General features: G+C 37.5%; 5 protein-coding genes and 1 long non-coding RNA gene across 8 annotated transcripts; 4 read left to right on the top strand and 2 right to left on the bottom strand.

The window, feature by feature from the left end:
- Positions 1–10,876: 10,876 nt before the first annotated feature.
- LOC111793143 (CLP protease regulatory subunit CLPX2, mitochondrial-like) lies at positions 10,877–12,622 on the top strand. Its single transcript, XM_023674893.1, has one exon. The coding sequence runs from the start codon at positions 11,026–11,028 to the stop codon at positions 11,719–11,721; it is 696 nt and encodes a 231-aa protein (XP_023530661.1). The 5' UTR covers positions 10,877–11,025; the 3' UTR covers positions 11,722–12,622.
- A 2,121-nt stretch (positions 12,623–14,743) lies between these two features.
- On the top strand, positions 14,744–16,489 carry LOC111793135 (CLP protease regulatory subunit CLPX2, mitochondrial-like). The gene has a single exon (XM_023674880.1). The coding sequence runs from the start codon at positions 14,893–14,895 to the stop codon at positions 15,586–15,588; it is 696 nt and encodes a 231-aa protein (XP_023530648.1). The 5' UTR covers positions 14,744–14,892; the 3' UTR covers positions 15,589–16,489.
- Positions 16,490–17,674: 1,185 nt separating this feature from the next.
- Positions 17,675–30,980, top strand: LOC111792954 (CLP protease regulatory subunit CLPX2, mitochondrial). 2 transcript variants are annotated; one of them, XM_023674598.1, is made up of 15 exons: positions 17,675–18,504; positions 20,507–20,568; positions 20,773–20,873; positions 20,971–21,050; positions 23,620–23,670; positions 24,660–24,734; positions 24,815–24,892; positions 26,120–26,176; positions 27,633–27,703; positions 27,812–27,911; positions 28,076–28,180; positions 28,274–28,336; positions 28,528–28,650; positions 30,433–30,579; positions 30,675–30,980. In XM_023674598.1, the coding sequence occupies exons 1-15, from the start codon at positions 17,824–17,826 to the stop codon at positions 30,750–30,752; spliced, it is 1,872 nt and encodes a 623-aa protein (XP_023530366.1). In that variant the 5' UTR covers positions 17,675–17,823; the 3' UTR covers positions 30,753–30,980. The 2 variants fall into 2 exon arrangements, with proteins under 2 accessions (XP_023530366.1, XP_023530359.1); XM_023674591.1 differs by having other exon boundaries at positions 20,507–20,576; positions 20,778–20,873.
- A 943-nt stretch (positions 30,981–31,923) lies between these two features.
- Positions 31,924–32,723, top strand: LOC111793254. Its single transcript, XR_002814905.1, has 2 exons — positions 31,924–32,294; positions 32,390–32,723. It is a non-coding gene; the product is annotated as an uncharacterized LOC111793254 (long non-coding RNA).
- A 1,203-nt stretch (positions 32,724–33,926) lies between these two features.
- On the bottom strand, positions 33,927–35,166 carry LOC111793064 (zinc-finger homeodomain protein 4-like). The gene has a single exon (XM_023674776.1). It carries the CDS (start codon positions 34,983–34,985, stop codon positions 34,101–34,103), a length of 885 nt encoding a protein of 294 aa, XP_023530544.1. The 5' UTR covers positions 34,986–35,166; the 3' UTR covers positions 33,927–34,100.
- A 7,195-nt stretch (positions 35,167–42,361) lies between these two features.
- LOC111793235 (NADH dehydrogenase [ubiquinone] 1 beta subcomplex subunit 3-B-like) lies at positions 42,362–45,718 on the bottom strand. 2 transcript variants are annotated; one of them, XR_002814903.1, is made up of 3 exons: positions 45,399–45,712; positions 43,318–43,358; positions 42,362–42,614 (listed from the first exon to the last, which is right to left on the bottom strand). XR_002814903.1 is itself a non-coding variant. In XM_023675029.1 (2 exons), exon 1 carries the CDS (start codon positions 45,630–45,632, stop codon positions 45,408–45,410), a length of 225 nt encoding a protein of 74 aa, XP_023530797.1. In that variant the 5' UTR covers positions 45,633–45,718; the 3' UTR covers positions 42,362–42,614; positions 45,399–45,407. The 2 variants fall into 2 exon arrangements, 1 of the variants encoding a protein (XP_023530797.1); XM_023675029.1 differs by lacking the exon at positions 43,318–43,358 and having other exon boundaries at positions 45,399–45,718.
- Between the last annotated feature and the right edge of the window lie 12,620 nt (positions 45,719–58,338).

Raw genomic sequence — 58,338 nt, 5'->3', positions numbered from 1 at the left:
TTATATTTCCGCATTATAGATGAGCATGAGACGTTAGTAGCGACTCTGAGTATGTGGAAATTTAGGGTCGTTACAACAAATGAGAGGGTGGAGCGGTGGAGACGAACGACGGAGCTTGAAGCGCTCGTTAGCAACGGTGGGTCGAACGGTTGAGGAAGGGAGAACGCCGACGGTAAGTCCTAGTGGTGTGATTTTTGTTGTTGATTTCCAAAACCCTAATACATTTCACGGGATCGGTGTACCTAGTGTATTGTCAAGGGAAGTTGGTGAGTCCTTGTGAAGAAGAAGACATGGGGTGTTGAGAGGAAAGAAAGATCAAGAAGAAGGTGGGAAGAAGAGGCCAAAAACTGAGGGGGCACGACCTGAGCCGACCCGACCCGACCCACCTGTAAAGAATCGAAACCCAATTTGTTTTCCCATTTCACACCATCTGATTCGTTTTTATTTAGATTTAGGTACTTGACTCACACATTCCATAAATGCCTTATTATAGGAAAATTCCAAGCTTAGTCAAGGGGACACCTGAAGACTCGATAAAGTTTTGGGAAGTCTACGATCAGGTAAGTAACCATCTAGAGCAAGTTTTTTTAGTAATTGATTGTAGGAGTCGGTTTGAATTTGTGGCCAAACAATTTAGTAACGTATTTAGGAATGGATAAAGTTAGTTCATGGAGGTGGTACTTCGATAATGTGTGTGGTTGTACTTTGGTTGTCGTTATGGTTATATAGTTTCGTTGGCATGAATGTGAAATTTCATATAGGCATATGAAATGGTATGTTTTTATGTTGAGCTAGATGGTTATTATGGTTATTATNTCTCTCAATTTCACTATTTCATATTTAAACACGTAAGACCATGGCTGTGTTTTCCGGAGAAGAAGTTGTTTTAAACGTTTTTTTTGAAGTTTACGTTATCAATTATGTTCATGTAAGATTTATATTTCCGCATTATAGATGAGCATGAGACGTTAGTAGCGACTCTGAGTATGTGGAAATTTAGGGTCGTTACAACAAATGAGAGGGTGGAGCGGTGGAGACGAACGACGGAGCTTGAAGCGCTCGTTAGCAACGGTGGGTCGAACGGTTGAGGAAGGGAGAACGCCGACGGTAAGTCCTAGTGGTGTGATTTTTGTTGTTGATTTCCAAAACCCTAATACATTTCACGGGATCGGTGTACCTAGTGTATTGTCAAGGGAAGTTGGTGAGTCCTTGTGAAGAAGAAGACATGGGGTGTTGAGAGGAAAGAAAGATCAAGAAGAAGGTGGGAAGAAGAGGCCAAAAACTGAGGGGGCACGACCTGAGCCGACCCGACCCGACCCACCTGTAAAGAATCGAAACCCAATTTGTTTTCCCATTTCACACCATCTGATTCGTTTTTATTTAGATTTAGGTACTTGACTCACACATTCCATAAATGCCTTATTATAGGAAAATTCCAAGCTTAGTCAAGGGGACACCTGAAGACTCGATAAAGTTTTGGGAAGTCTACGATCAGGTAAGTAACCATCTAGAGCAAGTTTTTTTAGTAATTGATTGTAGGAGTCGGTTTGAATTTGTGGCCAAACAATTTAGTAACGTATTTAGGAATGGATAAAGTTAGTTCATGGAGGTGGTACTTCGATAATGTGTGTGGTTGTACTTTGGTTGTCGTTATGGTTATATAGTTTCGTTGGCATGAATGTGAAATTTCATATAGGCATATGAAATGGTATGTTTTTATGTTGAGCTAGATGGTTATTATGGTTATTATGTGACTTAGCATGGCGACGTGTTGTTGCCGTGGTTCTTTGTTAGGCATTGGGCGTGGGGCTTGGGTAGCCCATTGTTACCCTCTGGGAGTTGGATCATTTATTAGGTGCTAGTTATTATAAGTTATGAAGCACATAATGACAGTGTACCGTTTTCGTAGTCACCCACAAGGGGTTGAGGGTAATCATAGTATATTACTGTGATAACACGTCAGAGGTGCTTAGTGGGACGAGCCATGGCCTTTTACTGATCCAGCCGAGCGGCATAGTGACAGGTAGTTACTGTTCCTAAGACAGGTAGTTTTACTGATCTGAGCCGACAAGGGCGTAAGACAGGTAGTGACTGACCCGGCCTAGCGAGACACAGTGGCAGGTAGTTACTGATCTTAGGAACAGTTAGATATCGCCAGGCACCACTAGGTCTCTGACTATTGACTATTCGAGCTCAAAACTTAGGATCCCGTGAATAGGGCTAAGTTCGACAAGAGCTTACGAGCAAGTTGCTTACTGGGTATTGTTTATATACTCATTCTGTGTTGTTTGCTATTTTTTTCGGAGAAAAGTAGATCTGGGTCGGTGGCGGGGACGTGTGGAGTCGTGCAGCTGCAGAAGGGGGCCCTTAGATTGAGTCCTCTTCTCCCATGTTGTTTTGGTTATGATTTTGACGTTTTTGGAAAAACCTGCGATATTTTGTAACCGTTTCTTTTTATGAGACCCCGCGGATTTTTTTTCGTTATGTGTTTTGTAGTATTTTTTTTTTTAAAATGTATATGAGTCAACTTTTAACTTTTAGTCCCCTGTTCAAACTACAAGAAGTATTGAAAAGTTTTTTTTACTCTTGAGTACGCGTGGCGACCCGTGATTTGGCATTTTCGAAAATCAGTCGTTACAGGGAAGAGCCTCTTTGAAATTGTAAGTGGACGACAACAATCCCTGCCCCATATTATTGACCACCCATATGTAGGGAAGAAATCTCAAGCTGAAAATTTCACAACGGAATGGAAGTAGACAACAGATATAGCTCGAGCATACTTGGAGAAAGCTTCCAAACANACGTTCCCCCCTCCAATTTCGAGTAGGAGATCAAGTCTTAAAAATTGAGGTGAGAACAAATCAGATTCCGCAATCGAAAGAACCAAAGACTTGTCAGAAAGTACGAAAAATCGATCGAAGTTCTCAAGAAGATCGGGTCTATATCTTACAGGTTGGCATTGCCCACATGCATGAAAATCCACCCAGTAATTCATGTGAGCAACCTAAAACCTTACCACCCCAATCTAGATGACGACAATCGAAACTTCATCATCAGATCTAGAATTGACCCAAAGCAGAAGGACACCAAGGAGGTTGAGCAATCCTAGCGGACAGAGTTAAGAAAGTTAGAAAACCTATATGGAGGATTCGAGAATTCCTCATCAAATGGAAGAACCTCCTTATAGAGGAAATGAGTTGGGAACGCTCTGAAGACCTAGTCTCTGTTGCTATCCACATTGTTGAGTTTGAAGATAGCCGATTGGTAGGACGCCAACCAATTAGGAGTGGGAGGATGTCACGATCATGTTTGTCTAGGGCGTAGTGCCCATGGTCATACGCCCATGTCATGCTAAACCCTTTATTTGCTTTCATGTTGTATTGCTTTACTATTGTATTTTCTCTCTATCATACATAGATCGTCTCACAATGTACTATAGGGGGACCAAGTAGTCATTAGGGGTGTACACCCAACCCGAAAACCCGAAAACCCAACCCGACCCAACCCGAAATATAAGAGTTGGGTTGTGTTGTGTTGGATTTCGGGTTTGGGTTGGGTCCATTTTTTTTAACCCGGTCTAATTTCGGTTGGGTTTGGATACCAAAAGAAAATGATTGGGTCAACCCGGCCCAACCCGAAAATATTAAAAAAAAAAAGAAATTAAAGCCCAAAGGCCCAAAGTCAAAACCCAATCTAAAGTTTGTCTAGTCTCTAACCAAAGCCCAAACCCAAACCCGACATTTCACAACCCAATAATTACTTCTGAAAGAAATTTCTCTTTCCCTCTCTGCTATGTGCTGCTCTTGGCAGTAGCACTCTCCCTCAACGAGAATGGTGATATTTTAAATTTTTACACAAATTCCATCCATTCCTATCTGCAATTTTACTCCGCAACCCATTTCTTTTCAATTCATTTTATTCTGCCATCCATTTCTCTCCAATCATCTCCTCTCCTTTGCAATTCATTTCAATCCTCTCCTCTACCATTTCATTTCAATCCACTGCAATTCATNACTGCAATTCACAATCCATTCATCCATTTCTCTCCCTACCTCTCTACAATCCATTCATCCATTCCTCTCCTTACCTCTCTACTCTCACCCTCTCCACAAAATACAAATCTCTCTCGATACTTAGTCTCCACAAGAAATTTGATCTCAATAGCATTCTCTCGCGTTCTTTGCCTTGTTTCTTTCTCACGGGCCGTCTTTCTCTCTTTAGTCTCCTAGAACGCTATAACGGGTAAACTTTTTCTCTTTTTGTTATATCCCCTTGCAAAAACTGATTGTATATTTTAACCTTGATGCATTCTATGATAATCGGTTCATATTGAGTTAAATGTTTGAATCATAATAGTTCTATTTTACTTTTTATAGATGGAAAACAACAGTGCAACGGTGTGTGTAAGTAGCTCTAGTAATTATAATGCATCGAAACCACCATTGGCTACCCAATCTGAATTTAAGAAGAAGAAACCCAGTAAATCAACCGTGTGGGATCACTTTACAAGATTAGAGAACAATAATAAGAGGTGCAAGTGCAACTATTGTTCTAAGGAGTATGCTTGTGATACTAATTCTTGTGGAACTAGCACGTTATGGAAGCACTTAAAAAATCAGTGTAGGAAGTACACATATAAGGTGGAGGACAAAGGACAAACCACTCTAAGTTTTCAACGTTCAATCGATGGAAAGGGTGGTAGTAATATTTTTACTTCATTATTAGTCAAACAAGATGTAGAGCAGCATGTGCCAAGATAATAATTATGGATGAATTATAATTTAAGTTGGTAGAGAATGAGGGTTTCAAATTGTTTTGTAGTATTGCATGTCACCGTTAAGAGTAACCATTGCTAGAAATATATTTCAGCTCTATCTAGAAGAAAAAAAGAAGTTGAAAGATTTTTTAGTCCGTCATTCCAAGAGGGTTTGTCTTACCACTGACACATGGACTTCGTTGCAAAACATTAATTACATGGTAATCACCGCACATTTTATTGATTCAGAATGGAATTTGCATAAAAGAATTCTCAACTTTTGTCAAGTTGTTAACCACAAGGGAGAGACTATTGGCAAGATTATTGAGAGTTGTTTATTGGAATGAAGAATCGATAAGGTTTTCTCTATTACAGTTGATAATGCAAGTTCCAATGATATAGCTATTTCATATATTATGAGAAGGCTTAGAAGTTGGAATTCACTTGTCTTAGATGGAGAAATATTACACATGAGATGTTGTGCTCACATAATTAATTTGATTGTGAATGAAAGGCTTAAAGAAATGCATGACTCAATTTCTAGTGTTCGCAATGCCGTGAGGTATGTTAGATCATCCCCCAAGAGATTGACAAAATTTAAAGATCGTGTTGAACAAGAAAAAATTAAATGTAAAGCACTTGTTTGTTTGGATGTGGCGACTCGATGGAATTCCACTTATTTGATGCTTGATCATGCCTTGAAATTTGAAAAAGCTTTCAAAGTATTAGAGGAGGAAGAATTAGATTATGTTGATTATTTCAAAGAGAGAGATCATGGGATGATTGGAAAAATGTTGCAGTATTTGTAAAGTTTTTGAAGGTTTTCTATGATGTCACTGCGAAGATAAGTGGTTCTTTATATGTGACTTCTAATTCTTATTTTCATGAACTTTGGGGTATTCGAGAACTTTTAATTGAGTGGAGTACGAATGTGAGCTCTGTTTTAAGTAACCTGAGTTCAAATATGAAAGTTAAGTATGACAAATATTGGGGCTTAGTGGAAAGAATTAATAAGTTGATATTCATAGCAGTGGTACTCGATCCTCGTTACAAATTGGATTACATATCATTTTGCTTTTCGAATATTTATGAAGATGCTATGGCTAAAGTGATGGTGGATGACATAAAGAATTATTTAATTCATTTGTATGATTACTACAAGTTTTATGATAATGCTCAAGATCACCATCAATCTGAATCAAGACTCACTTCTAAGTCCATGAGTATGGAGATGGACACAATTGATGGAAAGAATTTGAGTGGTTCAATATTAGTATTATCAAGATACAAACGAAGAAGAGAAGAACAACATTCACTCGAGTTAAAGAATGATGTGGATCGATATTTATCTGACCTTAGTGAAGAACTTGATGATAATTTTGATGTTTTGGCATGGTGGAAAGCAAATGAGTTTAAGTATAGAGTTTTATCGAAAATTGCCCAAGATGTTTTGGTCGTTCCAGTGTCGACTGTATCTTCTGAATCAACATTTAGTACGGGGTGGGAGGATTCTTGATTCTTTTAGTTCTTTGACACCTAAAACAGTGGAAGCTCTCATATGTACACAAAATTGGATCAGTAGAAAATCAGTATCGTTACATATTCCTCAACAACTTGAAAATTTGTAGATTTGTTCCAAGATTGAGATAGGTAACTCCAAATCTATTTATTGTCTATTTGTTAAGATATATTTGGCATTGTTATATTATAATTTATATTTTATTTTTCAGATGATTTAAGACCTTCAAGTTCCACCAACGTCATGCAAGAATAATTATTTTTCAATATAAGTAAAATATTTGAAGTTACACTATGCTTTAATCAAACAATCTTAAAACGTCTTAAACGGTACTAACTTCCAAGATGCTATTTTTCTTTTGTAGGAATTAAGAAGGCAAGAAAGGGTGGGATAATTTAAAATTTTTAAATATTTTGTTGAATGTTGTAACTTTGGAATTAATTCATTGAATATTTTTTACATATTTATGGGTAAATATTTAGACATTTTGTTGAATGATTATATATTGTGAATGTAGATAATTTAATTAGATGTGGTAACTTTAGAATTGATTCATGGCATATTCTTTATATATTTATAGGTTATAATATGGATGCAATAGAGAGTTTGATATTAATTGCATATTCTTTATATATTTATAAGTGATAATAGGGATGCAATAGAGAGTTTGATATTAATTGCATATTCTTTATATATTTATAGGTGATAATATGGATGCAATAGAGAATTTGATATTAATTGCATATTCTTTATATATTTATAGGGAATAATACGGATGCAATAGAGAGTTTGATATTTTTTATAATTGTTTTATCATTTTAGTAATACAAATTAAAATTTTTAAATTTTTTTTGGACCAATCCGAACCCAACCCGAAAATAGAGGGTTGGGTTGGAAATTTTTTTGGGTTGGGTTGGGTTGCTAATCCAACCAACCCGAACTTTTGGGTTGGGTCAAAAAAAATCCTCCAACCCAACCCAACTCGGACCATGTACACCCCCAGTAGTCATCAAACTTCCCCCGACCAAGTATTGTAATCTCTCTTACTCACGTGTTTTCAATGCAATTGACTTTTACAACGCTTAATTTCAACTTGATTTCGTATAACTTTTCGAGACCTACACGTTGGAAGGTATTTCATTCGATCTTTTCAGACCTAGATGAACGACAATGAAGATGATTATAGATGATTGTAGGCGATCTAGAGAAGGAGAAAATAGGAATTTCACCCATAAAAAAAGTTTTGAAAAGTTTGTTTTAAAATTGAGATTCTAGCTTCATCCAAAAAAGCGTTTTATATTTTAATTTCTTGAGAAAATATAACACAGTGCAACAGGTGGCACTGTTGTGAGCTCTTGACGGCAACTTCGCCTGCGTGCTCGTTCTCCTCTTCATAATTCCACAAGAACTTCGAAGCCCTTCAATCATCCGGTCAGATTACTCGAAAAGCCGCTATGATTCCACGATTCAGAGTTAAGAACACCAAATTCCTCATGCTATTCACATCGATCAGAACTATCACAACCACTGATTCGCTGTTCCACCACCGCTTCTTAACTCCACTTCCGTCTAAACCCTCTCTAGAACCCCACGCCGCCGCCCGCTCCGCCGGNACGTTATGGAAGCACTTAAAAAATCAGTGTAGGAAGTACACATATAAGGTGGAGGACAAAGGACAAACCACTCTAAGTTTTCAACGTTCAATCGATGGAAAGGGTGGTAGTAATATTTTTACTTCATTATTAGTCAAACAAGATGTAGAGCAGCATGTGCCAAGATAATAATTATGGATGAATTATAATTTAAGTTGGTAGAGAATGAGGGTTTCAAATTGTTTTGTAGTATTGCATGTCACCGTTAAGAGTAACCATTGCTAGAAATATATTTCAGCTCTATCTAGAAGAAAAAAAGAAGTTGAAAGATTTTTTAGTCCGTCATTCCAAGAGGGTTTGTCTTACCACTGACACATGGACTTCGTTGCAAAACATTAATTACATGGTAATCACCGCACATTTTATTGATTCAGAATGGAATTTGCATAAAAGAATTCTCAACTTTTGTCAAGTTGTTAACCACAAGGGAGAGACTATTGGCAAGATTATTGAGAGTTGTTTATTGGAATGAAGAATCGATAAGGTTTTCTCTATTACAGTTGATAATGCAAGTTCCAATGATATAGCTATTTCATATATTATGAGAAGGCTTAGAAGTTGGAATTCACTTGTCTTAGATGGAGAAATATTACACATGAGATGTTGTGCTCACATAATTAATTTGATTGTGAATGAAAGGCTTAAAGAAATGCATGACTCAATTTCTAGTGTTCGCAATGCCGTGAGGTATGTTAGATCATCCCCCAAGAGATTGACAAAATTTAAAGATCGTGTTGAACAAGAAAAAATTAAATGTAAAGCACTTGTTTGTTTGGATGTGGCGACTCGATGGAATTCCACTTATTTGATGCTTGATCATGCCTTGAAATTTGAAAAAGCTTTCAAAGTATTAGAGGAGGAAGAATTAGATTATGTTGATTATTTCAAAGAGAGAGATCATGGGATGATTGGAAAAATGTTGCAGTATTTGTAAAGTTTTTGAAGGTTTTCTATGATGTCACTGCGAAGATAAGTGGTTCTTTATATGTGACTTCTAATTCTTATTTTCATGAACTTTGGGGTATTCGAGAACTTTTAATTGAGTGGAGTACGAATGTGAGCTCTGTTTTAAGTAACCTGAGTTCAAATATGAAAGTTAAGTATGACAAATATTGGGGCTTAGTGGAAAGAATTAATAAGTTGATATTCATAGCAGTGGTACTCGATCCTCGTTACAAATTGGATTACATATCATTTTGCTTTTCGAATATTTATGAAGATGCTATGGCTAAAGTGATGGTGGATGACATAAAGAATTATTTAATTCATTTGTATGATTACTACAAGTTTTATGATAATGCTCAAGATCACCATCAATCTGAATCAAGACTCACTTCTAAGTCCATGAGTATGGAGATGGACACAATTGATGGAAAGAATTTGAGTGGTTCAATATTAGTATTATCAAGATACAAACGAAGAAGAGAAGAACAACATTCACTCGAGTTAAAGAATGATGTGGATCGATATTTATCTGACCTTAGTGAAGAACTTGATGATAATTTTGATGTTTTGGCATGGTGGAAAGCAAATGAGTTTAAGTATAGAGTTTTATCGAAAATTGCCCAAGATGTTTTGGTCGTTCCAGTGTCGACTGTATCTTCTGAATCAACATTTAGTACGGGGTGGGAGGATTCTTGATTCTTTTAGTTCTTTGACACCTAAAACAGTGGAAGCTCTCATATGTACACAAAATTGGATCAGTAGAAAATCAGTATCGTTACATATTCCTCAACAACTTGAAAATTTGTAGATTTGTTCCAAGATTGAGATAGGTAACTCCAAATCTATTTATTGTCTATTTGTTAAGATATATTTGGCATTGTTATATTATAATTTATATTTTATTTTTCAGATGATTTAAGACCTTCAAGTTCCACCAACGTCATGCAAGAATAATTATTTTTCAATATAAGTAAAATATTTGAAGTTACACTATGCTTTAATCAAACAATCTTAAAACGTCTTAAACGGTACTAACTTCCAAGATGCTATTTTTCTTTTGTAGGAATTAAGAAGGCAAGAAAGGGTGGGATAATTTAAAATTTTTAAATATTTTGTTGAATGTTGTAACTTTGGAATTAATTCATTGAATATTTTTTACATATTTATGGGTAAATATTTAGACATTTTGTTGAATGATTATATATTGTGAATGTAGATAATTTAATTAGATGTGGTAACTTTAGAATTGATTCATGGCATATTCTTTATATATTTATAGGTTATAATATGGATGCAATAGAGAGTTTGATATTAATTGCATATTCTTTATATATTTATAAGTGATAATAGGGATGCAATAGAGAGTTTGATATTAATTGCATATTCTTTATATATTTATAGGTGATAATATGGATGCAATAGAGAATTTGATATTAATTGCATATTCTTTATATATTTATAGGGAATAATACGGATGCAATAGAGAGTTTGATATTTTTTATAATTGTTTTATCATTTTAGTAATACAAATTAAAATTTTTAAATTTTTTTTGGACCAATCCGAACCCAACCCGAAAATAGAGGGTTGGGTTGGAAATTTTTTTGGGTTGGGTTGGGTTGCTAATCCAACCAACCCGAACTTTTGGGTTGGGTCAAAAAAAATCCTCCAACCCAACCCAACTCGGACCATGTACACCCCCAGTAGTCATCAAACTTCCCCCGACCAAGTATTGTAATCTCTCTTACTCACGTGTTTTCAATGCAATTGACTTTTACAACGCTTAATTTCAACTTGATTTCGTATAACTTTTCGAGACCTACACGTTGGAAGGTATTTCATTCGATCTTTTCAGACCTAGATGAACGACAATGAAGATGATTATAGATGATTGTAGGCGATCTAGAGAAGGAGAAAATAGGAATTTCACCCATAAAAAAAGTTTTGAAAAGTTTGTTTTAAAATTGAGATTCTAGCTTCATCCAAAAAAGCGTTTTATATTTTAATTTCTTGAGAAAATATAACACAGTGCAACAGGTGGCACTGTTGTGAGCTCTTGACGGCAACTTCGCCTGCGTGCTCGTTCTCCTCTTCATAATTCCACAAGAACTTCGAAGCCCTTCAATCATCCGGTCAGATTACTCGAAAAGCCGCTATGATTCCACGATTCAGAGTTAAGAACACCAAATTCCTCATGCTATTCACATCGATCAGAACTATCACAACCACTGATTCGCTGTTCCACCACCGCTTCTTAACTCCACTTCCGTCTAAACCCTCTCTAGAACCCCACGCCGCCGCCCGCTCCGCCGGATTCATCCTTTGGTTTTCTCAGAAGCGCCACAGTTGGAAAGGGGCCTCCGACTATGATTACATTAGGGCTGATGTCAATTGTCCAAGGTGCTCCAAGCAAATGCCTGTCATCTTCTCCAATCGTCCCTTGTCCATTACGGGTCGGGAGACAGGCGTCTATCATGCCCTAAATCTCTGCCCCAATTGCAAAACTGCATTCTATTTTAGACCCTTCAAGTTGGTTCCATTACAGGGTACTTTTATTGAGATTGGTAGGGTTAAGGGCGCCAGGGACTTGGATAACATTGTGGAAAATGAACCGTGTCAACCTACGAAAGGAGATATTGGCGCCAATTCTGCTGATGATTCTGCATTGCCTCCACGGTGGAAAGGTAGCTGTGGCGGTGGCCATGGTAGCTTGGGTTTGGTGGAGAGTAACGGTGTTCCGAAGGACGAGGCCAATTCAGGAAGGCAGTTGCTAACTCCCAAGGAAATTTCTGAGGCTCTGGACAAGTTCATCGTTGGACAAGAAAAAGCCAAGAAGGTTGGATTCGGGTGATTTGATAATTATCTGTGCTTCTTATAATCTTTTTCACAAGCATTTTCTGCAGATTCTACAAGGTTTTCGTGGCTTTTCTTTTATGTTTTGGTTAGATACTAAAAATTTAATTGATAGAACCAAACTGCAAATGAGGGACTACTAGCCGTACAAAAGCATGGAGTTATAAAAGGACTCCAATAGGCAATGATGAAGGGAAGGGTGATTGTAAAAAGAATTATTCTAACAGAGGAATGGCTGAGGAGGTTAGAAAACGCCAATTGTATCCCGGAAACAATCATCCCTAGAGCTGGGGTGAAAACGATACTCTTAAAGAGAACATTGAAAATTTCCTTGGAAGTATGGAGAACAACAAAATCAAGGAAAAGGAGTCCCTTGATGAAGGTAGAAGACATGCAACAGAATCAGATTCGAAGGATGATAGGGAATAGGAGACAGAAAAATGACTCACATAACCAAAAATCCTCCCAAAAATGAGCACCCAAGTCGACCCCAATTGAAAATGTCACATTTAGAAAAAGAATTAAAACTAGAAGAGATGAGATGACCTTCCAAGGATTCATGTTTGTGTTTTTAGCCCCACAAAATGAGATCTATTAGGACGGAAGAGCTCCATATTTGCTTGCAATGATATGATAGCATAAAGTCTCAGGCTCTAGGGAAAATGTTGCAACCACTTAGGTAGGATGGCCTCATCATGAATTCTCAAATTAGCTATACCCAAACTGCCTTACTCTTTTCAGCTTCAAATCAATTTCCTATCTGACCAAGTGAGAAGCACGGGGTATCTCCACACCCTCCTAAAGAAATTCCTCATGATCTTCTCCAGCTTACTTTGAATTGTAAAGGGGACCATAAACAATGATTCGAAATGGGTAGGTATCCCACCCAACACTGAGGGACTGAATGAGAGTTCCTACAGCCTTGGGAAAAAAAAAAAAAAAAACTTTTATGAAAGTTAAGTATGACAAATATTGGGGCTTAGTGGAAAGAATTAATAAGTTGATATTCATAGCAGTGGTACTCGATCCTCGTTACAAATTGGATTACATATCATTTTGCTTTTCGAATATTTATGAAGATGCTATGGCTAAAGTGATGGTGGATGACATAAAGAATTATTTAATTCATTTGTATGATTACTACAAGTTTTATGATAATGCTCAAGATCACCATCAATCTGAATCAAGACTCACTTCTAAGTCCATGAGTATGGAGATGGACACAATTGATGGAAAGAATTTGAGTGGTTCAATATTAGTATTATCAAGATACAAACGAAGAAGAGAAGAACAACATTCACTCGAGTTAAAGAATGATGTGGATCGATATTTATCTGACCTTAGTGAAGAACTTGATGATAATTTTGATGTTTTGGCATGGTGGAAAGCAAATGAGTTTAAGTATAGAGTTTTATCGAAAATTGCCCAAGATGTTTTGGTCGTTCCAGTGTCGACTGTATCTTCTGAATCAACATTTAGTACGGGGTGGGAGGATTCTTGATTCTTTTAGTTCTTTGACACCTAAAACAGTGGAAGCTCTCATATGTACACAAAATTGGATCAGTAGAAAATCAGTATCGTTACATATTCCTCAACAACTTGAAAATTTGTAGATTTGTTCCAAGATTGAGATAGGTAACTCCAAATCTATTTATTGTCTATTTGTTAAGATATATTTGGCATTGTTATATTATAATTTATATTTTATTTTTCAGATGATTTAAGACCTTCAAGTTCCACCAACGTCATGCAAGAATAATTATTTTTCAATATAAGTAAAATATTTGAAGTTACACTATGCTTTAATCAAACAATCTTAAAACGTCTTAAACGGTACTAACTTCCAAGANTGAAAAAAAAAAAAAAAAAAAAACTTCTTAGATAATTGCCTTTTGTTTTTCTCAAACACTGGGTTATAGAAAGATTGACGGGATGAGGCTTTTGAACCTAAAAAATTGTGATAAGGGAATTCTGGGCATGCCACTTGCTGCTCGTTCAGGATTTGGAAAATCACCCATTACCATCATCTCTATACTTGCTGGTATAACTTAAGAGTCTTATTCTCTAGTTCTCTTTCCTTCTGATGTTGTGGCTTCCTCTTTCCAAAGGCAAGGATGTGATTTTTCAATTTTGGAAGTTATTAAAAGACCATTTGGATTTTGTGTAGTTTGAGCTCTTTGTTGAGCTATTTGGCTTTGATAGAACAATCACTTATTTAAATAGAACTTTCAGATTTATGANTTAGATGTGGTAACTTTAGAATTGATTCATGGCATATTCTTTATATATTTATAGGTTATAATATGGATGCAATAGAGAGTTTGATATTAATTGCATATTCTTTATATATTTATAAGTGATAATAGGGATGCAATAGAGAGTTTGATATTAATTGCATATTCTTTATATATTTATAGGTGATAATATGGATGCAATAGAGAATTTGATATTAATTGCATATTCTTTATATATTTATAGGGAATAATACGGATGCAATAGAGAGTTTGATATTTTTTATAATTGTTTTATCATTTTAGTAATACAAATTAAAATTTTTAAATTTTTTTTGGACCAATCCGAACCCAACCCGAAAATAGAGGGTTGGGTTGGAAATTTTTTTGGGTTGGGTTGGGTTGCTAATCCAACCAACCCGAACTTTTGGGTTGGGTCAAAAAAAATCCTCCAACCCAACCCAACTCGGACCATGTACACCCCCAGTAGTCATCAAACTTCCCCCGACCAAGTATTGTAATCTCTCTTACTCACGTGTTTTCAATGCAATTGACTTTTACAACGCTTAATTTCAACTTGATTTCGTATAACTTTTCGAGACCTACACGTTGGAAGGTATTTCATTCGATCTTTTCAGACCTAGATGAACGACAATGAAGATGATTATAGATGATTGTAGGCGATCTAGAGAAGGAGAAAATAGGAATTTCACCCATAAAAAAAGTTTTGAAAAGTTTGTTTTAAAATTGAGATTCTAGCTTCATCCAAAAAAGCGTTTTATATTTTAATTTCTTGAGAAAATATAACACAGTGCAACAGGTGGCACTGTTGTGAGCTCTTGACGGCAACTTCGCCTGCGTGCTCGTTCTCCTCTTCATAATTCCACAAGAACTTCGAAGCCCTTCAATCATCCGGTCAGATTACTCGAAAAGCCGCTATGATTCCACGATTCAGAGTTAAGAACACCAAATTCCTCATGCTATTCACATCGATCAGAACTATCACAACCACTGATTCGCTGTTCCACCACCGCTTCTTAACTCCACTTCCGTCTAAACCCTCTCTAGAACCCCACGCCGCCGCCCGCTCCGCCGGATTCATCCTTTGGTTTTCTCAGAAGCGCCACAGTTGGAAAGGGGCCTCCGACTATGATTACATTAGGGCTGATGTCAATTGTCCAAGGTGCTCCAAGCAAATGCCTGTCATCTTCTCCAATCGTCCCTTGTCCATTACGGGTCGGGAGACAGGCGTCTATCATGCCCTAAATCTCTGCCCCAATTGCAAAACTGCATTCTATTTTAGACCCTTCAAGTTGGTTCCATTACAGGGTACTTTTATTGAGATTGGTAGGGTTAAGGGCGCCAGGGACTTGGATAACATTGTGGAAAATGAACCGTGTCAACCTACGAAAGGAGATATTGGCGCCAATTCTGCTGATGATTCTGCATTGCCTCCACGGTGGAAAGGTAGCTGTGGCGGTGGCCATGGTAGCTTGGGTTTGGTGGAGAGTAACGGTGTTCCGAAGGACGAGGCCAATTCAGGAAGGCAGTTGCTAACTCCCAAGGAAATTTCTGAGGCTCTGGACAAGTTCATCGTTGGACAAGAAAAAGCCAAGAAGGTTGGATTCGGGTGATTTGATAATTATCTGTGCTTCTTATAATCTTTTTCACAAGCATTTTCTGCAGATTCTACAAGGTTTTCGTGGCTTTTCTTTTATGTTTTGGTTAGATACTAAAAATTTAATTGATAGAACCAAACTGCAAATGAGGGACTACTAGCCGTACAAAAGCATGGAGTTATAAAAGGACTCCAATAGGCAATGATGAAGGGAAGGGTGATTGTAAAAAGAATTATTCTAACAGAGGAATGGCTGAGGAGGTTAGAAAACGCCAATTGTATCCCGGAAACAATCATCCCTAGAGCTGGGGTGAAAACGATACTCTTAAAGAGAACATTGAAAATTTCCTTGGAAGTATGGAGAACAACAAAATCAAGGAAAAGGAGTCCCTTGATGAAGGTAGAAGACATGCAACAGAATCAGATTCGAAGGATGATAGGGAATAGGAGACAGAAAAATGACTCACATAACCAAAAATCCTCCCAAAAATGAGCACCCAAGTCGACCCCAATTGAAAATGTCACATTTAGAAAAAGAATTAAAACTAGAAGAGATGAGATGACCTTCCAAGGATTCATGTTTGTGTTTTTAGCCCCACAAAATGAGATCTATTAGGACGGAAGAGCTCCATATTTGCTTGCAATGATATGATAGCATAAAGTCTCAGGCTCTAGGGAAAATGTTGCAACCACTTAGGTAGGATGGCCTCATCATGAATTCTCAAATTAGCTATACCCAAACTGCCTTACTCTTTTCAGCTTCAAATCAATTTCCTATCTGACCAAGTGAGAAGCACGGGGTATCTCCACACCCTCCTAAAGAAATTCCTCATGATCTTCTCCAGCTTACTTTGAATTGTAAAGGGGACCATAAACAATGATTCGAAATGGGTAGGTATCCCACCCAACACTGAGGGACTGAATGAGAGTTCCTACAGCCTTGGGAAAAAAAAAAAAAAAAAACTTCTTAGATAATTGCCTTTTGTTTTTCTCAAACACTGGGTTATAGAAAGATTGACGGGATGAGGCTTTTGAACCTAAAAAATTGTGATAAGGGAATTCTGGGCATGCCACTTGCTGCTCGTTCAGGATTTGGAAAATCACCCATTACCATCATCTCTATACTTGCTGGTATAACTTAAGAGTCTTATTCTCTAGTTCTCTTTCCTTCTGATGTTGTGGCTTCCTCTTTCCAAAGGCAAGGATGTGATTTTTCAATTTTGGAAGTTATTAAAAGACCATTTGGATTTTGTGTAGTTTGAGCTCTTTGTTGAGCTATTTGGCTTTGATAGAACAATCACTTATTTAAATAGAACTTTCAGATTTATGAATTTAATTGCATGGCTTATTGGATAATCAACTTCTCTTCTTTTCTCTTTAATACTTAAGAATTGTGTTTGGTGGGTTATAAAGTTCTTAGTTATTATGCATTTGAAAGCACTATTTATAAGCTACTGATTTTTGAAAGGAAAAGAAAAAAAGAGAAAAGAAAATCCCTTGTACTATTTGGTGAATAAGAGAGCAAAATTTGAGTTACTAACTCTTAAAATCAACTGAATTTTGGCCANACGGATGCAATAGAGAGTTTGATATTTTTTATAATTGTTTTATCATTTTAGTAATACAAATTAAAATTTTTAAATTTTTTTTGGACCAATCCGAACCCAACCCGAAAATAGAGGGTTGGGTTGGAAATTTTTTTGGGTTGGGTTGGGTTGCTAATCCAACCAACCCGAACTTTTGGGTTGGGTCAAAAAAAATCCTCCAACCCAACCCAACTCGGACCATGTACACCCCCAGTAGTCATCAAACTTCCCCCGACCAAGTATTGTAATCTCTCTTACTCACGTGTTTTCAATGCAATTGACTTTTACAACGCTTAATTTCAACTTGATTTCGTATAACTTTTCGAGACCTACACGTTGGAAGGTATTTCATTCGATCTTTTCAGACCTAGATGAACGACAATGAAGATGATTATAGATGATTGTAGGCGATCTAGAGAAGGAGAAAATAGGAATTTCACCCATAAAAAAAGTTTTGAAAAGTTTGTTTTAAAATTGAGATTCTAGCTTCATCCAAAAAAGCGTTTTATATTTTAATTTCTTGAGAAAATATAACACAGTGCAACAGGTGGCACTGTTGTGAGCTCTTGACGGCAACTTCGCCTGCGTGCTCGTTCTCCTCTTCATAATTCCACAAGAACTTCGAAGCCCTTCAATCATCCGGTCAGATTACTCGAAAAGCCGCTATGATTCCACGATTCAGAGTTAAGAACACCAAATTCCTCATGCTATTCACATCGATCAGAACTATCACAACCACTGATTCGCTGTTCCACCACCGCTTCTTAACTCCACTTCCGTCTAAACCCTCTCTAGAACCCCACGCCGCCGCCCGCTCCGCCGGATTCATCCTTTGGTTTTCTCAGAAGCGCCACAGTTGGAAAGGGGCCTCCGACTATGATTACATTAGGGCTGATGTCAATTGTCCAAGGTGCTCCAAGCAAATGCCTGTCATCTTCTCCAATCGTCCCTTGTCCATTACGGGTCGGGAGACAGGCGTCTATCATGCCCTAAATCTCTGCCCCAATTGCAAAACTGCATTCTATTTTAGACCCTTCAAGTTGGTTCCATTACAGGGTACTTTTATTGAGATTGGTAGGGTTAAGGGCGCCAGGGACTTGGATAACATTGTGGAAAATGAACCGTGTCAACCTACGAAAGGAGATATTGGCGCCAATTCTGCTGATGATTCTGCATTGCCTCCACGGTGGAAAGGTAGCTGTGGCGGTGGCCATGGTAGCTTGGGTTTGGTGGAGAGTAACGGTGTTCCGAAGGACGAGGCCAATTCAGGAAGGCAGTTGCTAACTCCCAAGGAAATTTCTGAGGCTCTGGACAAGTTCATCGTTGGACAAGAAAAAGCCAAGAAGGTTGGATTCGGGTGATTTGATAATTATCTGTGCTTCTTATAATCTTTTTCACAAGCATTTTCTGCAGATTCTACAAGGTTTTCGTGGCTTTTCTTTTATGTTTTGGTTAGATACTAAAAATTTAATTGATAGAACCAAACTGCAAATGAGGGACTACTAGCCGTACAAAAGCATGGAGTTATAAAAGGACTCCAATAGGCAATGATGAAGGGAAGGGTGATTGTAAAAAGAATTATTCTAACAGAGGAATGGCTGAGGAGGTTAGAAAACGCCAATTGTATCCCGGAAACAATCATCCCTAGAGCTGGGGTGAAAACGATACTCTTAAAGAGAACATTGAAAATTTCCTTGGAAGTATGGAGAACAACAAAATCAAGGAAAAGGAGTCCCTTGATGAAGGTAGAAGACATGCAACAGAATCAGATTCGAAGGATGATAGGGAATAGGAGACAGAAAAATGACTCACATAACCAAAAATCCTCCCAAAAATGAGCACCCAAGTCGACCCCAATTGAAAATGTCACATTTAGAAAAAGAATTAAAACTAGAAGAGATGAGATGACCTTCCAAGGATTCATGTTTGTGTTTTTAGCCCCACAAAATGAGATCTATTAGGACGGAAGAGCTCCATATTTGCTTGCAATGATATGATAGCATAAAGTCTCAGGCTCTAGGGAAAATGTTGCAACCACTTAGGTAGGATGGCCTCATCATGAATTCTCAAATTAGCTATACCCAAACTGCCTTACTCTTTTCAGCTTCAAATCAATTTCCTATCTGACCAAGTGAGAAGCACGGGGTATCTCCACACCCTCCTAAAGAAATTCCTCATGATCTTCTCCAGCTTACTTTGAATTGTAAAGGGGACCATAAACAATGATTCGAAATGGGTAGGTATCCCACCCAACACTGAGGGACTGAATGAGAGTTCCTACAGCCTTGGGAAAAAAAAAAAAAAAAAACTTCTTAGATAATTGCCTTTTGTTTTTCTCAAACACTGGGTTATAGAAAGATTGACGGGATGAGGCTTTTGAACCTAAAAAATTGTGATAAGGGAATTCTGGGCATGCCACTTGCTGCTCGTTCAGGATTTGGAAAATCACCCATTACCATCATCTCTATACTTGCTGGTATAACTTAAGAGTCTTATTCTCTAGTTCTCTTTCCTTCTGATGTTGTGGCTTCCTCTTTCCAAAGGCAAGGATGTGATTTTTCAATTTTGGAAGTTATTAAAAGACCATTTGGATTTTGTGTAGTTTGAGCTCTTTGTTGAGCTATTTGGCTTTGATAGAACAATCACTTATTTAAATAGAACTTTCAGATTTATGAATTTAATTGCATGGCTTATTGGATAATCAACTTCTCTTCTTTTCTCTTTAATACTTAAGAATTGTGTTTGGTGGGTTATAAAGTTCTTAGTTATTATGCATTTGAAAGCACTATTTATAAGCTACTGATTTTTGAAAGGAAAAGAAAAAAAGAGAAAAGAAAATCCCTTGTACTATTTGGTGAATAAGAGAGCAAAATTTGAGTTACTAACTCTTAAAATCAACTGAATTTTGGCCAGATGTTCTTTTCTCCTGGCTTGACCAAATATGTTCACGGAATTTTACTATTAAAGGAAAAAAGTATTTTTTTTTCAAACAACTCTTCGGCGTCACTTATTTTTCTTATTCTATTGGTCTAAGACTGTAACATTTAGGTTCTGTAAGTTTGGTTAGATGGTTTATTTTCTGGTAATTTTCCTTCTTTTTGTTGAAAGGATCCTTATCTCTTGCGTCTCTTTTCACTACAAAAATCTACCCCAAAAATAAAGTCCTTCGTTTTGATTAACAAAGAATTATGACCTCCCTGCTAGTCCCAGCTTATTCCACCTATTCTGTACTCGGGATGCAAGGACGGGGCATAATTCATGAGGAAGTTTACTGTTATTTAGAATTTTTCAACAAATAAATTTTACCATGGATCTGCCATTTTGATTGATATCATGTTAACATTTCAGGCGCTTTCTGTGGCAGTATACAACCACCATAAGAGGATATATCATGCCTCATTGCAGAAAACGTTAGTTTGTGAGAGTTCTCTAGTTTTCATTTTGCAATCATTTTCTAAAGGTCATTTATATATGCTTACTGATGTTTAAGGAGTTCACAGCGATAGTCTATATTTCTTTTTTTTAAAAAAAGTAGTATTAATCCAAGGGAATGATATTTCTGCGATGTTAGTGATTGTACATTTCCTTGACTTGGTGTCTACATTTGTATTTAGTCCAGGGCAAGGATCGCTCGGGATTGAATTGGAGAATGATGATAATGAAATTGTGGAACTGGAAAAGAGTAATGTGTTGCTAATGGGTCCTACAGGCTCAGGTACGATCGATTTTTTTCTGCTTTTCCTTTTGGTGCCCAATAGCCTTGATTTTGTATGAGGTTTTTCAATAATCATTTATGAAATCTCTAAGGATAGGGAAGACATTACTTGCAAAAACCCTTGCTCGTGTTGTGAACGTACCCTTCACCATTGCTGATGCCACTGCGTTAACGCAGGTAAGTTTATTTTCAGGATGGTTATTTTCTCTTTCCTTGTTAATGTTTTTTCTTTCTTTTCTAAATTTTATTTTTATATGTATGTATATTTTAAACAGAACAATTCATCAAGAAAAACAGGAAAGCATACAAGAAAAGGGGATATAAGAAACACCCCCCATCCTAGTTAAGTTGATCACGAAAATGGAAAAATTACAAAATCACCTGTGAAGTAGAGGATGTATACTGTACAATTTCCCAGACATTACAAAAAGATTTATAACTATTTCTAAAACTCTTGTTGTCTTTCATACCGTAGCAGCCCAAGTAAAGACAACCCTCCCTCCCAGACACACAGTCCCAACATAACGATGATAGAACATTCTTCCAACCAACCCCTTCCCAAATACTGCACTCCCTCTCCAACTCCATACAAATGCACCCTACTTACCAACTTCTGTTGAGAATTCTCCTGTATACCACTTCTCTGATACATAATCTTGATTGGTGGCCTAACATTACCCTAAAGTTCTGAAGACAATTGTATTCAAGGTGGAATTGAGGAAATTGGTTGCACAACATCTCAACCGACTCCCAAGTCACTTCATATTCTAGATGTCCCCCTTGCAGCAACCATTCCCAATTAGCTTCATGTTCATTCCAACATCCAGCCAAGAGTTCTTTCGGTTATGCTAGCAACTCATAATTCTCTGTGAGAGTAGGCAAGGACTTCACGTCAATGTCCTCCCCAATTGTTTTCTTCAATTGTGAAATATGAACACAAAATGAATTGCTGCTTCATCTGAAAGTTCCAAGCGTTAAGCCACTTGGCCTTTGTCCTCCTTCATCTTATATAACCCATAGTACATTGGAAATAACTTCTCACACCTCCTTTTAGTCAAAGATGGATGAATTTCTAGAAATTTTTTGTCTTAGACCATAAATTCCAGCACCCTCTTCATTTGATTTGCAAACTTCATAAATTCCAGCACCCTCTTCATTTGATTTGCAAACTTCTTCATTCGATTATGAGTAATTACCAGATGGTGTTGAAGAGTGGAAATCATCATATCTCTCTGCACAAGTTGTTGTTCCAATTGCCCATTAGCTTTAAAGGGAATGTGAGTGGTCCTTATGACTTTTGTCCCTTGTTAGGTTCTATGTTTCTCTTTGGGCGTCCGTGACAAAGTCTTTTTGATATTGTTCCTTAGGTCTTATTCTTCTTAATTGGTGTCATTTTCTTTAATTGGACTCCCTTTTGTGGGCTTAGTTTTTTTTTTTTTTTTGGATACTCTTGTATTCTTTCATTTTTTCTCAACAAAAGTTTACTTTTCAGAAAAAAATTAGTTGTCTTTCGATCCTCATTAAATAGCAGAGGGTGGACATCCATAGACTGCCTGAAAGGGCATGAGATTAATGGAGGCATGAAAGTGGTTTTGTCCAATATTCAGCCCAAGGTAACCATGAGTTTTGGTGATGATACGGAGGATGGTAGCAGTTGATGGCAACGACAGCTAGGGCTTTTTAGGATTTATAAGGACTGGTAGGGTATACCTGCTATGATACCGTTTTAATCTCAAGAGGTTAAAAATATATTGTATGTTAATATGTGCAATTTAGCTTTCTTATGTAGGAGAAGAATTAAGACAATAAGGACCAAATATTTGACATTTAATATTTACGCACAAATGTTCATAAAAGAGTAGAAAGTCCAACACTGACAATAATTATCATAAAGGTAGCTCACAAATTGCGTTCTCATTATGAAAACAGGAATTACATGACTCTAGTTGGAAAGGATTCTACCCAAAAAAAAAAGATCCCCCTAGCTAAATATCTCTCTAACCTGCTCTGTATTTTGTGTAAAAAAATGTTAAATCCCACATCACTTATTCTGTACTTGTCCTCTGGCCAGAGATCTTTGGGGATACTTACTGGAAGTGTTTGGGTGGCACATTGCCATTCCATAAGACATTTGGGACCTCCTCTCCACCATGCTTGCTAGCCACCCCTCCAAAAAGGAGAAAAAACACCGTTTAGCTTAGCATACGGGCTCTTTTGTGGTCCATTTGGACCAAGAAGAATTTTCGTATCTTTAACAAGGAACAATTCTTCAAAGCTTTACTCTTGACAATTGTGCATCTTTCTATGTCTTGGTGTAAATTGATCCCCATTTTGTAATTATGGTTTATTCTCTCTCGTAGCTCAATGTAATTGCTTTTTGTAACTTATCGATAGGAAGTGATTATTTCTTGTAATTTCATTGTATCAACGAAATGATATGTTTCCGATCCCNNNCCCAATGACATCACACACACACACACACACACACACACACACACACACAATAATAATAATAATAATAATAATCAACTTTCAATGAAAGCCTGGTTTTTGATAAAAATATGTATGCTATACTGATTAGTAACTGGTGAGTCTACATTTTTTTCCTTGTCTCTATATCAGGAATTTTGAGCCTCAATCATCTCAACGTATTTATTGCTTCAAAATAGTTCCACTTCTAATTACCAAGCAGCATTTTTTTTCAGTTGGCTTAGTAGAATTTTAATTTACACGCTCTACTTTTCAGGCAGGTTATGTTGGAGAAGATGTGGAATCAATATTATACAAGCTCCTTCTGGTATTAATTTATTTGTTTCTCCTCGTGTCTTAATGAATTTGTAAGTCATTCTGGTATTAATTTATTTGTTTCTCCTCGTGTCTTAATGAATTTGTAAGTCATTTTGGTTCAAAACCTGTTTTTGGATCAAGATATGCAGAGAGTGATGATTTATGAATCAATGGGTCATTCACATGTAATATTACCTTTTATTTTGCGTGTAATTATTACTAAGCTTTGTTTTTAAATATCTTTTGATTGAAACATTCAACCACCTTTTCGAGTCTAAAGGGTCATGTGTAGATGACTCTCAAGTTAAAAAGGGCACAGCTATGGTACAGTTTGTTTATTTTATTTTCTAAAACTATTAAGCTTTTGAAGTGTTAAAAAATATATATATAGGAACACTCTCTGTATGCTTGATTATCGGACCTTTTTGTTGTAAATATCACGTGTAATTACATTTGTATGGAGGAAGGATCTCATTTATCTTCTCATCTTTCTGTTTCAATGTTTTTTTTACCATAAATAGAACAAAAATGGCTGATATTTCTTAATTTAGTATGAATGTGAAATATTAGCAAAAGAAAAAGAAAAAAAAAATAGTGATTGAATCACAAAGAAATTGTAGACTTGGGATATTTTTGCTTGCCTATGGAATAAAAGAGAAGCTGCAGTTTTCATTATTTACTTACTACTGCCAGAAAGTTATGAGTTTACATACAAATGAAAAGTGGGTTGGTGTAGCTGATTTTTGAAAAATCTCAAGGAATTATCTTGCGATAAGTTTCCCCCTGGATGATGGATTCGGAGTCTGTATCCTGTTAGAAATATAGGATGAGAGCTCAACCAAGGCCCTACACCTAATAGTTTTTTCCCTAGCTTTTCATTTGAGGAAGTATATGAAATCTAAGATCAACTTTTCCGAAGTTTTGGGGAATATTTTCATGCCTTCGTTATTTGTCTTTTTTACCTTTCCTCATTCCGTACACTGTGCTTTAATTGTATAGGATGCAGAGTTCAATGTAGAAGCAGCTCAACGAGGGATAGTATATATTGATGAAGTGGATAAGATAACTAAGAAGGTATAGCATGGTCTAAGATCTATAGAGGCTATAGTTGTTGACTTTATAGTATTTGCCATAACTTGCTTTTTTCTTATTAGAGTGAGAACGTAAACTCTGGCAGAGATGTATCTGGGGAGGGGGTCCAGCAGGCACTTCTGAAAATGCTTGAAGGAACCGTGGGTATTCAATTTGACAGTAATATTGTTCATTTTTTGTTGTTGTTGATGTGTGTGTGTATATTTTTTATTTTTTTATTTTCTTAACTCGTCTTGTATTGCTTCACCTGTTTTCCTTGCTTAATCTCCTAGAAGTTGGATGAATCTTCAAATGGCTTTGATGTCAATTTGATGTTTTCGTTTGACTTATAATCTTTTCTCCCCCATTTTGAAGCATATTTATATTGGTTGACGAATATTTGACTTCTATTGTTAACACTAAGTGCACGTGTAAATTCGTTCTACACCTCAACTTATTTATTCTGTGACACGATTAGCCAGAACAGGTCAAAGGGCTACTAGGATTTTCGCGTAAGTAGGGCAAAGACACCATTAGACTGTAGGATTTTGCTTGAACCTTAAACTGAGGGTCCTCAATAAGGTGAAGAAGGGCATCTGAAGCTTTATTGGGCCAACACCACTGCAAATTGAATAAATTTACCCTCTTTCCCAGCAAGCAGCAACAAATGGGCAAGAGAAGAAGAGGTGCATCAAAGATTCCTCACGTTTACAAAGAACGCACCAATTGGGGTAAAGAGCAGAATTTCAAAAAATTCTTTAGGTTCTACCGTGAGTATTCAGCCTCTCAAAAGAGGAAATCCACAAGAAAACCTTGACCTTCTTAGGACGACCAAATTTTTGTTTACCCAGCTGCTTGTTTCTAGTGTGCAAACTCTAAAAGGAAAAGATTCTTTGATTTAATTCCTTTTAGATTTCGTACATTTGTGCTACATTAACATTCTCCAAGAGGGTCCTGGAAATATTTTTTAGATTATGGTCTTTGCCAATTTTCTTTGATCTATGATCGCCCTCTCTAGTGTTCCAAAATTCTTGCTTTTCTTCCGTTTCTAGAGGTGGGATGTTGGCGGTGGTGGGATTCCATTTAATGGCGTTTTCAAGGGGGGGAACCTTGTAAACTTAAACAACCTGACACTACGGGACAACTTGAGTCATCTATTTTACTTCTATAACTACAGCATAACTTCTTGGAATTTATCAGGGAACTGTGGGATATTCATATTATTCACTTTGAAGTCTTGCTTTGGAGCTCTTTCTTGGCTCTTGCGGGTCTTTTTGTCATATCATCCACTGTATTTTTGTCTTTTTATAAATGAAAGTTGCCTTCCTAGTACCAAAAAAAAAAACCTTTCGAAATTGTCAATTTACTTCAAAACCACTTTCTTTCAGGTAGTGGATGTTCCTGACAAAGGTGCTCGAAAGCATCCTCAAGGTGATACAATTCAGGTGGAGTTGAACTGCAATTTAGTATTGTTTTTATTGGTTTTCTTCTTTGATATTAGTATAATGTGCAAATCGCATTCGAAGTTAGCTCTACCTTCAGCTACCATATAGGTACTTACATGGAAATTATATTAGCTTGTTCTTTGCCGGACCTTTCTCACTCAAATTGACGAGAAAGGTCTGGAAGTGATGAGCCACATTTAAAGATATTAACTTCTCGAATTCATATAGTCCAAAATCTTTTTTTAGTGGTTTGACATTGACAACTTGTTGGAGATGAGTCACCAAAAATGTAAAGGCCCGAGCTCAGGTCCTAACCCATGGATTTGATTGATTGGATCAAACTTTGAATCAGGCTTGGACAAGACGTCCCATTGGATTATTGACTATTTTATTTTTTGAAAAATAGTTTTTATAGATCAATTTGTACTCTGGTTTTAAATTTCATGAGTGAATTAACTTAGACCATTTGTCAGGATTTCGTTATGAAACTGTCAAAGCATAAGTTTCACACATGTATAAAATTTCTTTAAATGTTGGAATTTATTTAACAATAGAGAGAAATGTTGAATCAAATGGATAGTAGCAGAAAGAGAGATGAAATAAGATTTTATTAAGGTTAAATTATAAATTTGGTCTCTATAGTTTGAAGACGGTAAGAATTTAGTCTCTATGATTTAAAGATTAGAGTTCATCCATTAGACTATTTACGAGTCTTATCAGACCATAGGGACTAGTTATGAGGTTTTATTAAACCATGCGCATTCTAACTTTCAAAACCATAGAGACTAAATTTTGACTTTCTAGACTATAGGAACAAAAATTATAATTTAGCCTTTTATTAATCACACCAATAGTATTCATAGGTAAACTGATAACTTCATTTTTAAGGATCTAACGTGTGAAATATGATTTATATCCTCCAATCATAATAATAATTTTCTTGTTAATATTTCAATTATTAAATTTAAAGTGATCTTATAGTTAATAGTATAGATTTTTGTTTTCAATTTAAAATTGTGGGTTTAATTGTTACGTGATTTGTGCATTTTTAGATTGGTCATTAATGGAGGTTAAGCGGTATGGTTTAATTGTAATGATGTTGTAAGTTTGAGGGTACAATGGTAACAATCTTCAGTGTTTTTTGCATTCCAGAACTTTTGTGAAGAATTTAAGAAATAGTTTCCAAAAATCATCTGCTTTTAAGTACTTTTAGTTTCATACTAAAGTTCTAGTTTCTTAAACTTTTAATTGTCTAATTCATAGAACTATATTATTATATGTACTTTTTTTAAAAAAAATTCAAACGTGGACCTTAACAAATGAAAAAACTCCCCACTTTTTGCCAGTTTGTGCTTATTTGGTGTTCTTTTTTTATTATTCTGTTAGAAAAAAATACTATTGTTCTGGCAATATATGTTGCCTTCTTATAAACCTAAATTTCTTTTATGCATGGCAGATTGATACAAAAAATATTCTCTTCGTATGTGGTGGTGCATTTGTTGGCTTGGAGAAGTGCATCTCTGACAGGTAAGAATTGCTTCATTCTAATTGTCAATAAAAAACTGATGAATTTTTGTTCTTTTTCTTCCGTTCAATAATCTGTGTGGAAATTGAATATCAACTCTCTTTTTACAGGCAGCATGATTCTTCAATAGGCTTTGGAGCACCAGTTCGTGCTAGCATGAGAACTGGCGGATTGACAGATGATATAGTGACATCGTCGATACTGGAATCTGTGAGACCTTACACCATTGGATGTTAAATTATTGTGCTATAATGTATTTTGTTATTTTATCTTTGGCATTTTCTGAACTGAGGCTTCATTTACTTCATTTGTTTCCCTCCATTTCACAACTTGTCTTCATTCAACCTCTGAAATGAATTTCTCTTAACCTTTAGGTAGAAAGCAGTGATCTTGTTACTTACGGCCTCATACCCGAATTCGTCGGACGATTTCCTATTCTTGTGAGTTTGTCAGCTTTGAATGAGGACCAACTTGTTCAGGTTTGTCTAGTCTTTTGGGTCATCTTTTTCTGTTTTTGTTGCTGAACTCTGGTAGATACAACAATTTTCTTCGTTCTTATTTCTGTTTAATAGGTTCTTACGAAACCGAAAAATGCGCTTGGTAAGCAGTACAAGAAGATGTTTAGAATGAATGATGTAAGTACCTTTTTAATATAATATGAAACAAGCATTTATTACATATATGAAATGCTATCCTAGTTTACTTCTTCCCAAATTCATTAAAAGAATTTAAAAAAAAAAAAAAAAGAAGAGAAACTCAAAAAACTTGTTGTAAATCCAATAGTGTTCTTGTGTGTTTACTCTCAAGCCTTTGTATGATTTTGCAGGTCGAATTACATTTCACTGAGAATGCTTTAAGAATGATTGCGAGGAAAGCAATGAAAAAGAACACAGGTGCTAGAGGATTAAGATCCATTTTAGAACACATTCTGACAGAAGCTATGTTTGAGGTATCACATTTTAGGTACCATGTGTGTTTATTCTCCATTGAATTGCCATCTCTCTAATTTCAAAATCTCTGTAGGAAAGAAAATTTTCAATAAGGAGGAAGATAATTCTTCCTTACTGAAGAAAAATGAGTACAAAAGACTAATCTAAATAGAAATTACACGAAAACAAAAACTTGGGAGGAAAATATCATACAAGGAAACAATTACCAATTAAGAGCTANAAAAAAAAAAAAAAAAAAAAAAAAAAAAAAAAAAAAAAAAAAAAAAAAAAGCTGTAAATTTATCCTTGGTGTGCCTCGGTTTGTTTGCAATAAGTGCATACCACATGATCCTCGTTTCCTGCTTTTCCTACTTCCTAGTTAGATTCATCATTTTGATACCTCCTACTTTCACTTTGATAGCCACATCCTCGGTGCATTTCATTTCAACCCATTGATAATGATTTAACTCTTGCTACAAGCTTTGGAGAACGGTAGAACATTGTGTCACTGTTAGATACGAGTCTCGATGTCTTATATTTATGCTGCATCCTTCACTTTTGAATAAGTTTCCTTCATTGTTTCCTATTTTCCCATCTATCTTTGGCAGAAGCATATATGTAGCACTAACTGTAGGTGTTTCATCCCACGGGTCAAACTTTGGGTCACCCAATTTGAGTCCCATCCCAATTTCAATGTTCAACTTTCCTTTTCCTTTTAGAAAGGTGCGGACAAGTTGAGACCATTTGGGATTATTTTTTCTATCCAACTGATAACCAGGATGAATATTTTGAAGATCTCCTGTGCTGTACTTTTATTAGTTTCCTCCAGCAGATCTTCTTTGGTGACTTCGGTCGGGTCTGACGTACNAAAAAAAAAAAAAAAAAAAAAAAAAAAAAAAAAAAAAAAAAAAAAAAAAAAAGAAGAGTAGGTTCCACACAGAAAAAAATACCCATGGGTAGAAGAAAGGTGTACAAATGATCTAGGCCTGTATTCGGAGTTTCCTTGGGGTTGGTAAGACGAAATGGACCTTAGCCTATTGAGTGCCCTACCTTGGGCCATCGACATTATACGCTCTACTGAAATAGATTTCCCAGAAAACCAACTATATCTGATCTTGGTTGGCCTTTCAGCCTAGCCACAAGTCATCCCCGTATTTTGCCACATACGTGGATTCGGTCCTCCAAGGCCTGTTAGAGCTCTCTTCAACCTGCACATGGCTAGAACGATTGGTTTTGGGTCAAATAGGAAGAACTCGAATATTCCACCTCTGGAAAGCGCCTACACCTAATAGTTTAAGTTGTTCCCATTTTCTCGTTGACCCATCATGCAAAAGGTACCTCATTAGAATGAGTGCGCTTTACTAAGAGAATCTCAAGTAAAGGCTGGCTGTTTTTCTTCCTATAGGTCGAGCTGTTTCACTCCTTTAACTGATTGTTCACATCGGATCTCAGGTTCTCTATTGCACTCCCTAAATAGGGCACTAAACCTCAAATACCCAGGTGTGTGAATGCCAAAAAGAAACCCACGAACAAAAAAAAAAAAAAAGATAATAATGCTGCAATTTACCTACAAATGACGGCAGAAAGAAATACACACGAATGGAATCAAAAGAAGTGAAAAATAGAAGTTGCAAAAACAAATAAGGAACTAAAATGTTAAAAAAAAAAAGATAGCTGTAATTATAATTGGACAAAATCATATTGGTGCTTTTTTCTTTGTTAAAATATTTTGAAAATGGCAGTGGTTGTGGTTAGTTTGAATGCTGGAAAGTGGTGCCGCCAACTGAATTCATTATGTTCAGGTTCCGGAAAGTAAGAGCATAAGGGCTGTTCTGGTTGATGAAGAAGCTGTTGGATCAGTGGACGGTCCAGGATGCGGAGCCAAAGTTCTTTATGATGTTGATGAATTAAAGCAATGTTCAAAAAGTGGAATAGTCATAAATCTGAAGGTATTTTCCCATCATACTCACTTCAACCCTTATAGTGTTAGTATTTTCTTTGGTGGCTATGAAGTTTGATATAATATCTCTGCCCTGATGAACAGGGAAATGGTTTATTGGCGGAGGACGAGGGTCGGTTCTCGAATGGAGTCGAGTTTCCATCCGTAACTATGAGATTGTAAATGCTTTCTGGCGATCATGTAAGTAAGTTTATTGGACAGATCAGTATCAATCAATAATGAAATGTTATGAAGTAAGTAGAGAAGTTATGTGGACTTATGAAGTATGTTGCCATGTAAATGCATAATAAAAATTTTCTTCGTATCTTAGGACGTCCACATATTTTGAATCCCAAGAAGGAATTTAGCTTATATTAAATAATGTAATATGAAAAAAGAGTAGGTTTTATTGTAGAATCGGTAAATTTTGTGATTTCTACGTTCCTTATCGATTAGTCTTGTTCATTAAGTCTACCTTCTTGTTCTCAACTCAATCCCGTAATCGATCCCGAAAGTTGAACATTTCAAATTCTTTTTTTCCACTTTTGTAGTGTTACGTGTTATATAAACTCTTTAATCAATTCATTTTCATTTATTAACTATATATCACTCCACTATAATAAACTTAGTCCATGAATGTAATTATTATAGGTAAGTTGATCATTCACAACTTATTCATAATTACAATTATGTTAAAATTTTATTTTACCTCTAGAGTTACAATTGAATCATTCATGTAAGAATCTTTCACCTTAAGTACTACTAATTCTCTAGTGAACATCTTTTTTATGATCTAACCATAAACTAAATTCCTCTCGGGCCAATGAGGATGTGAGATCTCATGGTTCAAATATCAAAATCAGTATTTAAAGAAACTATTCATCTACTTTCTATATACGAAAAAAAAGTACCATTCATATTGTAAAATTATGTTCCTAGTTTCCTATTTGGCCCAACATGGTTGACATATTAAATCAACGGTAAAAGTTATTCTCACCCATGCAAATCAAAAGATAAGTCCTCATATGCAGAAATTCATAACATAATAATTAAAATTAAGTTGCAATGATGATCGTAAAATAATAATTTCTTTCGATTAATAGATTTATATGGAGAGATTAAGTATTTTATGGTCTAGTTTTATACAAATTAATTGTTCAGAAGGCTCCCACTCACTTGTCTTCATATGAACGATTTAAAACAAATTATTTGTAATATTTGCAAAGTATACCGCATAAATAATACTAAAATAAGAACTCTAACCTTACCCATATACTATAGTTTTTTTTTTTTTTTTTTTTTTTTTTTTTTTTTTAAAAAAAGATAATAATGCTGCAATTTACCTACAAATGACGGCAGAAAGAAATACACACGAATGGAATCAAAAGAAGTGAAAAATAGAAGTTGCAAAAACAAATAAGGAACTAAAATGTTAAAAAAAAAAAGATAGCTGTAATTATAATTGGACAAAATCATATTGGTGCTTTTTTCTTTGTTAAAATATTTTGAAAATGGCAGTGGTTGTGGTTAGTTTGAATGCTGGAAAGTGGTGCCGCCAACTGAATTCATTATGTTCAGGTTCCGGAAAGTAAGAGCATAAGGGCTGTTCTGGTTGATGAAGAAGCTGTTGGATCAGTGGACGGTCCAGGATGCGGAGCCAAAGTTCTTTATGATGTTGATGAATTAAAGCAATGTTCAAAAAGTGGAATAGTCATAAATCTGAAGGTATTTTCCCATCATACTCACTTCAACCCTTATAGTGTTAGTATTTTCTTTGGTGGCTATGAAGTTTGATATAATATCTCTGCCCTGATGAACAGGGAAATGGTTTATTGGCGGAGGACGAGGGTCGGTTCTCGAATGGAGTCGAGTTTCCATCCGTAACTATGAGATTGTAAATGCTTTCTGGCGATCATGTAAGTAAGTTTATTGGACAGATCAGTATCAATCAATAATGAAATGTTATGAAGTAAGTAGAGAAGTTATGTGGACTTATGAAGTATGTTGCCATGTAAATGCATAATAAAAATTTTCTTCGTATCTTAGGACGTCCACATATTTTGAATCCCAAGAAGGAATTTAGCTTATATTAAATAATGTAATATGAAAAAAGAGTAGGTTTTATTGTAGAATCGGTAAATTTTGTGATTTCTACGTTCCTTATCGATTAGTCTTGTTCATTAAGTCTACCTTCTTGTTCTCAACTCAATCCCGTAATCGATCCCGAAAGTTGAACATTTCAAATTCTTTTTTTCCACTTTTGTAGTGTTACGTGTTATATAAACTCTTTAATCAATTCATTTTCATTTATTAACTATATATCACTCCACTATAATAAACTTAGTCCATGAATGTAATTATTATAGGTAAGTTGATCATTCACAACTTATTCATAATTACAATTATGTTAAAATTTTATTTTACCTCTAGAGTTACAATTGAATCATTCATGTAAGAATCTTTCACCTTAAGTACTACTAATTCTCTAGTGAACATCTTTTTTATGATCTAACCATAAACTAAATTCCTCTCGGGCCAATGAGGATGTGAGATCTCATGGTTCAAATATCAAAATCAGTANTTATAAAATATTTATTTTCTTAATTAATAGATAAGAGATTAAATATTTCATGGTTCATTGTATACGATGTCATACTTGCATGTCTCCACTTGAACCTTTTCAGTCAGTTTAGATTAATCACTAGTTTTTTTTTTTTCTTTCTAAAACTCCTTTATATTCGTCTAAACCTACAACATTGTTATCGTAGTATTTGAACTACGCACGTAACANAAAAAAAAAAAAAAAAAAAAAAAAAAAAAAAAAAAAAAAAAAAAAAAAAAAAAAAAAAACTACAAGATATATGAATAGAATAATGTTCAAAAGAAAAAAGGTTGCCTTCTTATCAAGAAGGAATATAAATTTCCCGTTTCTTTATAAAATGTTCTTTCAAATTTCAAATTTTGATAAAAGTTTTTGGCTTTTCAGTTATTGAAATCATTAGAGTTGATATTGTCGTTGATACAACTAAAATCAACATCATTCAATTTTTTATTACAAAAAGACATTCAATGTTTACCATTTGATTCGATCAAACATTCCTATAATTCAAAAAATTATACTTTATGTCATTTCTTCATTACAAACCCTAACCCCATCATAAATAATACAATTAAATTAAAAAACTTTCATACCCATCATTTTTTTTCTCATTTTATTTAATGTATGATTAGTTTAATATAATCATTTCAAAACATAATAATAAATGACTTATTTACTGAATCAAGTTGGGATCTTGATGTTCTTCGTGATTGTTAAGGTGGCAGACACATAAATAAACCAATTAATCAACCAATCAATGAATAAAAACCAATATAGTGCGTGGGATTCAGTGTAATAACTCAGATTTAAACATCTCAACACCAACACTTTGATGATAATCATCATTAGCCAATAATAAGAGCAACAATTAATAGTAATAATTATATAATTCAATCTGAGTTAAAATCAAAAGAAAAAGAAATGAAGAAATTTTAAGTTAAGGGAGTAGGAGAATGGGGAGGAGAAATGGTATCCTTCTTCCCAAGATTGTGCTTATTGTTATGCATCCAAACCTTAAGAACTCTCCTCTTCACTCCAATCTCTTCACAGAATTGCTGCACCACACTCTCCTCTTGTTTCTGAATCTTCCATCCAACTTTCTCAGCAAACCTCAGCATCTTCTCCTTTTGCTCCGCCGTGAACTTCGTTCGGAATCGCTTCTTGTTCATCATTGGCCCCGAGTACGCCCTCGCCTCCTCGTGCTCCTCCGACTCTGACTGCCCACCTCCCCCGCCGAGCATGTTGTACGACATTATCATGTGGTGGGGTTGTGCTCTAGACGATATGAACGCCGGCCCCGCCACGGATGGATACGCAAATGCAGCTGCCTCTGGTGGGGCGATCATGTTCTTCCCTCCGACGAGGAGCTTCCTCCCGAGTCGAGGGTGGTGGAGCCAATCATAGGGTTCTCCCTCGATCTCTTTTCGATGGAAGTTTCTATGACAATTGCAAGCCGAACACGTGAGTGCTTCAATGGATCCTTCTTCTCCACTCGGCATGAACTCGCCACACCCATCTGTGGCATTACCTCCCATGGAGGCCGCATGGTTTTTGAGACACTCTTTATATTTTACCTGCTTCTTCGTGTTCGTGTTGTTGTTATTGTTGTTGTTGTTATGATTATGGTGAAGCTCGACTTCCATCTGAGAAGATGGAAGTGGGCTACCGCCATTGACTGCGGCCGCGATGATATGGTTGCAAGCGGCGGACGGGTCATGGTGATGGATGACATGGTCGTGGTCGAGGTCGTGGCCACCGTAGCGACTATTTAAAGGGATGGGGATGGGAATGGGATGATCTTGAGTAGTGAGCTCCATTATTGTTAAGAAGATGAAGAAAAAGAGAGAAAAATAGGGTATGTTTGGGGTATAAGTGGATTAAAGGGAGATGCTTTGAATTGAGGAAGAAGAAATAAGAAAAGGGTTTGGGAAGAAAAATGGTAGAAGAGAGTTATTGCATTGCATATTTGGAGGAGGAGGAGGGAGTTAGGGTGAAGACACTAAATAATAAGTAAAGAGTTTTATAATTAAAAAAAAAAGTTCTTTTAACCGACAAAACTGGAGAACACAACAAAAGACACAGTGGTTTTTTTTTTNAAAAAAAAAAAAAAAAAAAAAAAAAAAAAAAAAAGAGAGACAAAAAGTGGGTTATGGTTATTGGTTAGGTCTTGCTTGGCTTGCAAAACCAGACATCAAGTTTACGCTACTCGGAGAGGCCAACGTTTGTCAGAGAAACAAGATGTTGTGTGTTTATTGTAAATGTTACTTTGAAGGAAAACTCAGACATACATGTCTTCCACCACTGCAATTCATTTAATGCCCTTTTGTTTGAATTTCAAAATTAAAATCCTAAACTCGACCCGAGTTACCGCTCTTCCCTCGACCTAGGTTAAAAGTTAACCGATGAGGTGGGTTTATTGGCATTTTACCATAGTATCACATGAAAGGAGACTTTGAGCTCTAAATGACGAATACTATCTCTATTGGTACGAGACCTTTTAGTGATGAAATTAGCTTTATTCTTTTATTATCGATGTGTTAGCTTTTATATATTCGAGCTTCCGTGTTTAAGATGGGCACCCCATTTGAAAGGGTTTGTTTTTATGTCTTTATTCTTTGCAAAATTTGTTTTTTTCTTAATGTCTTCTACTTTTATTTTGTTGTTTTTGATGAGTCCATAAGCATAAAGAAGATTAAATGTTGGTGTTGTGAGTTTGGTTGTAGAGAGAAGAAAGAGAGAAATGGTGTATGGTTATTGATTAAGAGAGAGTGTATGGGCCACAGGAATAAATGGTATGGATGACATTTCATGTAATGTTATCAGACCCCTTCACACATTCCAAGATGTGTTTCAGACCTCTCTCTCTTCTTTGACCCTTTTCTTTTCCTTTTGGATAAAACAAAACCTTCTCCCATTCACTTACCCTTATTAAACTTTTAGTGTACTTTCATGTGTTCTACCTCTAATAATCTATCATTCTTAATTAATGTTCATTTTTTCTTATTCCAAAACCAAAGGGTACTCGTAGAATGAAATTGAGAATGAAGAAGGTAGGTCGAGCATAATCAAAAAGAGAGATGGAGAGAGAAATACAGACACTGATCTACGCGATGATACTGGAGTCGAGGGTGGAAGAGATCGTTGACGTGAGGTGCAAGAGAGATATGGGAGATGGGGAGAACGATCAATGAATATTTGAGAACGATGGGTGGTGGAAACGATGTCGTGACGGTTGAGGTGGTGGCACAATCCATAGAGATGCACAATTGGGTGAAGATGCACAATTAAGGACTTTAGCCTTGGTAATATGGTGGGATGCAATCTACATCTTTAAAGGTGTTTTGTGATAGTATTCGATTCGGGTCGAGACACCTAGAAATGGAGGTGTGAGTATTAATAAGTATGAATTAACACTAATGACTTAAAGTAAACTTGATTTAGGCTTGATCGAAGCCTGGTCAGAGCAAACTAAGGAGCTGCCAAAATTTCTCACTAGATTTCCAAATAGAAATGTTGTGCTGTCAGTGTTGACTTGGTCATCGAGAAGCCCTCTATTGACCCTCCTATGGATATATATGGATATATATATATAGATATATTAGTTTCAAATTTATATATTAGGTCAATAATATAATAACTACTATTTATATAAATAAATTAATAATTCGATTATATTTTATTTGAAAATAAGGTATTAGCATAAAGGTATTCGATCCCTAATTTGATTCTGGAGAAGAATTCAAAGTTCAAAAAGAAAATCAGGCCTCTAAATTCCTCGAACATGGTAAGTAGCCCTTTAGGCTAAGTATGCAAGTACTAAGTCTTCCCCGACCTTCTAAGTCTAGTTGGTTAGGACAAGCCAACTTCTCTAAAATTCAAAGCTCAGTAAACCGAGATAGGTACTTAGATGCATGCTAGGCGGTAAGATTCAGTTTTGTTCCTAGTTTCAAGATCTATTATTAAGAGAGTTTGCCTGAAAATGTTCCTTCAAATTCCAAGTGGAACTCAGCCAGTAGGGATGTTTTGTGACCGATAAGTTTAGTACGGACACAAGGGATTTTTTAGTAGGCCCATAACCCCTAGCTTAAGGGCTAGTTACGACGTTAAAGCTTAGAGACTTAAAATAGTAGAGGACTAAGGTTTTTCCATGCGTGAAACCTTGTCTCATGACTTGTGATCGGTATAGTCATATTAGTTACGACGTTGCCTCTTGCAATGACATTGTGGAGATTAGTAGTCGAGTCAGTAACTCCTATTAGTAAACCTGTCACAATAATGGGGTCCACGGTCATTCGTATTAGATTATCAGGAGTTGGATTAGCTAGGATCACGTCTTACGCATAACATGTGTGACAAATAGAACTCATGGGGACTACCAAAAAATCTCCAACTATTTGTTGGTCATGAACTTTCCCGCAAGAATAAGGGTTCACATAAATATAGTAGCTTGGAAGGCATGAGGGGTGCTCCTCGAAGATTATGATAACATTATGTAGCCCTTTAGGGCATCGCCAACAAATCATTTGTAGTTGACCAGCAACTCAGTAGTTTTAAAATAGTGAGAGATTGCGCCTTCACAACTATATGACATTTGGGTGTGTGACACGAGCAATAGTAATTCATTATGGCTAACTTAAATTATCATAAGACCTCGTAGATAATCTAGATAAGTGTAAACATGCTCCAAAGAAGCCAAGTATAAGACATCATGAGACAATAGGTGCCCAAATAGGGTCAGTACTCGAGAGACTACGAGAAGAGGGTGAACAACTCAGTAAAGATCCCAATTGGATCAAAACAGAGATAGAAAATTAGATGGCACATTACCCTACAGAAGCATGCCTAGAGATACACAACCCAGTTACTAAACCTGAAAAGTCGGTGACCTAAATACATATGCATAGTCGTAGCAAGAATTGGTTAGAGCTTACCGATAGACAACCCGTAAATAAAAGTTTCACGATTTAAGTTTTATCCGTATGTACGAAAAAACATGACATGAAATAAGGTTAGAATAAGTAAACATGTGGATATATATGATTAAGATTTATTGAGTTAATCAAGAAAGGGATAGGAAGTAAAGAGGAGAAAGAAAAAGGTGATTCTTCTAATAAGTGGACTCATAATTTGGGTAAACCTAAAGGAATATATTATTGGATCCAACTTTATGAGTAAATATTCTTATATATATATGAAAAGATTATATTATAAATTAGATTCAAAGTAAGATTATTGTATATTACAATGTTTGGTCGGTCTACGGAATCTAATTCTTATCTTTGATAATAATCAAGGTGGTGTGTCTTTCTCACATCCACATTTAGCTTTTAAAGATACCAACTTTCCCAAAATAATCTATTTCTATCACCAAATTCTTCCTATCATTCATTATTATTTTCCATTCTAGTAATATAATCTTCCTTCTCCATTTACTAATACAACTTACCCCTAAAAAGTAGTTTAAATGTAATCGTTTGAGCCCACCACGAGTAAATATTGTCTTCTTTGGTCTGTTACGAATCGTCGTCAGTTTCAAGGTTTTAAAACTTGTCTATTACAGAGAGGTTTTCATACCCTTGTAAGGAATAATTCGTTACTGTCTCCCATCGATATTGGATCTCACAATCTACCTCCTAGGGGGTCCCCGTCTTCACTGACACACTGCCTGGTATCTAACTCTGATACCATTTGTAACAACTCAAGCCCACCGCTTGTAAATATTGTCTGATTTGGCCTGTTACGTATCGTTGTCAGTCTCACAATGTTAAAACGTGTTTATTAGAAAGAGATTTTAACACTCTTATAAGGATTGTTTTGTTCCCCTCTCCAACTGATGTGGATCTCACATCAAGAGAATTGAAAGTTGTTACCTAGACTAACTATATACACCTTCCTTTTTAGTGGCTTAATCATAGAAACATCACAGTTAAGTATGTTTTGTTTGGAGTAATTCTATATTGAATGATCTCTAGAACTTTTTTCTAGGACTCATATGAGCTAGGACAAAATATCCTAAAATGACTCGGGTTAGCTTGTGAAAATAGTCTTAAGATAAATATGTAACACGACGTGCAACAGAAAAGTGTCGGAGACAAACCTAATTCGAATCCTCGACATGGGACGTTCTCGAAACAATGTTCAAACAAACCCTACTAATATCTTTACTTCCCTTTCCTCTCATGTGTATGTATGATTTTTTTCTTGAAATGGTGATATGATTTGATTTGCTTGGGAAACACTGAAGAGCAACATGGTTAGTACAATTGGTGATAGAATTGATGAAGTGGTTTGGTTCTTAGCTCAAGAGTGACCACCACACCATAATTAGACACAAATATATATATATATATATATATATATAGAGAGAGAGAGAGAGAGAGAGATATGATTGTTGCTAATTCCATACTCAATCTGCAGCATACACACTTTGTCTTTTACCTTTTGTCTTTTATGTTTAAGATGTTTTCATCTTTTTTTTGTGGGCATTTGGTTCCTTGAGTTTGAAATGTTGAGACATGGAATAATTAATTTTTGTGTTTCCCACAGGTAAAGTTTGGTGGGAAGGACCAGAGATTATTCACACAACTCATTTTCTACTTATTTTCTTCTTCATTTCATGTCTTCAAACCCCACTTTCCCCCCTTTTTATGCCTTCTTATACACATCACTCCCCACACAAATATTATAACTTTCTCCTCTACACGGGTATTATACTGTCTACTTTGAACGTATGAAGGATCTGATTCGAGAGACAGAGACAACGACCCTGTACATTAGTATAATATTATCCACTTTGAGCATAAGTTCTCCAAATGATCTTCTCGGTCAATGTAGGAGTACGAGATAGGAATCTTTTATTAATAGAAAGGTGAGTAGAATACGTATGTGTGTCGATAGCATGCATTGAAAGTGGAGTAAAAGAAAGAATATAAAAGTAATGAAATGAAAAGGGCAAAGGGGTAAGCATAATTCCATTGGATTTGTGAAAGCAAATGAAAAGAAAAGCAAAAGGAAAGAGAGGAATGAATGAATATTGAGGAACATTCTGGTGGGGTTTATTGTGTTGTCAGGATTTGAATAAGAAGAGGTATAGGCCACGTGAGTGCATCCGATTAGCCCTAATCTAACTCTCCATTATGTTTGAGATTCAAAGGCATGCAAATGGGCCATTATTACTCATTTCTAAAGCAAAAGACACCACCTTTCCTTTTGCCAAAGCATATATTCTCAAACTTCTCTCTTCTTATCATGTATCAACAATTTAGCTTTGTAAAAAGAATGTTACCCCTTCTTCCATTCTTTATTTCTTTTAACGCTGAGTGAAAAAAATTCCCGAACTCAAATGTAACTGAGATGATGACGTTCTTTAAGATTATTTAGATTGTCGTTTGACTTAGGTCAACTTGTAAAAATTGAATTTTGCCGTTATTTTTATAACTCATGGTTCGGCCTCGAACCTTCTCTAATCATTTTGCTCACTTAATGTTGCTGATAATCTCTTCTCTGTTTTTTTTATATAGAAAATGTCGCAATAGCTCTTGCTTCTTCCTTGTAACCATACCAACTTCAAAATTTCATTAATGAGGAACTTTGGAACAACCTACAAATGCCAAGAAATCAATAGAGAGATATCCCAATCATAATTGCAGCCTTGAGTGGTAACATCTTAGACAACATCTACACACAAACGATGACATACAATTGAGGATTTTTGGTTTGACTGATCATGTTCCTCCTCAATTTTTGGAGCTGTTTACCTGCCAGATGTTGGTATGGAGGGGTTATAGCAAAAATTGAGGATTTTTGGTTCGATTAAAGGACAGAAAATGAAGCTTCCAAGATTGCTTGAAATGGTTTGAAATTGAGTACTTAGTGAATGGAAATCTAGAACGATTTTGTACTAATTATTTGAATTAGGAGATTCCAAAATTGTCGATTCAACTTTGATTTGATTGATGAACTTTTGAGACTACACCTAGCATACTCTAACCTTCACTATCTGAGAGCATGTTATGCCTACATGTATACCCATGCCCATTTATGAACAAGGATTATTTACCGATGTTAGATTATTTAACCATATGACTTGCTATGTCTTGTTTTATGAGCCATGATTGATGTCTCATAGATGTTATTTATTGACTTGTAGTGCGGTGGAACAGTTAGGACACAACCTCTAATCATGAACTCGTCTTGATTGGCAATGATCTATCTAGTATGTATATATGAAAGAATCCCCCATTTATGACCTAAAATATAATGTAGAGAGTTATTGAGGGAGCAATAAATAACACTGAGTAGTTTTCTATTTAGTCGAGCATGCAACACACCTTTATCAAAATAGAAAGAACCTAAACAAATGAAATATTTTCATACAAAATCATTTCCAAAAAGCTAGCGAACAAATTGAAAAGTATGTTAGATACAATGGGTTTCTCTAATTCAATATACTTTCATACAAGGTCCCTTAGAAATAGACAAGCCTAGTTAAATAATATGAAATCTAAAAAGTTAGATTGCTCTCAAACTGAATATAAGTAAAACATATGATTGAGCCGAGTAAAACTATTTGAGGAATGTAACGTTAAGTATGGACTTAGCAAACATTGCACTTCTTTGATAATGTATTCAAGGTCAAGTAAGTCAGCATTTATAAAAGTACTTCTATGTTTTCTACACTTTTATTATAGATTCATGTTCTTGATCCCATGGTTTCTTCTTGTGTTTGGATTTTCAATGTAAACATCAAGAAGGCTTAAATAAAAAGAAATTTAAGAGAAACTTACAAACAACCAGGACACAATCAACTTGCTAACAATTTATCTCTCTACCAACACTACTTTCGATATCTAGTACACAAATTTAAGTAGGCTCAGACATGATAACTCGATATTAAATTCAAGTACAACATGTGGCAGATGGAGAGTCTGAACTATTAATCGAGAGCATATGACTAAACTAGTTAAGGCTATGTTCGGTTAACCAATAAACAACATTTTATTCCCGAGGGAGTTTGAAGTCTTTGAACAGATAGGATAACCTTAATGATTGAAGCAAATGACACTATTGTAGAGCACCAATGACCTTCCTGGAGGCTAAGAAAGTGAAAACCAACTTAAATAACTGTAACTCCCTCTAATTTCCAACTATGTTTCATCATGTTACTAGAAACTAGCTCAGGAAACAATATCGGTTAGAATCATAAGTAAAATGAAATAGATAGAAATATTATCAGTGGTGATGAGCCAAATGAATGGATAGAACCACTAGATTATAAAATTAAACATTTCAGTTCTGATGGAAATTTCAATCCCAACCTCATCAAGTACATTCACAAGCTTCAAGCGCTTTGTCCAGCAAAAGTTTTACTTTTATTGCACATAGAAAGGTGAAAGGTAATGGGTGTTATGCAACTCCAAGCTTAGATTCAGCTACCACGAACGCATCTGCAAAATTAGTTGCCAGTCACATAAGTTGGACATATTACAATATTTGCAAACATATTAAGAGTGAAGAGATAGTGAAAGAAGCATCTTATGAATAGAACACTAACACATCAGGAAAAAGTATAACATTATCATAGAAATTTAACCAATTGACAACATCCAATCAAAAAGTAAATGAAAAATGTTATCTGATGGATATGACAAACTTTTTTTTTTTTTAAGAAACCAAGTTTTTATGGTGAGAAATGAGAATATACTAGGACACTCCAAAAAACAAACAAACAAAAAGGGAATCCGAAATTTAACTGCGTAAAAAGACACTGATCCAACCAAATAAAACATATCCCATCAATACAAAAAGGTTATGTAACCTATGTTCACTAGGAGCATTAAACCTAACAGCCTCAAACTTCCTTGCACAATTTTTCTACTTCTCTAAAGATCATATTATTCCTCTCCAACCAAACGCCCCACAAAACGACAAAGAAACTAGCATGCCACAAAAATTTTGCCCTTCTCTCAAGATGAAGAACTCAGAAGCACCACCTCCACCATAAAGTAACCATCTTTAGTCCAGGCCAAACATTAAACAAACAAGCTCGTCAACCACACCAAAGGTATTCTTTTAGCAGACAGGAGGAGGACCTTGACGATATGTTCTGGGTATGCTAGTTTGTGCAAGTACAACATAAAAGAAGAGTACCTTTGAACACAATCCATGTTATTGAGTCTCCCATGTAACACCTGCCATACAAAAAATTTGATTTTCATTGAGATTTTAACCTTCCAAAGAGAGGAGAAAGCATAGGTATATAAGGGAAAAGAATGGGTAGACAAAATGTGGAAAAAAAAGGAAGGGAATCCCCAAGAATTGAACTTATTGCAAGACTCTGTATACCCAAGGAAAAGGGTGTTGGTCACAAAGGAGGGATGGAAGAACGCCATTTGTGCTGCCTCTCTATGAAAAAAGGGCAACAAAAGACTGGAAGTCAAATATCAGATATTTTGAAAAAGGCAACATCGAGGCATTGGATGCAATCTCTTGTTTGAGGGATGGTATAACCACATAAAGAAACAATGAAGAAAGAGGAATATCACCTACCCAACAATCCTCCAAAAAATAAACCTTCAAGCCTTACCAAACGGAACAATTCATAGACTAGTGCCCTTGGAACCACCACTTGAAACCCACTTAGAACTGTGTATGGACCATATCTACTCACAATAGCTTTGTACCACAAAGCATTAAGATCCATGAAGAAGCTCCACAATCATTTTAACAGATAAGTCTTCTTACGTAATCTCAAGCTCTCAATCCCTCTAATCCTCCTAGCTCCAGCACCTTCACCACCACCTCCCACTTAACCAAATGAGTTCCTCACCTCTCATTGACCCTTTCTCACAAGAAATTACTCATCACTCTCTCAATATTCTAATTCACTGAGACCAGAAGTCTAAACTAAAAAAATAATAATAATAAAAAAAAAAAACCAAAAATAATCGGGAATCCCACACAACACCAACCAGATAAGAGTGAATCTCCTACCTTTAGAGAACAGTGCATTTTTTCCACGTAGACAACTGTTTTTGAGTTTCTTTTTTCCATGAGAGGATTGAAAAAAGTCTGGACTCTTCGAATTGTTCCCCAAATTAAGTCCTAGATAAAATGAAAGGAAGGGACTCACCTCACATCTGACCAAAAAGCCTAAGAACGCAACGTAAAGACAATAATTTAAGCCTGTGATGGAGCTTTTTCCCACCCTAGGTTAGAAAAAACTTCAAGGGAAGACAAAAGACCAATAAGATTAACAAATAATCTTTCCTGCCCTGAACAAAAGGTGAATGTCTATAACACTGATAGACGAATTAACTCATTTCCCACCTTAAACTCCTTCACAACCTCGTTCTCCATTTATAATGACACTAACATGCTAGAACATCTACCACTCAAATTACGAGAAAGAGCGATACAGGATCCTCTTACTTAAGACCCCTAGAAACGAAGATCTTGCCACATTTTCCACGAAAAGATGGGAAATTTACTAACCTAATACAATTCCATATCTAGGTTCTCCAATTAAACCCAAATCCCCTCTTCTCAATGAATTTATCCAAGAAGTTGTACTCCACATGGTCACGTGCTTTTTCAGAGACAATCTTAAAAACCACCCGTCCTCTTTTCTTAGCGTATAGTTCTCAAAGGCTCCGCTAGTAATCAACACTTGCTCTAAGTTAGATTTCTTGCAATAACGGTCCCTAAGGAGTCAGAGACAGACTAGAAGTACTTATCGCATGGCTTAATTTATATATCACATATATGGTACTAAGAATAAAAATCGCATCCATCCAGCAAACGGCAACATAAATATGAAAGTTAATCAGGCTAAACTTCCAACAAATTCAATATCGTTCGCAGCAGGAAATTATTTGGGTTTCTCCATTAATTTAGAAGTAAATATGAAAGACGGATCTAAAGCATCGAAAGATTGTATAGAAGATAAATGCTCAACACAATACTTCTTTTTTAAAATTAATCACACATCCAATTTAGGAAGAGGCGCAAATTTCTACAGCACCACGACATAATGGGCAAACTTGACCTAGAAATATGAAGGAAAAGAGCACCTCCGTTCTCTTCAGATGACAATCTGATAAAATTTTCAATTAAAACATACAAATAAGGGGAAATTGATATGCATGATTCAAACACGACAAAATCCCTTCCGATGGCGCGGGGAAGAAAGTCTTAGAATAAAAATCGAAGGGAAGAGTTGGGGAAATCACCGGTAGCAGTTAATGGGTGGCGGAGGATGCATCGGCATGGTGGTGGTGAGAAGAAGAGGGAGAATAGATCCTGTTGTAGACTTGCTCGCCGACAAGGTAGATGCCGAAAGCGACGAGGGCGATGCCGAGGCCAGGAGTGGCGTGTCGGAACTGATTGGTGAGACTCGGATGCTTCCTCCACTCGTCTCTCCTCCTGAAGAACTCTCCCGTCGATCCCAAAGGCTTATTCGCCATTGCAGACTGCTCTGATTTCCTTTTTCCTTGCACAAGATGCAAATGCCCACGCCCTTCCCCTCTCTCAGTTTTCAGGCTTCTAAGCACCAACACAAATTACTTTATTACCCTCCTTTTCAATGGCTTTGACTCTTCATTTAAGTTAAATTTAAATTTAAATTAAATTAGATTTTTTATTAATATTATAATTTTCAAAAACATTATTTAAATAAATTATTTTTAAACTTATTGTTTTGCATAAATTTTCAAATGTAATTTTGTATGCGTGGAGTACCTCTCCTAACTCTTTAATTTTTGCCGAGGATGTATATCTGATTCGAGAATTGGAACACTTGAGGTTGAATTTTTAACTTTCGAATTTTTAACTTTGAATATCTTAGACTTGTAATTGATCGAAGATCTTCCGCTTAGAGCTTGTTGAAGGTCTTCGTCTTTTGGCTCATTGAAGGTCCTTTTAAAGGTCTTTTGACCTCCATTAGAAGTTGAATTCATGGTTTGGACCTAGGCTTGTTTGTGCTAAATTTGGGCCAAATCATTGCTTGAACATGAGCTTAACCATCATTGGACTTGAATAGGTCAGTTAGTGAGATGGCTATAAAGAAGACGTGCTGATGAGTCGCACAAAATTTGCATGTAGGCTAGGATTGGAAATTTAAGTTTTTTTTCTAAGTTGGCTATGGCAGATGAGATTGGGGTAGTAGGTCATAGGCACTCCCGACCCTCGACTCCCTCATGAAAGTTATGTGAAATTCCAATTTAGAAGGTGTAGAAATTGATTGGGAATCAAATGGTGTCTATATCTCACGAATTTGGAAGAAACTGAAAGTTAAACCCAAGACTCAATACTCATGATTTAAGTACTCTCGAAGCTCGACTCTTGTCCCAAATGTTTATCCAAACTCCGTTGTGTCAAACGTAGATGGTTGGTTCACCTCCCACTTCTGGAAGAGCTTATTGAGGGCAATGGTAATGCACTTGAGGTTCAGTATAACTTTTTACTCAAAACGGACGAGGAAACAAAGAGGTTGAACCAAATCTTAGAAGATATATAATTGACATGTCAGAATTTGCATTACGAATTGAGAGAGAGAGAGTCGCGACTTCCAAAGTTGTCATCTTGGTGTCGTCATCGCTGCCTCCTTTCAAAGTTGTGACTTTAAAAAAGCGAAGAGTCGTGACTTCTGGAAGACGAAGAGTCACGACTTCCGAAAGACGAAGAGTTGCGACTTCCGGCGCCATGAGTCGCTATGACTACTGCTCCTCTGATGACAATCGCGGTTGTAGAAGACCACAATGACAGCCGCCCTCCAATCCCACATCTACACAGCCTGTGAGCTGCTCCTCGGACCGGAGATGACCATGACGATAGCCGCTCCTCTGACTTTCGATGCAAATAAACATGTACAGCTGCTCCTCCTCAGGTGACGCCTGCACAGCCCACAACAATAAGGATTTTGCATCAACTAGCAAGGATTTTGAATTCATTTGGACAGTAACCTTTCCCCATCCACCGGCAAGAATTGTGAATCCATTTGACAGTAACCTTTGACCCATGACACCACACCAATTACTTTCTAGCACCACACCAAATACTTCATAGATGCAAAACTGTCATCGATAGGAAGACCTATACAATCTATTAGAAATCACCAACAACTTTTTTCCTATCATTGAACTAGGGCGGTTTTCCATGGCTGAAAACATCTCATCAAGCATTGCTATTGGCTCCATTAAACCCTAGATTCTTCCAGGAGAATGGTTTCCAGCACCGACCATTTGGATATATCGTGGGGCTGAAATCTCATTGTTTCATGAAATTGGGGTCTTAACAAACTGTTTATCTCAATGGGGAAATAACGAAAATGTTGAATAGCTTTTTTCAATCTTATTGGAAATTATTCCTTATTGTTCATTAAAATACAAGATCATCAACTAAACTCAAGATCTTAGAAGACCAGTCCACAGATATATTCATCTACCTACACAATCCTTGCCTAAAACTAAAAAGTCGTCATAAATGCTAGAAAATAAAAGATAGAGGTAGAAACATACCTTTCGATTCTAAACAAAAAGGCAAAGACAATCAACAATGAGTTTTCCCTCTCCTTTATTCATATTGTATGGGATACGATGGTAATTGTCACTCAGAAACATTTTTACTATGATTGGTTTATGATAAATAGAAGCATCCCATCTATGCTCAATGGCTTTCGCCAACTAAACCCCTATAAAGCAAATAAGGCGATTCTCCGTTGCATGTCAAAGGAGCAAGTCTCGTTAAAAAAAAGCATAAAAAAAGTTGGAAACTGTGCGGTGAAAATAGAACGATGGTCTAATGAAAAGCACTTGAATTGTGCGGTGAAAATAGAACGATGGTCTAATGAAAAGCACTTGAATGACCCCATGTTTCCCTCGCAGGGAGGTTGGATTCAAATAAAATAAATAAATTAAAAAAAAAAATTGTCCCTCAATCGTTGGGATATTGAAACTTTGAAACCCATAAGAAATGCGTGTGGAGGTTTTGTTGAGATTGCTAAAAACACCACATCGAGAGTGGAGCTCATGGAAGCCACCATTTGTATTAAAATGTTAGTGAAATAGGGATTGATGGAATGATTGATAAGAAGATTGAATTATGAAGAGCAATAATACTTCATATTTATACAGAGAATACAAACGATATTCAGAAAATCTACCTAAAAATATGGAGAAAATCTGGTAACAAACTAGTAAACAAATCAAAATAAAATCTAATCAAATCAAAACTAAATCAAATAAAAAACTAGATCTAACTCCTAACTGAGATTTAATTAGATACTAACTGACAGCAATCTAAACAAATACATGATCTTTAACACTCTTCCTTGTTTAGATGTTGTGAACTCCAAGCTTTGTTCTGAACACCCATCTTGCTCAAATTATTTTTCTGTTTAGAGGTCGATCAACCAACTCCCAGATTTTGTTTTTCTCGATCACTGAAAGCTCCTCCTCGGACAGGTGCATCATCAACCAAAGCATCTTGTCGTTCATCTTTAGACTCTTCTAACATGCTACCAAAGATTAAATTGTTTGGTGCATTAGAAATCAGATTCACCTTCGTCAGTTCTTCCCAATTCCATTGCTCATTTCCAGCAAAATGAACATCTTGGCTCACAATAACACAACTAATGTGTGGTTCAAAAACTCTGTAAGCTTTGGATATAGTGCTATACCCAACAAAGATGCTAACTTCTGACTTTTTGTCAAGCTTATCACGCTCGACCTGTGGAATGTAAGTGAAGCAAAGACACCCAAATACTCTAAGGAACTTTAAAGAAAGTTTATAACCATACCAAACCTCAAATGGTGTCAAGTCCTTCACAGCTTTTGTTGAAATTAAATTTTGCAAACACATAATAGTGTTTCCTGCTTTTTCCCAAAAACGTTTTGGAAGATCCTTCTCATGAAGCATGCATCTCGTTATCTCCATTATGAATCTATTCCTCCTTTCATTGACGTCATTCTGTTGAGGAGTGTATGGTGCTGTCAATTGATGTTCAATTCCAGCCTCTTCCCAAAACCTGCTAAAAGTTTCTAAAGTGTACTCCTTGCTATTATCTGATCTTATAGTCTGAATCAAGCATGCACTTTCATTCTTAACTTTGGCTTTGAATTTCCAAAATACACCCGCAACTTCTGATTTTTGCTTCAGCAAGAATATCCAAGTGTTCACCATTGCCAATACATTTTGTACCTTCATAACTTGTTATAGCTACTGTGCCTTTACCCTTGACTTCCAAGTGTTCACCATTGCCAATTCTCACTCTCTTATCTTCTTCAGTGTCTCTTAATTCCTCAAAAGACTCCTTGTCATATGTCATGTGATTTGTGCACCCACTGTCAATCAACCAGCTCTCGCTTGATTCTTTGCTTGAGGAAGAAGTGACCATACACAATTGATCTTCTTCTTCTTCTTCTTGATCAACTACCTGTGCATCTACTTCTTTCACCAGATCTTTGGCTTTGCAGATCACAGCTTCATGTCCAAGTTGATTGCATTTTGAGCAGAAGGCGTCAGGTCTTCTCCAACACTTGTATGGTGGATGACCTTTCTTCTCACAATGGCGGCAAGGTGGATAGGATTTTTTGAAACCTCCTTCTTTTGTCTTCTGATAATTGGCAGATGAATCTCCATACGTCAATTGATTTTTGAAATTTTTATTGTTTTTATACCTGCTGCTGTCTTGATGCTTAACACGTAAGGCACCTTCAATCACTCCTTCTTGCCTCATAGACCTCCTTTGCTCTTGTGCTTGTAAAGCATTCAAGAGCTCTGTAAGAGAAATCTTTGACAAGTCTTTGGTGTTCTCCAGAGTAGTAATGGTGGCTTCAAACTTCTCTGGAACATTGACTAGCAGCTTCTCAACGATCCTTGAATCATTTAAAACAGAACCAAGCAATCTCACCTTGTTGGCAATACTGAGAAGTCTGTCAGAGTACTCTTTCACCGACTCTGACTCCTTCATCTTCTGCAACTCGAAATCCCTAATCAAATTTAGGGCTTTCATTCCACGAATCCTCTCATCTCCTTCATATTCGGCCTTGAGATAATCCCAGATTTCCTTTGCTGTTTTGAGGGACATTATTCGCATGAAGATCATTTGTGATACAGCGGCAAATAGGCAAGCTTTCGCCTTTGATTTCCTTGTCTTCTTTTCCTTCTGTAATTTGATTTGTGCTACAGTAGGATTTGCTGGAAGCGGAGGAACCTCGTAATCCTCTTCTATTACTTCCCAAAGATCCAAGGCCTCCAAATAAGTCTCCATACGAACTGCCCACATTTGATAATTGTCTCCATCGAAAATTGGTGGTGCAACAGCGGAAAAACTGGATTCTCCTCCCATTTTGATCTCACAGATCCCTTAAGAAGATAGCTCTGATACCAATTGTTAGTGAAATAGGGATTGATTGAATGATTGATGAGAAGATTGAATTATGAAGAGCAAGAATGCTCCATATTTATACAAAGAATACAAAAGATATTCAGAAAATCTACCTAAAAATATGGAGAAAATCTGGTAACAAACCAGTAAACAAATCAAAATAAAATCTAATCAAATCAAAACTAAATCAAATAAAAAACTAGATCTAACTCCTAACTGAGATTTAATTAGATACTAACTGACAGCAATCTAAACAAATACATGATCTTTAACAAAGAAAAACACATGGGGTTTCATACCAGCAGAAGTCTGAATACCATCATCTTCCAAGATTCTCCTTGTGGTCAATATAGACCCTTGCTTTAATGGAGAACCGTTTTTTGATGTTATGACGGGCTATCAGGGCATCAAACAAGCACGAAAAAGTTTGAATACCATCGAGTTTATTTGTCACGACCCAAAATTTAACCTTAAGTCGTGACTTACAACGACTATGACGTGTAGTGTGTATGCAAGAAATTCAAGGAAAACATCATTCCAAAAATCAATCATTTATTTAATAAGAAGAGCATTACAATACAAAAAGACCATGGTGACTAGTTTTAGACAATGGAAGAAAACATGAAGGACAAAATGTACTAATAGGTAAGACCGGACTGACGTCCCGGGACATGCTTTCCTTAGTGATAATCCACATCTCTCAATGCGCCCTCTCTTGACCCAACACCTCATGTACCTGAAAAAGGAAGATATAACAAGGATGAGTATAAAAATTATACTCTGTAAGCCACCTACTTGTAGGTTCTTATCATGCCTTAATCTTAACAAATTCTCACAGGCTTTACGTTGGCTCTAGGATGTCTAGTTTTGGTCTTAGCTCCTTGGGGCTTCTTTGGTTCTTTGTCCTTTCATTCAAACCCTAAGAGTTCCCTTATACCAACCTATGTATGATTGGTGCCCTACGAGTAGCTATCTCGGCATGGTCTAAGACTATTTGATATCTTACCTAGGAAGTGAGCTGCAACTCCCAAGGCCCATGACAGTCCCCTGGTCGGGGAGAGCTACCCCCCCCCCTTAACCCATCCAGCTAAATGGTCTATACGACATGGGCACACGTTTTTCATGCTAAAACAACTAAAAGAAGTCGGATTCTGATCAAGAACCCCCTGGTCCCCCACGAAGCTGACACCAATCACATACAAGCAGCCTAAAAGTACTCTAAAGGTGGTTCGTATGCCGTGGTGGTTTGTCAGGTTCCCAGGGAGATTGTTAGGTCTATACTTAGTGACTTATCACTTTAACCACAGAACCCTAGACTTATCGTTACATTGGTTCATGAAAGCTAACTGAGTGTGCTAGCAGTTATATCTAGCATCATCATACATAATTCATGCAAAAATAAACAAACATGCTCAACAGGGCAATAACATCCATCAAGCTTCCGGAGCGCAGAGTTCACAAGTTCCCATCCTCCTTTCAGTATGAATTAAACATACATATAAATATAGCGGAAGCTTAAAACAAAATTGCAATACTTAGGTAATTCTCATAATACTTAACATAATACATCCATACTTTTAACAATCAAATTACAGACAATTAATCGTGGAAAGCTACCACCTAAGGTAATTAAACTTAGCATGCATGCATAACCAAGTGACTCCTACAAGTATTTCTTCCTAAAGTTCTGTGTGGCAACTTACTTGGATGACGCGTGACCTTACGTTAGCATTTCAACACAAATAACTTGTCCAAAAAATACTAATTTTCCCGAATTAGATCCTATTTCATATAAAAGTAGAGTTAGAATTGGAATTGGAAGGAAAATAGGGAAAATAGGAGTCGAACAGGACGAAAATGAGCCTACACGCGTTGGGACAAGCTCACTCGCAGGTTCCACGTGCGAGTGTCACGCGCGCATTTTTCTGCAGTCGCGGGTCGTCGATTTGATTCGGGTGCAGTGGTTGGGTGGATTGCAGGTCGTTGCGGTTCGTTTCGTCACATAGGTATTGGGTCGGTTGAGGATGCGGGTCGGGTTGACGCTGTAGCAAATGCGTGTCGCTAGAAGGCTGGAACCGTCACTTCAGGCAGCGTCGACACGTGTCTGGTGGTTATCAGTGCACCGTAGACCTCTCGCCGGTTGACACGTGGCACGTCATCGCCTTCTATCTCCTCCTAACAGAAAAGTGGATTTTCGATTAGTTTTCAGGCGTTCTTCTCATTTTTTATCTCCCGATTTCTAGTCCAAACTGAAATGATTTTTTCATCAAAGTTTTAGATCGTACTACAAACTATGTGCTAGTATTATTTATTTATTTTTTTTGCTTCACCATCCAACGAGTTATGAGCGTTAGAAGGAGGTCCGTTAGCATCCTTACCGTTTTTTAGAAAAATTCTCAGATCACAACATTCCATCCGATTTTCTTCACGAAATCAGCGGCGGATCTTCCCTAGATAAAGATAGCAAACTTTAGTATTAAATAAAAGCTATGGTCCTTAAATTTAGTTAAGTTGTTTTGACCTTTTAAATTTCTAAATTTACGCTAATGGATAGCGTAAATTTGGCCAGCTATTTTTGGCTAACTTTGGGCGAAGTTTTCGCCCAGTCTTTCTATTTTTGTAATTAGGTTTGTTATTTAAAGAATTCAACTGAATGAGTAAACATCGGGTCTTGAGCAAATTCTCTCCCTCTCTCTTTTTACTTTCCGCTATTATTTCTTCGTAGACGTTTTGCCAAGAGTCAACAAGTGGTATCAGAGCCCGGTTGAAGCCATCGGTGGTATATCATTGCGAAGGAGCCAACCTTATCAATAGTTAAGTTGAATAGCTCAAGTGGTTAGAGCGTCGACCTAACAACACACAGGTCTCAGGTTCGAGTAGAAGAAAAGAGGTTGACGTTGTAATGATGTGATGGGCATCGAGTTGTCGTTGAGCGAGTGATCAAGGAGACGACGAATGCCACTGTTCAATACTCTCCACCAATCGCATCGCGCAATCGGCCTGGGAGGGAATCAAATCTCGTCGGGTTAGTGCAGCGAGTGCGGGAATCCAACATTGAGCAGCTGCGAAAGGAAAGGAGCTCTCGAAGATTCGATTTAAGGACGACGAATTCGTCGATGATTTTTCAATGCAGATCACGGGGCTCGCCAACAGCCATCACCTCGCTGGGAGCATCAGCGAGACAGAAATTGTGAAGAAGATGTTGTAGGTCGATCGTGAAGAAGATGTTGCAGGTCGTCACCGATCACCTCGAGCAAGTTGCAATTTCGATTGAGATATTGCTTGACATGAACGACCTAACGGTGGAAGAGGTGACCGGAAGACTGCGTAACATCGAGCAGCTCAGGAACAAGGAGAAGGTCGAGAAGGCCCATGTGGCTCAAAGAAGATGTTGCAGGTCGATCGTGAAGAAGATGTTGCAGGTCGTCCCCGATCACCTCGAGCAAGTTGCAATTTCGATTGAGATATTGCTTGACATGAACGACCTAACGGTGGAAGAGGTGACCGGAAGACTGCGTAACGTCGAGCAGCTCAGGAACAAGGAGAAGGCCGAGAAGGCCCATGTGGCTCAATCCGAGGAGGACGAGCCAGCTCTCTTCATGGTAAGTGCATACGTCCCCAATTTCGATTCCAACTGTGATTCCAAATCCACGGAGGTGGAGGTTTGAAATCATGAAGAAGATGTTGCAGGTCGATCGTGAAGAAGATGTTGCAGGTCGTCCCCGATCACCTCGAGCAAGTTGCAATTTCGATTGAGATATTGCTTGACATGAACGACCTAACGGTGGAAGAGGTGACCGGAAGACTGCGTAACGTCGAGCAGCTCAGGAACAAGGAGAAGGCCGAGAAGGCCCATGTGGCTCAATCCGAGGAGGACGAGCCAGCTCTCTTCATGGTAAGTGCATACGTCCCCAATTTCGATTCCAACTGTGATTCCAAATCCACGGAGGTGGAGGTTTGAAATCATGAAGAAGATGTTGCAGGTCGATCGTGAAGAAGATGTTGCAGGTCGTCCCCGATCACCTCGAGCAAGTTGCAATTTCGATTGAGATATTGCTTGACATGAACGACCTAACGGTGGAAGAGGTGACCGGAAGACTGCGTAACGTCGAGCAGCTCAGGAACAAGGAGAAGGCCGAGAAGGCCCATGTGGCTCAATCCGAGGAGGACGAGCCAGCTCTCTTCATGGTAAGTGCATATGTCCCCAATTTCGATTCCAACTGTGATTCCAAATCCACGGAGGTGGAGGTAACCGACGACGACGTCAAACCCGAGGAAGAGCTCCAGCTGGGTGTAGCAATGACAGCACTAGCTAGGGAGCCAAGTCAACTGAAGGAGGAGCGAGTGTTCGTTTAGATCGGCGAGAGGGACGAGCAGCACGAGCATCGACGATGGGATCCTCAACACAGGGGCAACAAACCAGATGATCGGGGCTAGATCTGCGTTCTCTGATCTCGACTCGGGGATTCGTAGGATGGTGAAATTCGGCGACAGCTCCGTCGTCGAGATCGAAGGGCGCGACACCATCCTGTTCGTCAGCAAGGGAGGCAAGCACCGCAAGCTGACCGACGTCTACTTCATCCCGAGGCTCAAGGCTAATCTTGTGAGCTTGGGTCAACTCAATGAGGCAGGCTGCTTCATTTCCATCGAGCGCGGGCTACTCAAAATCTACGATGATCAACGACGACTACTCACGTAGGTTTGGCGCACGACAAACCGTCTTTACATCCTAGAGTTAGAGATAGGCAACCTGTCAGCCTCTCGGCTAAGACCGAAGAGGTATCTTGGAGGTGGCACGCAAGGTACGGGTACCTAAACTTTCCCGCTGTAGAAAAGCTATAGAAGAAGGAGATGGTGCACGGTTTGTCGGCAATCAAAGGCGTGAACAAGCTGTGCGACGGGTGCCTCATCGGCAAACAGAGGCGCACACCCTTTCCGTCTCGGACATCCTACCGCGTCGATGAGCTGTTGGAGCTTGTACATGGCGATATTTGCGGGCCCATCAAGTCGGTGACCCGAGGCGGTAAGAGTCTCTTCCTCCTGTTAGTCGATGACAAAAGCCACTTCATGTGGCTGACCCTGCTGCAAGCGAAAAGTGAGGCGGCAGAGGCGGTTAAGGGCATTAAAGCGAGAGCGGAGGCCAAATGTGAGAAGAAGATGCGAGTGCTGTGCACAGACCGAGTTGGAGAATTCACCTCGGCAAGTTTCGGTAAGTACTGCGACGAGTTTGGCACCTAACGGCGCCCTACTCCCCCCCAACAGAACGGAGTGGTGGAGCACCAAAATCAGACCATCGTCGGGACAGCAAGGTCATTGCTGGTGATGGCCGGGATGCCTAGGAGATTCTGGGGAGAGGCGATAATGACGGCCGTCTATCTCCTCAATCAGTCACCAACCCGAAGCCTCGATGGGAAGACGCCATATGAGGCCTGGTACAATAAAAAAGCTAGTTGTACATCATCTTCGCGTGTTCGGCTGCGTCGCATACATGAAAGTAACGCGTCCCTGGCAGGATCGCACAACAACGCACACGCTCAATCTAGATGAACACAAAGAACAGGATAGAGAAAAGTGCAAGGAGAACTCTGGCTAAAAGAATTTTTCTTTATTGATGACTTCACGTATGTACAGTAAGAGAGAATTACAGAGAATAGAAAGTACATTTTCAAAGCTCTACCGGACGGGATATATATATAGTTCAGTTTACTATATATAACTTTACTCGATTTAACCATCTACTATATATAGCTATTTACCATATATAGCTTTACCAAATATAGTTTTACCGGATATAACCGTTGACCAAGTTATAAATAAGCAATAGGCTCCATAACCTAACAGTCCCCACCTCACCAAGCTTGATCCCAGGGGGCTAAAGGTCGTCTTCATCGGCTATGAACCCGGGAGCAAGGCGTACAGTCTCTATGATCCTATAGGGGGGCGAGCTCACGTATCTCGCGGCGTCATCTTCGACGAAAGCACCTTCTGGCAATGGAACGACGTGATCGAGGCAGACCACTACCCAAATCAATTCACGGTGGAGTACCTCATCACTGAGCCAGAAGAAGGAGAAGCCCAGCATCAGGAACCGTCACCGCTGCTAGCAGGTATACCCCTTGAACTAGTGGAGTTCGCAACACCACGGATTGTAGATTCGACGCTAGATGCCGATCACAATGATGATCTGGTGGCCAGGTACTGGAGGATGGACGACCTAGTGGGAGGAGGTGAACCACCTAGACTGGCAACGCGCGAGCTCGAAGAAGTGGCCAAACTGCATGCCATCAGTGCAGATGAACCGAACACCTTGGCCGAAGCAGGAAGAAACCCGTGCTGGATGAAGGCAATGCAGGAGAGAGATGATATCCATCACCGAGAACCAGACATGGAGTCTGGAGGATATGCCTCCGGGACACCGAGCAATAGGGCTCAAATGGGTCTTCAAACTGAAGCGCAACGAAAGAGGAGAAGTTGTGAAGCATAAGGCCCGTATGGTGGCGAAGGGCTATGTCCATAAGCAAGAAGTGGACTTCGAAGAGGTATTTGCGCCGGTGGCAAGGTTAGAATCCGTCCGTCTTTTGTTGGCAATTTCGGCACATTGCCCTTGGGAGGTTCACCATATGGACGTGAAGTCTGCTTTCCTTAATGGAGAGCTGAAGGAGACCGTCTACGTCCGACAACCATCTGGCTTCCTGGACAACGACAACCCCGGTAAGGTACTACGCCTGCACAAGGCATTCTACGGGCTTCGACAAGCCCCACGAGCCTGGAACGCGAAGCTCGACAGTACCCTACTGTCACTGAAGTTCAAGGGCTGTACCTCTGAGCATGGCATGTACACTGATCGTGGGAGTGTACGTCGACGACCTCATAATCACTAGAGGCGACATGGAAGTCCTCGGAAGGTTCAAGAAGGAGATGTCAAAGAACTTCAAGATGAGCGATCTCGGCATGCTCAGCTACTACCTCGGCATCGAAGTGCAACAGAATTCTACGGACATCTTCATTTGCCAAAGTGCGTACGCGATGAAGCTGCTAAACACATTTGGGCTTGCGGACAGTAATCCTACAAGGACGCCAATGGAGGCTCAGCTCCAACTAAGGAAGGACGGCACTACGTCGACAGTCGACTCTACCAATTACCGCAGCATTGTCGAGAGTCTGCGCTATCTGGTAAACACTCGTCCTGATCTTGCTTATTCTGTTGGATATGTGAGTAGGTTTATGGAAGCACCTAGGGAGGAGCATTTAGTGGCTGTCAAGCGCATCCTGCGCTATGTAGCCCGGACCAGAGGCTGGGGTGTAAGATACTGCATAGGGAGAGGAAAGGAGAAACTCAAGCTGGTCGGCTACAGTGATAGTGACACGGCCGGTGACGTTGATGATCGTAAGAGCACCAGCGGAATGATCTACTTCCTCTCAGGCGGCGCGGTTTGCTGGCAATCAACAAAATAGAAAGTAGTTGCTTTGTCTTCTTGCGAAGCAAAATACATCGCAGCTTTAATGCTATACGTGGACAACAAAGCTATGATCTCCCTGATAAAATATCTAGTTTTGCACGACCAGAGCAAGCACATAGAAATTAGATTCCACTACATTCGAGAATGTGCAGATCGAGGGCTCATCAAGATTGATTTCATCCGAACAAAGGAACAACTTGGAGACATTTTGTAACGACCCTAAATTTCCACATACTCAGAGTCGCTACTAACGTCTCATGCTCATCTATAATGCGGAAATATAACTCTTACATGAACATAATTGATAACGTAAACTTCAAAAAA

Source organism: Cucurbita pepo, chromosome LG01, assembly GCF_002806865.2.
Source record: "Cucurbita pepo subsp. pepo cultivar mu-cu-16 chromosome LG01, ASM280686v2, whole genome shotgun sequence".
Classification (NCBI taxonomy): Eukaryota; Viridiplantae; Streptophyta; class Magnoliopsida; order Cucurbitales; family Cucurbitaceae; genus Cucurbita; species Cucurbita pepo.
Note: the sequence above shows the minus strand (reverse complement) of the source record. Positions and strands in the feature narration are given on the sequence as shown.

Excerpts from the sequence above, each read along its gene's own strand:
- LOC111793143 (XM_023674893.1), top strand. The coding sequence starts at position 11,026 with ATGATTCCACGATTCAGAGTTAAGAACACCAAATTCCTCATGCTATTC.
- LOC111793135 (XM_023674880.1), top strand. The coding sequence starts at position 14,893 with ATGATTCCACGATTCAGAGTTAAGAACACCAAATTCCTCATGCTATTC.
- LOC111792954 (XM_023674591.1), top strand. The coding sequence starts at position 17,824 with ATGATTCCACGATTCAGAGTTAAGAACACCAAATTCCTCATGCTATTC. Across the intron at positions 27,704-27,811 it reads GAGAAGTGCATCTCTGACAG|GCAGCATGATTCTTCAATAG; the intron begins GTAAGAATTGCT and ends CTCTTTTTACAG. Across the intron at positions 30,580-30,674 it reads GAATAGTCATAAATCTGAAG|GGAAATGGTTTATTGGCGGA; the intron begins GTATTTTCCCAT and ends CCTGATGAACAG.
- LOC111793064 (XM_023674776.1), bottom strand. The coding sequence starts at position 34,985 with ATGGAGCTCACTACTCAAGATCATCCCATTCCCATCCCCATCCCTTTA.
- LOC111793235 (XM_023675029.1), bottom strand. The coding sequence starts at position 45,632 with ATGGCGAATAAGCCTTTGGGATCGACGGGAGAGTTCTTCAGGAGGAGA.